This window comes from Papaver somniferum, chromosome 10, assembly GCF_003573695.1.
Source record: "Papaver somniferum cultivar HN1 chromosome 10, ASM357369v1, whole genome shotgun sequence".
NCBI classification, from domain to species: Eukaryota; Viridiplantae; Streptophyta; class Magnoliopsida; order Ranunculales; family Papaveraceae; genus Papaver; species Papaver somniferum.
In genome coordinates, this window is record NC_039367.1 from 95,641,885 (window position 1) to 95,713,973 (window position 72,089).

Here is a 72,089-nt window from a genome sequence, read left to right on the forward strand (position 1 = left end):
AACCTATAGTTCACCTAGTTCCGTCTATATTCCCACGCCTCCAACTTGTAATAAGTCACGTACTTGGAACAATTCCTTTGATTCGTATTCCAAACAGTAAAGGAACAACAAATCTGTTTGGTATCAACTCTTTTCAACCAAGTGATGTGAGTTCGACAAAAGTCTCTTCTATTTATTTCAATAAACTCATTTGTCAGTTTCTTAGATCTATCTTATTATCAACTACCAAAGTAATTGTTAAGATTTTGCAATCAATACTTTTAATTACAAAGAATTATATTGATGCCGATCTACACAACTAATCAATCTTATCTACCACAAGGATAAACCGATTATAGTTGGATCCTTTTTTACCGAAACAATTATTGTGCACACCAAAGATTATGAATGTTTTTCCATATGTCCGAATTTACGGCACTTGAAGCATTGTACTTCATCATTACCCTTTTTATGGAAAAATGTTAATGTATTAGGAATGAGTTTATCAATGGATAAGATGTCCTTTATTCGTTGCGCTAGAAGCACAATAGTTGAGTCAAGCTCTTTTTCAACATATACCTTGTCCTCTTGGCAACGTTTTTCAGTTTGATTCTTCAGCAGAATTTCTTTATCAAAGATCTTTAACTTTCCTACAAGAGAGCTTCGAGAAAGTATAGAAAGATCATTACCTTCTATTATGGCATGTTTCTTAGACTCGTATCTGGATGGTAGCGATCTGAGAATTTTGCATACTATTTCCTTTTCAGGTATGGCATTTCCAAGGAAAAAAGATGCATTAACAATCTCAGAAAGTTTAGAGTTAAAGTCCTCGAAAGTATCGTTATCACCCATTTTGAGGTGTTCCCATTCAGATGAAAGGAAAATAAGTCTAGCTTCTTTTTCAGAATCATCTCCCTCGAATACAGTCTCAAGAATATCCCATGCTTCTTTAGAAGTTCCACAAGCCAGCACATGATGTAGAAGATCATGGCTAACTGCATATATGATGGCATTCAAACCATCAGAATTATGCTTTGCCAGAATTCTTTCTTCATGAGTATAGAACGCTAAGCGTTTAAACTTTATTTTCGAATAATCCATCGGTTGTTGATATCCGTCTTCGATTAATAGCCAAGTATTGAAATCTCGGGATTGAAGAAAGGATTTCATGGAAGATTTCCACAATGGATAGTTTGTCCCATTAAATCTTGGTGGTACGTTAACTGAATCACACAATAGATTCATTTTCTTATAGGTTGGATCGCACCAAACACAGATTGTTAGATCTTTTCGTGTTTGCCTGCTCTGATACCAATTGAAAACACGAGGGTACCCAAATATACCTCAATATAAAAAAATTCCACCAATAAGTCCTTTCTCCTAAAGTGATTGTTTATAGACTGAGTCGAGAAAATACAACAAATCGGTTCACACTTCCTGTTATCGTCTATGGATACGAGATCGAGACAATACAATAACGAAGTATGTTTACTTGATAAAAGGTTCGGACTTAACCAAACACACTAGGATTACTATCAAGTAAATAGGAATTAACGTTTGTGTAATTTACTTTAAATTATAATAACAACAATTATAATTGCGGAAAATAAAAGTAAATGACACAACAAGATTTTTTTAATGAGGAAACCGCAAATGCAGAAAAACACTGGGACCTTGTGCATAATTGAACACTCTCAAGATTAAGCCGCTATAAAAAATCAAACCAACTTCATATAGTTGAGACCAAGCAACTAAATCTATAGTTCAACTAGTTCCTTCTGTATTCCCACGCCTCCAACTTGTAATAAGTAATGTACTTGGAACAATTCCTTTGGTTCATATTCCAAACAGTAAAGGAACAACAAATCTGTTTGGTATCAACTCTTTTCAACCAAGTGATGTGAGTTTGACAAAAGGATCTTCTGTTTATCTAAATAAACTCCTTTGTCAGGTTCTTAGATCTATCTTATCAACTACTACCAAAGTAATTGTTAAGATTTTTCAATCAATACTTTGAATCACAAAAAATTATATTGATGCCTATCTACACATCTAATCAATCCAATCTACCACAAGGATAAACCCATTATAGTTGGATCCTTTTTTACCGAAACAAGTATTGTGCACACCAAAGATTATGAACCCAAATCAGAAATCTTCAAAGTCTTATTTGTCTTCAAATCTTCTTAGATCTTCAATAAACACCTGCACACAATCAACTCGAATCTCTTGTGATCAATCACGCACAGAACGAAGTCTATTAACAATGGATTATCACAAGACGTCTTTAGATCTACAAACAGTCTAAAGATCTGATTCTCAAGCATATACAAACTAGGTGCAATCAAAGTTCAACCACCGTTAGTCAATCAAATCAATCGAAAACAAAAGATAAACCGCAATTATCTAGTTTCCCACCAACGGTACTAATAGAGCTTCTCAATCCCAAAGAAGTCTTTAAAACGAGCGGCCGTAAGAGATTTTGCCTGATTAGGTTACTTTCCTCTCCGGATAGGCGGCTCCACTAATAACAACACAACTGAGGTAGTTTTTCTGGCTCTGAGGATTAGTTTGCTAGAAATGCAAACTTTGATATTTATAGGCAAGGAAGTTTGGACACCAATTAATTTCCAAAACCGAAAATATTCTCAAGATATGCAATATATTCCAAATTATATTTCCATAATTCCTCGAAATGCTTTGTCCAAATAATGACCGAAAATCTCTTAGAAAATCTCCAACTAGTAAATCCACATTACTAATTTTTCATTTTCCAAAAATAAAATTAAAAACGTTAATTAAAAGATTCTCAAATTATTTTTCGATCCGAGATTTCCCTTTAGCTATTAAGGAATATCTTTGAATAATAAAAGATAAGCGTTACTGTACATGTTCAAAGTATGTCGACATCTTTACTTTGTAAGTCCTCTTTCATACTTACAATCTTGAAACCGATTTTCCAAACTTCCAAACAAATTTAGAATCGGTTCATCTGACTTTCAAGAACTATGTGATTGATCAAGAACACTCAATCACCAAACATGGGTTTCACGGTTCTACCAAAACAAGTTTCAGTTTTACCTCCATGTAAGTACTTTGCATAGTCACGCTAGTTACCAAAATTCGGTTGACTAGGTACTAGGATCGGTTCCCTACATATATATGGTATCTAACTTGTAATTGTTGCACATGTCCATAGGATCAGTTCCCCTTTGCCTAAAAACGTGTTGCACATGTCCATAGGATCGGTTCCCCTTTCTACTAAAAACTTGTTGCACCTCATACAAGGATCCATTCCCCTCTTGTGATCGGATGCACCTCTTACTAGGATCGGTTACCCTTTACCCGGAGTCGGTTATACCAATAACACTAAATATCATACCATCTTAGGTGATTACTTAACAATGGGGAGTTTTATAATTTTTATAAACTAAAATAAAAGCAAACAAAGAAATAAACAAGCAAATCAATATTATAAAGATATTGGTTAAGGATTTCGCCTTCAATCACAAACATGTTTTCGACACAATAAATAGAATTGATATTTTAATCTCAACTTTTATCAAAGGCCCTAGGATACCTTGATCGCAAGAATATCCCGCAAATATCCTCTTATCATCAACAAACACATTAAAAGATGTGAATGTGAATTCTACCTAAGAGAACAACCTAACGTGTAAAAGCACTAATCAAGTTTAATTCCCTAGATGCATTAAGTTCTATGAAATCATGCCAATCAAAGCAATCGAACGTGTAAAAGCACTAATACGATTTAACAAAGGTTACGACTCACATGTGACTACTAGGATGTATCACTACAAGCAATAATCACAATCATGCTACTTGTAATCAGGAATCTATCACTTTTGCGTATAATAAATCCTAATCTATCAATGGAGATGAACACAAACTTAACTGATTCGCGACTCGATCAAAAAAGTATTCAAATCATAAGACAATATCAATAGTGAATCATAAACGATAAAGCATGGAGACAAAACTAATTTATTGAACAAAAACTCATGCTTGGAAATCCAACTAATCCATAACCAATGATAAGAGTAACTACTCATGTTAATGGAGTTCCCAACAAGAATAAAGAGAACACTCATGTTTCTAAACCCTAAAACAAAAGTAGAAGTAAAGATCCTCCCGAGAGATAGGGAAGGACTCCCTTTTATTTCCTTTCTGTCCACCTATAGTTCAATTCTCGTCACTAACTTAGCCCACTGCCAAAATTGAATCTCTAACAGCCCATTAGCCAGGTCCAAGTCCATCTGAGTAAGTATTGGATCGGTGAGTCAACTCGGCTAACTCAGAATCCGGCCGAGTCTTGTCTGTACTGGCATGCTTTCCTTGCCAACTTCAGGCCATTTTTAGCTCCTTTTCCTGCAGTATCAGCAACACCAGCTCCCAATTGCAGCAGCATCACATCATCAGAACCACTACCACCTGCTCATTACAGCTGCATCTGCACATCTAATTAGCTCAGGCTAGTTCTTGTTGTTCAACTGTACCACCAACATCCCTTTCAGTCTCAGTACCACCATATTCCAGTCGAACCCATCATCAGCTGCAATGTTCTTAATTCCCTGTAATGCAAACATCATTTCAGTAAAACCACTACCACCAGTCAACACCATTCTCTTGGCACAAACAATGTTATTTACAGCTCCATCAGATTCATTCATATACAAGAACAACACAACAATTCCATGAGCCACAGCAACGCCAACTCCTTCACTGCATCACCATCAGCCCAAGCCCTCTCATTACCACTGATTCATACCAACTCAGACTCCACATACACACCTGCATTTGCTCATCAAGTCAGCATACTCAAGCCACCAAAACTGCACCATTTCCTTGCACCCTAACTGCAACTCTCTCTTGCTGCGTTTCTTTCTTGTTCTCATCTCAGTCTCATTCAATTGCCATCACGTGCAGCTCATTCCATTCACAAAATGACGCATAATAGACCCATAGAACAACGTCACAATTCAACTCTTCCCTTTTCTGTCTCAGGCCTGGCCTCTCCATCTGAACTGCATCCACACTGCTGTATTACTGCATTCCTGCGACTTCAGCTGCAATTTCAGTTCCTTTCTAACTTGTATCAGACCATATCCGCGGCACCTGCATTTTCGCACAACACACACACACACACACACAGTCCACTCCACACGAACTCAATTCAAACACCACTTGTAGATTCTATTTCACCACTGCCTTGGCTTACACAACTGCAACTCCAGTGTTTTGACGTCTCCATCGCGCCAATTAAGTCCCTCTGAGCATCGCTTTCATGCCATACTTCAGCCACACTCCTTGCGAACTCCGTCTCAGTCTTGCAATCTTCTTACAGTCTCTGCAGCTCCATAGTAGCATCACATGTACCTGCATCAGACATTCTTCCCCTAACTCCAACAGCATCTCAACACCAAGACTCATTAGCTTCTATCTCAGAACCAACAAAATCATTTCATGTAGCTTGACATACACATCATCAGTTCTGCAATCTCATGATGACCAGCACATTCACTAATCTTCCCTATAACAATTGCTGCAACTTCATATCAGATTTAGTCCAGCTGCAATATATCTTGTAAAGCACCACCACTTCAGCCTTCAACTTAAATCCTACCAGACCCATCTCAATTTGCTGGCACAAATCAAGTCATTCTTTCTTTCTTGTTCACAACCAATCCCATGGCAGGCTCAGTTTTATCTCCACCTGCAGCTGCAACACTTCATCTCAATCAACCCATGACAATTACCAGCATCAATAAATCACAGAAAACCCCTTTTACAATCTCATTCACCCAGTTCATTTCTTCTTAGCTTTAGAACTATCTCAGCTTCCAAGACCCTGTGTCCTAACATACATCTATGGAAGCGTATGTATCTGTAGTTTCTTCATTTCCTCCTTGAACTGCACCTGCAACTGATTTAGCTCCAGTTCATCTTTGTTGTCTCCCTGGCATCTCATTCAAACTCCATCAGTAACAACTTCTCAATCTTCATAGCAGACCACAAATTGAAGGCAAACCCTAACCATCAAATTCATCTCAATTTCTTCATTCCCTGATCTTGGAGGTAAATTCATCAAAACCCCATCTCTGTTATCCTTCAAAAGCCCTGAATTGTCATTAATCTTCACCAATTCGTCACCAAAAATGGGAGATCTGATTCTCCCAGTAGCAGCAGAATTCCTCCTTTGTTTCTTGTTCAAAACCTTTGTAAACACCACCGAAATTCATCATCTTCTTCTCCAATATCATCTGCAACATCACACTCAAAACCCATATCGATTTCCTCTCTAGTTTCTCTCTGAATCTCCCTTTCTCTGCCACCATTTTTTCTCAATTTCAGGTGGAGAAAGTGAAGTAAAGATAATGAGACACTGAATATTAGGTTTATTGTAGGAATGGGAATGGTGATATCCACTCGAGTGAAGTAGATAGGCGGTACCCAGAATGACTCTAGGCACCCGTGAATAGGATAAGGACCAACCAAATGGCAGCCCTTATGTTGACTTGTATCGGTGATGTCGACTGTCCTGTATCCTCCGTTGTGCTCCGGAGAGTGCTTGCCTAAGTAAAGACGATTTTGCCCTCCTTGCTCCAAATGAACACTCTTTTCTTTTCTTGAATTCTTCCACCAGCGACAGCCGTCTCTTACTTCTCAGATTCACTTTTTCCCTTCAATGTCTCTTCATCACTAAAGCTGTCGTGCTTTTCAGACAGAATTTTGCATCACTAAAGCCGACATACTTTTCAGATAGAGATGAAGAAATAAAAGCAAATAATGAGAAATAATCCTCCTCCAATAGCAGTTGCACATGAAATGATACTTTTGCCCTGTTTCTTCTTCTTTTGTTCCAAATGACTCCAAAGTACCTAAATACTCAAAAGCAAATATAAGATACATAATTCACAAGAAAACTTAGCAAAGAAATCATAAAAAATAGATAAATATCAAGGTATTTTAGACACCTATCAATAACACTGAATCCATCATACCATCTCACGTGATTACTAAAGATCGGTTTTACTAATAAAAGTCATACCAATACAAAAGTCAGGCCTTTGTGAATAGTTTTACGAAGAACATAAACAAGTCATGAGCGGTTATACTAATCACACATATTGGTAGTTCAAAAGATATGCGATGAATAACAATACCAATAATGCCTAGTGATTTCCCTTTCGATTCACAAAACAAGTTCATGAATTTACTTCCTTTAAACAAATGTAAAACATTATTTCCTAGGATGAAAACTTCACCTTATACCCATAGATAATCACAATAAAATTCAAACGATTATGTCGATGTCTTATATACAAAGTTTAATGGTTAAGCAATAAACCTCGTATTGTATTCCTTAATACTATGTCTAACTAGAGTGTAATCATTCATGCTTCGCAGTTATGTTTTCAATATGCACGACTTGAAAGATACGTTAGGGAATGAAACAGTTCAAGTCAAATATCACTAACCTCAAGTGGAAGGATGATGTTGTCGTTTTATCTCCTTACTTCTTCACTTCTTCAAGTCTTCGCAATACTTTTAATGTCTCGTATCCTAATACTTTCAAGCTAACGTATACAAAGTTGACTCTAGTACATAATCAAGCGACTCTTTAGATGAGTTTTGACTCACTAAAATATGACAACCAAACTTGACATACCAACGCTTGGTGGGTTCAACCGAGCTATGCTCTAACATAATCTTATACAATTCTTTAGTTATAGGCTAAGTGAACTATCTAATGGTTCTAACACCATTTATGTTTCTAAGTTGTGATACATTTGAACTTTGATGTTGTGTAATAATACTATGACATTGTATAAAAATGATTGAGAACTCTTGTTTTCTCATTGTTATAGCTACGGATTTTCAGCAACGATGATGCAAAACTTACAACCTTTGGAATCATTGGAGTACTTGGAAGTGACGAAGATTTCGAGTAATGTTGAAGAACCAAGGAGATCATGCATGTGGAAGAGAAGCTACAAAAGTTTATTTATTTACTTTGTACTCCATATGTATTATAGTTTTGTCACTAAAATTGACAAAGGGGGATATTGTTAGGGTACTGCTCGGTCGAACTCGCATGCGTTGCTATCTCAAGCATGTTTGTCAATATTAGTGATCAAAACTATAAGTCTTGATTTCTAGTCTACTATTAGCTAAGTCTCGGACTAGGATAGAAAAGTGCAGTTGAGCTCTAGACTCCATGGGGATCATCATACAAAGAAGAAGAACTACTCAAGGAACCGGTGGAACTTCATCGACTAAAAGGTATGTGGAGACTTGAACTTATCTATCACTCAAAAATCTATCTACTATATCTCCTATCTTGAAACAAAAGTCGTATTGCTATATAGACTAGGATTATACACATTTGCTATTTCGAGCCGAGTTTATCTCGCTTATCTATTTCTCGAAATATGTGTTGGTAAAATTTCTCTTTGGCCAAGTTCATCTTTACTAGTGACGAAAGTCATATTAGTTTCAATTACTTGAAAATCATTTTGACGACAAATAGCTTATGAACAACAACTATATAACGTCCTCTAAGAATGTTTCAATGATTGAAATAAGAGTTTAGAATATAACCTTGAAAGGATATAAACATTGTGTGATAACTCATACGTGTGTAAGTCCTTATTCCTTGAACCAAAGTATGCGTACTTTGCTGCTCAAGAAAACCGGAACTGAAGTCCTCGTACCAGTATGCGCACTTTCGGAAGTTCACATCCCGTGAAATTCTGCGGGAGTTTGTGAACTGAAAACAAACTTATTCCGGGTACTTATGTCCGCATACCAGTATGCATACTTAAGTGGGTTAGTTTCTAAAAACGATTATTCGTGAACTTAAACTTAGATAAACTAAGGAATGCATACTTTCAAACCGTGGCTATAAAGTTCATGAGTTGATTCAATAGAATCAAATCGTTTTTGCTTCGATTGTGTCTTGTATACTTCTATGAGATCTAAGCAATTGAACAACTCTCTAACTAGTTCTCTTGAGTCATTTGAACTAGTTATGGTTAAGATAAATATGGTTGATATGAAAGTGCTCAAATGGCTAACCATTTGGTTAACTACTGTTGAACCAACTAAGTGTACATGTTTGGGTACGGTTACACAAACCTAAATAAATGTGCATTTCATTTTTGTGTAACAAGCTAAGTTCGATCTAACGGTTGAAATATGTTAGCTTGAATCTAATCAGGTTTTCATCTAACGGTGAATATTGAATGCTTTTTTACTAAGCTAATATTAATTGCAAACCCTGATTTGAAAGTCTATATAAAGGAGAAATCTGGCAACTGGGAAACCTAATCCCCACACCTCCTGTGTGATACTAGTTGTATTAGCTAGAGTCGATTCTCCTTTAACCTTAGGTTTCTATCGAGACCCTGTAGGTTAACGACTTGAAGACTTCATTGGGATTGTGAAGCCAGACCCAAATATTTTCTTTGTAGTTGCGTGATCTGATTTTGTTGTTTCTATCGTATTTGTGTACAATCGTAAGATTGGCTTGAGATTAAGTTCTCCGATATGTAAGATAGAAAAGTAGTCACAAACACCTTCGTCTCAACGTTTGTGATTCCACAATATCTTGTTTCGCTAGTCGATTAAGATTATTGTGAGGTGATTGATAATTCTAGGCTATTCTTCGGGAATATAAGTGAAAAAGCGGGGGTTTAACAACCACACCCAATATTTCGCTTAGCAATCTGTATGGACAAACTCCAATATACTTTTAAGAGAATCAACTAGACAGTCAGACTCAATCTTAATAAAAGTATATCAAAGAGTTATATCTCACTTTCTCGATTCAATACTTACTCAAGAAAATAGAAATCTGTGAGTCTAATTGAATACAAGAGAAACTACTTGAACGGTACCAAAGACCAATGTTCAAGGATCAATCAATTTCAATCAACAACCAAAAGTTGTATTTCCCAATTGATCGATTCAACGCACAACCTGTGATATTTCAATTATATAACAAAATATAATGCGGAAAACAAATAATACAGACACCAGAAGTTTTGTTAACGAGGAAACTGCAAATGGAGAAAAATAAAGTCCAATTTTTAATAATACCCTTCCGTAAGGTTAAAAAAATAAAAATAAAGTCCAATTGTTTAAAGTCCAATTGTTTAAAGTCCAAAGTCCAAAATAAATAAATAAAAAATTACAGTTTTCCTCACACACTCTAAAAAATAAAAATAAAAATTAAAAATTAAATCCTAAAATTGTCCTTTTTTCTTCTCTTTTCTCTTTTCTCTTTAAGCTTTTTCCTCTCCAAGTCCTTAGTGCTCCACTTCGAACCTGTAAATCAAAGACACAACCAAAGAGACGTAAAAAGAACAAATCGAATAATAAAAAAAATAATAAAAACCTAAAAATTCTACCTAAGCACAAATCCGCGTCGGCGGCGCCATTTTGTTATAGTTTTGAAAGTGGTAGTAAAAGTTCGTTGCTCGGACTTGTAAAGATTTAAAAATAAAAATATATATACAAAAAATATTAACAATATGGGCAAGAGTAGTGGGACTAAAGATTCAGCCGTTTTTTTCTTCAAATGGTTCAGAAATTAATTCTAGCAATTATAGTTCAAAAACAAAACAAATATTAACTCTAGTTTATTGCCAAGATAGATTTTATAAAATATTACTTGTATTTCTTAAGCATGGCATATCAAAAATCCCTAGGACTAAGCATACTCCATCAAATGAAATCACAAGTAATTAATTTAAAATCTTAATTCAATTAAAATTAGTGCAAAAAGTAAATAAAAGAATTAATGAAATTACCACATGGATGAAATTCGACCTCCTCCGTCGTCCCAGTGTTGGGTTTAGCTCATCATGATAAAAACACGCTCACAGTATTTATTTATTGCTCAAAGGGTGTTTACAAGGATGAAAATGGAGATAAAATAATAAAACAGTGAATGTGCGACCCACAGTAAGCGTCCAAAATGAACGATATAAAAGAAGTGCTATTGTTACTGTATCTCTAAGACCCACACCTACGACCCACGCGTGCGAGTCATTTCACCGTTGATAAACGACTGCTGGTGCAGGTTCGTGATGAAGATCCGTTCTTCATGTTCTTCATCTTCATCACGAACAACAGCAGCAGCAGAGAGAATTCGTGATTCTTCCTCTGCAGCTTCCTCTCTTTTCCTCCCAACTCTCGACAACCTTTCTCTGACCTCCAAGGACTCTATTTAAACCCGAAGCATGCATCGAATCTCCTCCATAACTCCACAAATCCTAGGAAGTGAAAGAAAATATTTTCGGATATTTTCTTTCCTGTTTTAGTTTTTCACGCGTTTTTTCTGGTCCAGCACGCTCCAATTCGACTTATTCAGGCCTCAACACTCTTCCAACGCCAGCAGAACTCCCCCATGCACACAAGAACTTCAATTTTGCTCGTGTTAGAGTACACGTGCTCTGTTTTGGGTGTGTGAATCATACCGAAAATTCCAGCCAAATTTGATCGATCATGTCACCCATACTATGTTCCTTAACCTATATCACATCTTTATACCAAATTTCAGCCATTGAATCGACGCATAACCCCTTCATTTTAACCTATAGAAATTTCCCGCCTTTTTCCAAAATTTGAATTTATGAGAAGAAAAGTGTCCTCCCCCTAATCTTGTACGGGTGTCCCTTTAGCAATTGGGGTGTAAATAGTAATTTTTGAGGTGGAAATAGTAATTTTTCTGGTTTCCTCCGGTACATTTCTGGGACGCTTCCGGTGCATTTCTGAGGTGCCTCCGGTACATTATCCTGGGGTGTAAAACACTACTTTTCGAGCTCATTTCGCCGCAAAGGCTTATTTATCTAAAAACATCTACAAAAACACAAAACAACACAATAAGTACTTAATCGAGTCTAACAATACAGACATTGAGGACAAATTAGACACAAAAATGTGTCTATCATTGAAACCCAATCAATCTCACACTGATCCAAGGTACAGTTGTGCTCCTTACGTCTTTGATCCCAGCAGGATACTACACACTTGATTTCCTTAGCTGATCTCACCCACTACTAAGAGTTGCTACGACCCAAAGTCGAAGACTTTAATAAACAAATTTGTATCACACAGAAAAGTCTACGATAATAGATAAATCTGTCTCCCACAGAAATACCTACGAGTTTTTGTTCCGTTTTTTGATAAATCAAGGTGAACAGGAACCAATGGATAACCCAGACTTATATTCCCGAAGAACAACCTAGAATTATCAATTATCTCATAATAATCTTAATCGACTAGCGAAAGAAGATATTGCGGAATCACAAATGATGAGACGAAGGTGTTTGTGATTTCTTTTATATCTTTTCTATCGGAGAAATCAATCTCAAGCCAATCTTACGATTGTACTAAAATACGATAGAAACTGCAAGATCAGATCACGCAAGTACATAGAAAATAGTTGGGTATGGCTTCACAATCCCAATGAAGTCTTCAAGTCGTTAACCTACAGGGTCTCGAGAAGAAACCTAAGGTTAAAGGAGAATCGGCTCTAGCTAATACAACTAGTATCACACAGAAAGTGTGGGGATTAGTTTTCCCAGTTGCTAGAGTTCTCCTTTATATAGACTTTCAAATCAGGGTTTGCAATCTAAGTTACCTTGGTAACAAAGCATTCAATATTCACCGTTAGATGAAAACTTGATTATATTCAAGATAATATTTTTCAACCATTAGATCGAACTTAGCTTGTTACACAAAAATGAAATGCAGTTTATTTAGGTTTGTGTAACCGTACCCAAGCATGTACACTTAGTTGGTTCCACAGTAGTTAACCAAATGGTTAGCCATATGAGCACTTCCATATCAACCATATTCTTCTTTACCACAACTAGTTCAAATGACTCAATGAAATAGTTAGAGAGTTGTTCAATTTCTTAGATCTTATAGAAGTATACAAGACACAGTTGAAGCAACAACGGTTGGTTCACTCGAATCAATTCATGAACTTTATATCCATGGTTTGAAATTATGCATTCCTTAGTTTATATAAGTTTAAGTTCACGAATAATCATTTTAAAAAAATAACCAACCTAAGTATGTGAACTGGTACGCGGGCTTAAGTACCCAGAATGAGTTTGTTTTCAGTTCACAAACTCTAGAAGATTTTCACGGGATGTGAACTTCCGATGGTGCGTGTACTGGTACGCGGACTTTAGTTCTGGTTTTCCTGAGCAGCAAAGTACGCATACCTTGTTTCAAGGAATAAGGACTTACACACATATGTTTTACCACACAATGCTTATATCCTTCAAGGTTATATATTCTAAACTCTCATTTCAATCATTGAAACATTCTTAGAGGACGTTATATGATTGTTATTCACAAACCATTTTTTGTCAAATTCATTTTCAAGTAATTGAAACTTAATATGACTTTCATCATTAGTAAAGATGAACTTGGCCAAAGTGAAAGCTTACCAACACATATTCCGAGAAATATATACGCGAGATAAACTCCGCTCGAAATAGCAAATGTGTATAATCAAAGCCTTTATAGCAATACGACTTTTGTCTCAAGATAGGAGATAGAGTAGATAGACTTTTGAGTGATAGATAAGTTCAAGTCTCCAAATACCTTTTAGTCGATGAAGTTCCACAAGTTCCTTGAGTAGTTCTTTGTCTTTGTATGATGATCGTCATGGAGTCTTGAGCTCAACTACACTTTCTATCCTAGTCCGAGACTTAGATATAAGTAGACTAGAAATCAAGACTTATAGTTTTGATCACTAACATTGACAAACATGCTTGAGATAGCAACGCATGCGAGTTTGACCGAGCATTGCTATAACAATAAGACCGGGTTAGCAATTGGTTCCTGTTCACCTTGATTTATCAAAAGACGAAACAAAAACTCGTAGGTATTTCTGTGAGAGACAAATTTATCTATTAGGGCATACTTTTCTGTGCGATACAGATTTGTTTATTAAAGTCTTCGACTTTGGGTCGTAGCAACTCTTAGTTGTGGGTGAGATCAACTAAGGGAATCAAGTGTGTAGTATCCTGCTGGGATCAGAGACGTAAGGAGCACAACTGTACCTTCGATCAGTGTGAGATTGATTGGGGTTCAACTACAGTCCAGACCGAAGTTAGTTTGTAGTAGTCTAGTGACTGTAGCGGATTAATATAGTGTGTGTTCAATATGGACTAAGTCCCGGGGTTTTGCTGCATTTGCGCTTTCCTCGTTAACAAAACTTCTGGTGTCTGTGTTATTTCTTTTCCGCATTATATTTTATTATATAATTGAAATATCACAGGTTATGCGTTAAATCGATCAATTTTGAAATCCAACCTTTGGTTGTTGATTGAAATTGATTGATCCTTGAACATTGGTCTTTGGTACAGTTCAAGTGGTTTCTCTTGTATTCAATTAGACTCGCAGATTTCTATTTGATTGAGTAAGTATTGAATCGAGAAATTGAGATATAACTCTTTGAAATACTTTTAATAAGATTGAGTCTGACTGTCTAGTTGATTCTCTTAAAAGTATATTGGAGTTTTTCCATACAGATTGCTAAGTGAAATATTGGGTGTGGTTGTTAGACCCCCGCTTTTTCAAAATGTCTATGTATTCCCTCATCCTGACATACTTGCATAAAGGATATGTTAGAGCATAGCTCGGTTGAACCCACCAAGCGTTGGTATGTCAAGTTTGGTTGTCATATTTTAGTGAATCAAAACTCATGTTAAGAGTCGCTTGATTATGTACTAGAGTCAACCTCGTATAGGTTAGCTTGAAAGTATTAGGATATGAGACATTACAAGTATTGCGAAGTCTTGGAGATGTCAATAAGCAAGGAGATACAACGAAAACAATCATCCTTCCACTTGAGGTTAATGATATTTGACTTGAACTGTTTCATTCGATAACATATCTTTCAAGTCATGCATATTGAAAACAAAACTGCGAAGCACATTTGAACTCTAGATAGACATAGTATTAAGGAATACAATACGAGGTTTATTGCTTAACCATTAAACTTTGTAGATAAAACATCGCCATAATCATTTGAATGATATTGTGATTATGTATGGGTATGAGGTGAGGATTTCATCCTACGGAACAATGTTTTACATGTGTTCTAAAGAAGTCAGTTCATAAACTTGTTTGTGAACCAAAAATGAAATTGCCAGGTGTTCTTGGTTTTGTTATTCATTCCATATCTTATGAACAACCAATATGTGTGATTAAGTATAACCGTTCACAACTTGTTTGTGTTCTTGGTAGAACTATTCACAAAGGCCTGACTTATGTATTGGTATTATTTTTATTAGTGAAACAGATATTAAGTAATCACCTGAGATGGTATGATTGGGTTTTTGATTTTATGTCTCACCAAATATGGGAAAGGGGAACCGATCCTAGTAAGAGGTTCGGTGCATCACAAAGTGGAACCGATCCTTGTATGGGGTGCAGAAAGGGGAACCCATCCTATGGACATGTGCAACACGTTTTTAGGCAAAGGGGAACCCATCCTATGGACATGTGCAACACATATAAGTTAGATACCATATATATGTGGGGAACCGATCCTAGTACTTAGTAAACCTAATTTTGGAAAGCTAGTGTGACTATGCACAGTACTCACATGGAAGGTAGAATCCAAACTTGTTTTGGTAGAGACGTTAAACCCATGATTGTGATTGAATGTTTGTTTGATCAATCGCATAGTTCTTGAAAGTCAGATGAACCAATTCTAAACTTGTTTGGAAGTGTGGCAAATCAGTTTCAAGGTTGTAAGTGTGGAAGAGAACTTACAAAGTAAGGATGTCGGTATACTTTGAACACTAGCTATGAATGTTTATTTCTTTAATTGTTCAAAGTTATTCCTTAATAGATAAGGGAAGAGAATCCCAGGATCAAAACATAAGTAAGTTAAGAATCTTTTAATTAAGGTTATTAATTTCATTTTGTAGGAAAATATAAGAATTAGTAATATGCATTTACTAATTAGATTTTCCGAGAGATTTCGATCATTATTTTTGGAAAGAGCATTTCCAGGAATTTTGGAAACTGAATTTGTTCTTTAATGAATATCTTGAGAATATTTTCGTTTTTGGAAATTCCTTGGTGTCCAAACTTCCTTGTCTATAAATACTTGAAGTTTGCCTTTTTATCAAACTAATCCTTCGTAACAACATGCTTCCTCTTTTGTTGTTGTTACTGGTGTAGTCGCCTATTCGGAGAGAAGAGTAACCTAATTAGGCGAAATCTCTTACGGCCGCTCAGTTTAAAGTCTTCTTTGGGATTAGGAAGCTCTAGCGTGTACCGTTGGTGGGAAACTAGATAATTGCGGTTTATCTTTTGTTTTCGATTGATTTGATTGACTAACGGTGGTTGAAATCTGATTGCACCTAGTTTGTTTTTGCTTGAGAATCTTCTCTTTTTATATAAGATTCACTCAAACTAGTTCAGAGTTTCGACATGGATCTTTAGACTGTTGTTAGTTCTAAAGACGATCTTGTGATAATCCATTCTTAGCAGACTCCGTTCTGTGTGTGATTGATCACAAGAGATTCAAGTGATTGTGTGCAGGTTTTTATTGAAGATTTAAGAAGATTTGAAGACAAAGAAGATATTGAAGATCTGAATTGGGTTAATAATCTTTGGTGTGCACAATACTTGTTTCGGTAAAAGAGGATCCAATTAATAATCGGTTTATCCTTGTGGTAGATTGGATTGATTAATTGAGTAGATCGGCATCAAAAAAATTCTTTGGATTAATAGTGTTGTTGGATTAATCTTAAACGATTACTTCAGTAATTGAACATAAGTTATATCTAAGGACCTGACGAAGGAGTTTATGTTAAGATAAACGGAAGAGCCTTTGTCCGACTCATATCACTTGGTTGAAGAGAGTTGATACCAAACAGATTCGTTGTTCCTTTACTGTTTGGATACGAACCAAAGGAATTGTTCCAAGTACATGACTTATTTATAAGTTGGAGGCGTGGGAATACAGACGGAACTAGGTGAACTATAGGTTTAGTTGCTTGGTCTCAACTATACGAAGTTAGGTGTAATTTTGTGTAGCGGCTTAATCCTGAGAGTATTCAATTCTGGACAAGGTCCCGGGGTTTTTCTGTATTGCGGTTTCCTCGTTAACAAAATCTTGTTGTGTCATTTACTTTATATTTTCGCATTATAATTGTTTTATTATAATTAAAGTAAATTACACAAAAATTAATTCCTATTTACTTGATAAGTGAATCCTATTTTTTTTGGTTAAGTCCGAACCTTTTTTATCAAGTAACATACTTCGTTGTTGTATTGTCTCGATCTCGTATCCATAGACGATCACACGAAGTGTGAACCGATTAGTTGTATTGTCTCGACTCTGTCCATAGACAATCACTTTCGGAGAAAGAACTTATAGGCAGGAAAAGTTTTAGCTTGAGGTATATTTGGGTACCCTCGCCTTTTCAGAATCACTTTTGTACTCACCACCATTTTCCGAACGTAGTACCTTGATCTTTCTTCCAGTTTGAGTCTTAGTTTCCTTTTTCTATCTCACGAAGACTTCTAGGACTTCATCTTTATGCCCCATGGGGTACATCCATACGCGCCTAGAATAGTCATCAATAAAAGACACGAACCAATGTTTCCCTCCCAATGATGCATTCTTGGAGGGACCCCAACCATCTGAGTGAAGATAATCAAGAACTCCACTAATGTTATGAATTTATGTGTCAAAGCTTGTTCTTGTCTTCTTTCCTTTCACAAAATGTTCACAAAACTCTATTTGCAGGCAATAACACCTTTCAACAATCTTACTGAATTAAAGAATGTAACGACTCATCACCTGCATGTGCAAGCCGCATATGCCATAACTTCGTGGTATCCATAGTTGAATCCTCGATGTATTCTGAAATAGACACATATCCCGTTAGTGTACTCCGAATTAAGTAGTACAAGTTGTGATGTCGTGTGCCCTTCATGATGAAGAACGTTCCAGAGATTACCTTTAGAACGTCGTTCTATGCTACTAGCTTATAACCCTTAGCTTCCAAAGTTCCGAGTGAAATCAGATTCTTCTTCACAGCAGGTACAAACCTTACTTCCCGAACCATACCATCATGCATCTTGATATGAACACTTCCAATCCCGATCACCCTGCAGGTATGATTATGCCCCATACGTATCTATCCATCAAACTCTTCAAATCTTGAGAACCAGTCCCAATGAGGACAAATATGATAAGTAGAACCGAAATCTAGTACTCACGCACCGTTAGTTACGATACAAGTTGATGGTATCATAGTTAGCAAGAAATCTGAACCTTCATCTGAATCTTTACTTTCCTTAGTATGTTCACCTCGGTCTTGTTGTTATCTCTTTCTTTGTCTTTACGATTGGTACAATCCTTAGCCCAATGGCCAAATTCTTGACATCATGCATATTCATCCTTATATAGACGCGTTCTTCACTTTGAACGCCCTTTAGCTCTACCATGATCACCAGTCTTCTTTCTCCTTTCTGTTGAACGACCTCTTGCAAGAAGTAAATAATTTTTAGCTTCGCTTGACAAATCTTCCCGGTCCATCTTCCTGAACTCCTCACTACGTAATGATGTAGTGACCTCAGCACATATCATCTTATTCTTTCCATGCATTAAAGCCTTAATCACGGGTTCATACCTTTCAGGAAGAGTGTTTATCAGACACAAAGCTTGTTCGCCGTCCTCGATTGTCTCATCGTAGTTAACCAACTCAGCAAGGAGTTTATCATATGAATCTAGGTTCTCAGTTATAGAGGAACCCTTCTTCATGTTTTAGAGATACAAATTTATCTTAAGATGTCTCATATTCGCCACATTCTTCACAAGGGATTCCTTTTCTAGCTTTTCCCGGAGATCCTTAGTTGAAGTCTCGTGATGATAATTAACTCTTACTGACGTTGCTAAACACCCTCGAATCGAACCCAGACATAATTTATTCATCTTGTTTCACTGCTTGTCAGACATCTCCGCTGACCGACCTTTTAGAACTTCCTGTAGGTCAAGATGAACAAGAGAATCAATTACGTATGTTCTCCATAAACCAAAGTTATTGGTTTCGGTGAACTTTTATACCTCTAGTTGCGATCTATGTGAATGAAGTATTTCTTCTTTTGTTTCTTTATCTTTACTTGTGGACTCCGAATGTTCTCCTAACGAATCAACTGGTTTTTCGGATCAACTGGTTTTTCCGGATCAATCATTGTTCACAAAAAACCAATTATAGATAAAAAAAACTAAACTTTGAGATCAGAATTACCTCAAGTAACATCAGAAAAATACCCACGCTGCAATATTATGAATACCCAAAATTCGAATAACGTAACCCGAGTTCTTGATTCCAATTGTTGTACTAAAACTCTGCTAAAGCGATTTGCACAGCTATACAAGGGTACTCTAAATATTGCAAAGAACATAAAGTAGAGAATAAAAGAGACAAAAAAATTAACGAGGTTGAATCCTCGGGAAAAATAGAGATTTTATATATTACGTTTAGGAGAAAACATATAAACCCTAGAGAGAAAGAAGAATTTTTGGTGTAATTTTTTAGGTTCTCTACTAGGCTATTTATATAGGTACATTACTTAACTATAAGACTAAGGTTTCATAATTTAGCTAGGAATTCCCAAAACTTTATAGCTTTCCATGGTGTTGGTGCTTCCGCCACCGGTACGCACTGGATCCGTCAAACGCGCCAAACCCACAAGAGCAGTTGGGTAACTAGAAAACTCTGGTTTTTATGTCGGAAAGAAGGGTTCTTCTTACCTGGTGGATTTTTATGTTTTTGAGTCATATGCGAAAGAAGCATTGATTTTCGATGCCGCGATCACATAAAAACAGGGACTTTGAGGATCAATAGATAAATACGTGGCAATTGAATCATGAGCCGGGATCATAAAGAGCATACTGCAAGTAGGAAGTGGAACAATTAAGGTCGGATATAGTTGGTTTTCCGCGAAATCTATTTCAGTAGAGCGTATGAAGTCGATGGCCCGAGGTAGATCACTCATTTGGATAGGATGGCCACAATTTTCCTTACCAACCCCGGGAAAACTACGAAGTGCAGGATAACCCCAAGGGGTTGTGGGTTGTTTTCTACCAGTTGGGGCCCTTTCTTCACCACTCCCATGAGGATGGTCTACAGGGTTCATAACTACCCCTCTTACTACAGGACGCTTACCTAGCCAACGCTTAGGTCCGACTTTGCTTATTGTTCGCCAAAAATCCTATTACTACAATTGGTAGGTCGTCGGGTTACTCAAATAAGTCATGTTTTATGTGTTTTTCCTATGTTGCAACTTATGTACCAATTCGATCGATCCGAAATGGATCGACTATTTTATTTGCTTGAAGTTGGGAAAATGGCCAGCATGAAAAAAATGAGTGGGCACATGCCATAACCACTTGGCTACATTTCCTAGTGAAATATATTTTAATTGACCAAGACTTCTGGACGCCCCTCTCGCTATGCTCGAACACGTCCTCTTGGTCTACTAAGTAAAAATGGGGTGACAAAGAGATGTTGCTTCACCTCTCATTCTTAACTATCTTTTGACTCCAGAAGCAGAAAGATGTGGGTAATCAGGAAGGCTGTCACAAGCAGTTAGAGGTATGCGATAAAGACCAAGGAAACCTCACATTATCTGGGTTTTGGTCTCTCGTGAAAGAGACTGAATGTATATGCTTCTCGTATTCTCCTACTTTTGTATCTCCATGTTGAAGTTCCATAAAAAGCGAAAGCGGGATCTGAAGATTATGATTCGAACTCTGACTTCTCAGTCTTTTCCACTTTCGTTCATTCTCTATACAATTCGGATAAAATCCCATAGTCAGGTAATTGAACACTTTTCGTAGGCTTTCGGCTTCGCTCTCGCTCCTATGTAAGAGCCAGGAATTTGGCAGTAAAGAGTGCTAGAAGCTTCGCCAGAAGCAAGCAAGACGAGGAAACCTAGGGGTACACGACAACAAGACGAGGAAATCCTCTCTGCGAATAGAAGATACTCAGCTCCGCACAACGTAGGGATTGGCACGCTTTCGGAAAGAATATAAAATAGTAGAGGATCCAACTCACCTGTTTCTGATCCTGTAAAGAATGACCTTGAAATCCGATGTGGGCAATCAGTCGAAGGAGAAGATGACTCTAACGGCATACCTTTTCCATGATGGGTCAGCGAGAAAATGGGAGTTCCTTATATAAAATTATTGACTCTAGAGATATGGTAATATAGAGAAGACAAAATTGTTTGAAGCACCGAGAAAACAGGAAACGCCCTTTTTTTCAAAGAGAGGAAGACGGGTTATTCACATTTCATTTAATGGCCATAGGCGAATTGACAGCTAAGTTGTGGTAATTCTCTCCTAGGGGAAAAATAGGCACCATTGTGCAAAACAGCCTGGCGCGAGCACACTATAGTAGAGTCCCCGCGCGTATTGAAGGAGGAAAGACATCTGATTAATAAAAACATGACTATTCATAGATTGGAGACCGGGAGAGAGACCTCATAAACAAAGATAAAAAAGAAGGTGATATATCCAAATCCCTCGTGCACTGAGATCCATTTTTTTGGACTGATTCAAATGACAAAGAGAATATTAGTTAACTGACACCGACGTATCCTCGTATTGCGTCAGCCATTTAAGAATCACCCATGGTCAAGGAAAAGAGGATATTAGTGGATTGATACTTTTACTTATTGATCAATGATAATTTTGACTCTAAAAATTTAACAATGATTGATTCAACCTCAAACTATCAAAACACTATCACATAACAATGGCTCAAGATATGATTTTGGGCCTATATCTATTGGCGGTACATGGTGAGAGAGTTCTAATCATTTCACGACATCTCTAATTGATGATGTATTTGCTAGCAGAAGTTAGTAACATATATGCACAAAAAAACAATAGAGAAGGTGGTGCACCTAATCTTCTTATATATCTATATGCATTCTATCGATTATATTTCTCATTTTTACAATAAATCCAAGAACTATAATAGGTCCTCAATGCAATTAACATTCTAAATTAATTGACTAGATACCTACCTAATTAATTCAACAGCTATGACTATGATATATCATCAAGTGAGGCTTAAATGGAATGGTAAAAATGAAAATCATTGTAAGAAGAACAATGCGAGCCCGGGAAGGAAAAAAAAAAAAAGAAAAAAAAAATTGACCCTAATCATAGAAAGAAAAACAATGCGAGTCCGGGAAGAAAATCATACTCTACTTGTAAAGATTTGACCCTAAATACATCCATATCCGATATCCGAATATGTGTTTTGTCCCATTGGTCCTACTATTAACTTCCACCTCCATCCACCATTGAGAAGAATTGGTCTTGGAGCCTGAACAAGAAGATCTCAAATGGATTAATCAGTGAGGTGACTGATTTTCAAATGGATTAATATTGCAGATATCAAAATCCATGTGCACGTTTTTGTTCATCCACACCGCAGTTAGGAAACATGCTATATATCAACAACATATACAATGGCATCAATTTTGTTTTAAATTATTAGGTGCATGGTGAGCAAGACAACTGTAGTTCAATTACTTTTTTTTTTATTACTTTTTCTTCTAATGGAGGAGATTATCATACTTCATTAATATGAAAATCTGCTTGTAATAGGAGATCACATCAATGAACGGATTAAGATAAATAGGACAAAATTCACATTACTCGGAACTTAGGTAAAAGAACAGTACTAACTCCACATTAGCCAAAAAATATTTTAATCACATGGTTATTGATATCATTCTATTTACCACTATGTCCTCGTAGGTTCATACTATAAATTAGTGGAGTGGGGAATACAAGAAACCGTGTGAGCGAGCCAGATTTGTGAGAGAAAGAGAGAAAGACTTATGTGTGCTACCATGGAGAATGATAAAAAGGTGTTTTTTCTTCTCATGATCATAACAATGCTTTTTGTGGATAGTAGTACTTACTACCCAAAGAGTTTCATTATCTTAGGTGGTGTTATTGCCCAGGGTTCGCAAACTAATATTGCCGGAGGCAACCTGAATACCGGTATCATAAACACAGTTAATGGTAACAACAACCGTATAGTAAATACGGTTAATAATGACAACAGCTCCGGTTGTTGTGAAAACGGCTCCACTTGTTGTGAAGACGACTCCGGTTGTTGTGAAACAGCGCAAGAAGAGATCCCAACGGAAACACCGGAACTACCAACATTTGTGCCGGTATCCACACCATCGGAATTTGTACCAGTTTATGGTGGTAGGTATGGTTATCCTTGGTGGCCAATCCATGTTTCGGAATTTAGATATGGTGATTCCGGGTCAGCATCTGGGCCAGCTCCAATGAAAAAACAGAAGGGGAAATTAGGCTCAGGCCCAACCCATGGATAACCCATAATATGAGGCCCTTAATTAAAAAAAGTTTAAATCTAGGCCCCGAGTTTTTAAAAGACCTTGATACCCTTATGCATATTGTCAAGCCCATAATTAAATAAAATTTAAATCTAGGCCCAAAATTATTAAATCTAGGCCCGAAATTATTAAAATACAGTGCGAAGGTGTAAACAGAAGTTACACATGCATATGGCATGTGTAACCAGAAGTTACACATCCTTATGATATGTGTAATGCAAAGTTACACTTGTATATATACGCAGAAAATAGACATCAAAAAGAAAACACAAAAAAAAAATACATGTATTACTTTAATATTCATTTACAACAATTTTTTAGCATGTGTAACTAGAATTTACACACATCTGTCTAGTGTAATTGAGAGTTACATATGTGTCTATCTAGTGTAATTGAGAGTTACACATGCATCTGACTTGTGTATTCAGCGTCAACTCCAGTTCCAGCGAGATCATTACCACGTTTAAGCAATTAGCTTTTATGAAGTTATCTGAAACCTGAAATATAACAACAAGCAATCAGTATTTATAAGATCAAAATGAACAGTACATACAACAATGTATATTCAGTTTCACAAGCATCTGACTAGAGTAACTAGTAGTTACACATGCATCTGAATTGTGTAACTGAGAGTTACACATGCATATAACATGTGTAACTAGGAGATACACATGCATATGGCTTGTGTAACTAGGAGTTACACCTGCATATGGAATATGCCATTTATCATGAACTTGCAAGCCTAAGTTACCTAAAGCAAAGTATGTGTAAGTAAAGGTTACACATCTAATTAGCATGTGTAACTAGAAATTACACATCTATTTAGTTTGTGTAACTAGAAGTTATACATCGAATTAGCATGTGTAACTGAAATTTACACATCTATTTAGCTTGTGTAACTAAAAATTACACATCCATACTAAAACACCACCACTAAGACAAGCAGAATGTAAAGTAGATCCAACTTACAATGTCTAACACAGCTCTAACATCCATACCAAACCTCTCAGCTTCATACAAAAACACCACCACTAACTGAAACTTAAAGAAAATTTAACTGAAACTTACCAATGGCAACTTTCGTCAATCCAGGAAGATCCATCAGGGTCAAATTCACAACTGCGAAGGTTCAAAAAACAACAGAAGAGATGAGCCAGATGACCAAAGAAGCAACATCTACAAACTCGTAATCATTTTAGGTATTCAAACTTAAGGCACCACTTTACACGAGATAATCTTACCATTCGGAGAGTAAATACTAAGATGAATAGAAAAACTAGAAATTCCATTGCCACGTCCTGTCTCTCGATCAATCTCATCTCCAATCTCCTTCCTCACAACAGCTGACACACATATGATACAAAACAAATTAATAAAAAATCGAACAGTGAAACAAATATCATAACTACCTAACCAACATTTGTGTTTGGAGATCTAGTGAATTTACCAAAATCAATGAATCTCTTTCTAGGAAGATGCATAAATTTAATCAGCAGTTACACATCCATAAAAAAAGCTTGTGTACCCATGTAATCTTTCCTTGCAAGGTTTTTTCGTTTTAGCATGTGTAATTACGAGTTACACATGCATATGAAAAGTGTAATTAGAAGTTACACATGCATCTGATTTGTGTAATTACGAGTTACACGTGCATCTGACTAGTGTAACTAGGAATTACACATGTATGTGACTGGTGTACTAATTAAGGGATACACACCAAAAATATGGCTAAAGTACTCGGCAATTACACATGCATCATACCTTAAATCTAGTTTCACTTTGGCTAGTGTACCTTAAATTTATACACATCAAAATATCCAATCATGATTAGTTAGGTATTCCTCTAACCAATTAATTTTTAAGATGCCTGCATATGATGTTTAAGCAGAGAGATGGACATATAATTGTATCATACCTGCCTTCACTTTTCACAAAAGAAGAATTTTCATATCCTCATCTTGCACAATTAGCTTTCTTTTGTTATCAAACTCCAATATATTCAGGATTTTGTATTCCCTGCAATTGACATTTGATAACAAATACAATAAATCAATACAACAGACACACATGAACCAATGCCAAAAAAAATTTGGAAATGAACATTGTTTACTATTTACCTTTCTCCAAGGTTTCCTGAGGGATATCTTTCTCTGATATCAACAGTTGATTGGGTTCTTTTACAGTGTCATCCAACTTAATGTGTAACTATGAGTTACCGAGGCAACTGAATAGTGTAACTTGGGGCTATACATGCATCTGAGTTGTGTAACTACGAGTTACACATGCATATAATTAGTAAATTATAATGAATGAAACTCATCATTCAAGTTTCAAACCAAACAAACACCGCAGATTATATTGCATCTGACTAGTGTAACGATGGATTATACATGTATATGACTGGTGTACTAATTATGGGATACACACCAAAATATAACAACTATACATCCAATTATAATGTGTAACTAGCAGCTACACATCCAATTATCCTATAATTCATATGTAAAAAATAGAAACGTAAACGTAAACAACTAAAATGCTAAGGAAATGATGATCTAGCAATCCACATACCACTCTCATTAGCTCTACAATCCAACACATAACACCACCAACAAAATCTTATAACAACAGATTCCTGAAACCCAACTGAGTTGATTTAATTCAGTGAAATCGCTAACAACTTAACTACATATCACTTCTTAATCAACTTAAAATCCAAAATATAATTTCTGTCAATCATACCACTAACAGTGCAACTACTTATGCATGCTTAATCAACTCCATAACTACAAAAATATAAACTAATTCATTCCCACAACAGCAAAGTTCAAGAAATACTACAGAAGCTAATTCACATCAGACACACTAGCCAAAAAGTAAAGTTCACGTACTACACCATCCACTAAAAATTGACCATCATCCACTAAAAATGTGAGTGGAAGAGAAATGAAAAAACAAACCTATTGTTATCATCTTTCATACAGTCCAGTCAATGATGAGTTTGTTTTGTCCCATCTTTTTAACGAGCTTCTTCTTGATCACAGTGAATGGTGAGAAGGCTGCATAACGTCAAGCCAAAATAAAAACAAATTAGTATTCTTAACTTGCGCATAACTTAAACAAATTTCATTTGAACATATAGAGGGTTAAATTAGATAGAAAATCAAAAGTTGACCAAAATTAAATCGATTGAAGGGGTAATAAAAAATAAAGTATCCTGAGTTCAAATATGAACTTATCTTTTCAATAATAATTACAGATTCAGAGATAAGTTAAATCTCACTCAAGAACCCTAGAAAGAAATTAATTGAAATTTTCTCGAAATTTCCATCTCAAAAGAGAGATTAAGATGATACACAAATAGATCTAAGCTCCGACTATGATTTGAATAATCGATATAATATAGATCTGAAAAATCTTCAATATATTATTGCGAATTCAAGATCTGATGGAAGAACAACCGGAATTAAAATGAAAGCCTAAATCGAATGAAACAAAAATGTAATAAGAACCATATAACTACCTCAATTTCAAGTTTATCGCCCTTTTTACTTTCTTTTACGGTCTTTATCAAATCTCTTTCTTCAATTTATGTGGTTTATGAACTGAAATCATTTGTAAACCCCAAATCTTAGTGTGTTATCAGATCTTGGAGACCGATAAATGAAGATGACTTATTTGCTTCTTCATTTCTGCTATTTTGGAGGAGTTGTTTCTTCATTGGAGAGCTCGATCGAGAGGGTTAGGGAGAATGAAAGAGAGAGAGAGAAGTTTTTCTCCGGAGAGAGAGAGGGAAAGAGAAATAAAAATTGAAAATGAAAATATCTCCAGTGACTTTTGCTTATAAATGGGTACTTTAGGTAATATAAAAATTCCAGATCTAAAATTTTTATTGGTAAGCCCGATAATTAAAAGTTATGGGCCTAGAAATATCAAAAAGTGAAAGTATGGAGTTGATAGTGAAAGATCCATTTTGTGGGGCTTCTATATGTTGAACCCATATAATAAGGGGGTCCTAGTATTTTTCACAAAACAGAAACAATTGGAGCCTTAGAAGCTGTCCTTTGGGCACGTGACCTACTACGACTCTACGAAACATCTTTGAGACGGGGGACTCAAAGACTGTCATAGGGTTATATATATATATATATATATATATATATATATATATATATATATATATGGGAACTTAGGCGCAGGTCCAAAAAAAATAATATTTTCATTGTCAGGCCCACAATTAATCTTTAGTTCCGTGACACCCATAATTATATGAAATTATTAAAAATGTCTGCACGACGGATTATGCATCTGCATGACGGGTTATGCCTCTGCATGACGGGTTATGCATCAAGGGTATAATTAGTAACGCAACTTGGATATAATATATCTAAAAATCCGCGCCTTAGAATTTTGCAAATTTTATATCGTTGGAAATCTTTATAAAAGAGCTACGCAACGAGTACAAACAAGAATATCAAATTTTTGTTTTTCACAAAAAAATCGGAGGTGATCATCATTTTAGGCAAAATTTTCAAAAACTTGATACATAACCATTATGCAGCCACCAAAAAAGATGCATAACACATTCTGCAGACGCATAACGAATTATGCAACCATTTTTTCCACTGCATAACAAATTATGCATTTGGGTAACAAAGTTATGCATCTATAACAAGTTATGTAACCATTGTTTTACTTGATTTTAGTGCACACATAAAAATTGATGCATAATGCAGTATGCATCCATATTTACGGATGTATATCAGGTTACGCATCTATTTTTTCGATGCATAAAAGATTGTGCAACAATTTTCTCGATGCATAATGTATTATGCAGTCATATTTTCGGATGCATAACAAGTTATGCATCCATTTTCTCGATTAACATGTTATGCAGATATTATTATAGGTGCATAACGTGTTATGTAGCCTTTTTTTTTGTTGGTTTCAATACTAACAAAAAGTAGCTGCATAACGTGTTATGCAACCACTCTGGACACTGCATAACAAGTTATGCAAAAAAAAAAGGCTACATAACGTGTTATGCAACCATTTTCGGGACTGCATAACAAGTTATGTAACAAATTTTGTATATGCATAACAGGTTATGCAACCAATTCCATAGTTGCATCACTACTCACACCTCAATTTTCTTCTAAATGCACGTCACACGCACACATTGTGTATAGTGAAATGGCAAGTCGCTGATCTTCCGACCGTTGGACTCACAATGGAGTTCACCAAAATGAGGATTGAGGATATCCCGACCATTACCATGTAACATATACAAGCAAGTAACGTGATAGTGGCATGCACCCAATTAAGCAAGGTAGTTAATAAAACTTAAGTCGAATGACAAGCTTTCACTACAATGTCAGGTCAACCGAACTAAAAAGAAGAAAAGAGGAAACAGTGACTGGATTTCGATGGAAAATGACGAAAAAGCTACTTTTAGAAAAATCAATCAGTGAGCCAGTAAGGAAAATGACGAAAAATATTTCACTCTAACCAATCCATTCAGTTGAATAACAACCCCATCTCCGCCTAGCCACAACAAACTTCAAGTCTTACCAACAGCAACGACCTCTTCTCACAGCTTCCGATCCGTTCTGTTGTTTGGATGGGAAGTAAAACGACATTTAAATGGGAAATCCAATGGGAAAATTAGGCGCAGGCCCTTGTAAAACATCAGCAGCAAATTATCGGGATTATTTCAGAGTTCGTAGGAGAAGAAAAGGAATTCCAGAAGAAGAATAATAGTTTGTCTGGAGTAAAGAAGAAGAAAAAATCCGCAACATAATTTATAAATTTTGGGTTTGTGAAAAACTTTCTTACAGAATATGGGTGTGCGTCTGAGTTTTTCTGAGTGTGGGTTTCACAGTGGAAGAAATTGGAAAAATGGGTCTCTCTGTAGTTTTCACTATATATGTATATATATACATAAAATATTTGAAAAAATAAGGGCCCAATTAGTCTCGACTGATCCCAAGACAATAAAAGATAAAAAAAGTTTTTTTTTTTGATCAATAAAATAAACAAAGTTGTAGAGGGGAGCTAAATAGATCACGCAGAATATCTTATTTACACTAAGTTTGATGCAAAATAAGTGTAGAAGTGAAAGCATGTAATATGGTTAAGGAGAATATTATTACGTTTGTCGATATCATATGTATTCTATCTTCTTTTTTTTTTTATTTATATCTAAGAATACCTCGAAGGGAAGCCGCGCCATACTTAAAATATGATCGACGAATTTTACATTTTGCTGAATTGTACAACCCAATGCCCATGGACATGTTTTATTTCTAAGCATGACGTACATCGTGTTGGATCCAAACTACACTAGAATGCAGATATCAGACACAAAGTCTCTCACTCGCAATAAGTCTGTTTTTCGTGTTCAAAATCAAAGAATGATATACGGAGAGGAAAAAAGAAATCGAACTTTTTTGTATTTTTCATGAATTAGTAACACCATCTTACAACTAGAATATGTTTCAGTTTTACTGGTATATAAAAATATCGCAAACACAATAAACTAAACTACAAGTAGGAGTTCCGACAGGGACAGACTACACTCACATTGGTGTATAAATTTGGCCACTAAATTATATAGTACATAATTTATATAATGGGCTTAGTCCAGGTATAAAAAATTATTGTTGACTGACATGTATCGGCCTGGATGCGGGATTTTAGACCTGCACAACAATTAGTGAAAAACATAGGCTTTCAGAGACTTAATCGTAAGTTGGTTGCAATTTTCGAAAGTAATGAAGTGCTTTGGCACTATGGGTTGAGTGTTTGTGCCTCGGTGCAGTTTGTAATTTTTTATTTTTCAACAAAATTTTACCGCTTTACCTAAAAAAAAAGAAAAAAAATAGTGCCAAACATAGGATTTCCTATTTCTCTGACTCGTCGCAGCTATTAGAGCTTCTTCAATGGTGTTATGGCGAGCTTCATATGTGTCATTGTGTGAAGACATCCTTTATCTTGTTTAGCGACTAATTTTCCTAACTATTAAGGAGAAAATAAAATCTTCTCCAACCCATAAATAGTTTCACCTAGATGTCTTTTCCTTTATTTCCAAAGTGTATAATGTTAGTTTATTTGGTATTTATTGACCGACACAAATAACAAATCTATAAAAATTATGCCGCAGAAACTCCATTATAGTTGTATCTCTGTAAGGATTTTATGGATTGAAACTGGTTAATGTGTAATAAATGATTATCTTTTATGTGCAAAGTTGATGCAAAATCCATAAACCAACGACGAATAATTATTGCCCATGTTTTATTGAAACTTCAAGAATGGATCATCGTTAATGGTAACATGTTACAGTTCATATGCCTACAGAGAATGGTGGGTTAGGAGTAGAGATCTTGAGAACTACTAATCAATCTTTATTGGTTAAGTGGATTTGGAGATACTCTAAGCACAAAAATAGTCTTTGGAGGAAGATAGTTAACCAAAAGTTCAATAAGAACACAAAGTTGTTAATGCCGGATGTTGATACAAAGCCAAAGTGTAGAAGTCCTTGGAAGAATGTAGTGAATATGATTCCCACAGTTCAATCCATGTCACAATTTACATTGAGAAATGACAAAGGGATCAGGTACTGTAAGGATAAATGGTTAGATAGAGGGAGGTTGCAAGACTTATTCCCTGTTGTTTATAAAGCTGCTAAAGCGAAGGATGCGACCATTGCTGATATGATTGTGGAAAACAGTTGGAGATGTGATTTCAAGAAGGTGTTGAATGCAAAAGAGCAGCTGGAATGGGATTTGCTGAGACGTGATATTTCTCACATACTGGCTCTTGTAGCAGAGGATGATGAATTGGTTATTATGGAGAATTTCAGTGCTCAAATGTGTTATGAAGCTTTGACAGGTAACTTACATGATTGCAACTTCAACATACATCTGTGGAAAGGGAATATTCCTAATAAGGTTAGTTTCATTCTTTGGGCTTTTTTCATGATTCGCTTCCGACTAGGGACATGCTATCTCATCGAGATATGGAAATTGAAAGTGATTATGTACCCTTTGGAATGGTGAGAAGGAGTCAACAGACCATATGTTTATGCATTGTTCATACTCGTTTGAGATTTGGGATTATTTTATTAAGGCTTTCAAAATTTCTTGGCCTATGCCGAGAACTTTGCTCCAGTTGTTTGACGCTTGGTTGACGAATGTGCTTTTTGGAAGAGGTAAAGAGGTATGGAAGATTATACATTACGCCATATGTTGGGTTTTGTGGAAGGAAAGAAATGGAAGAGTTTTTGGTGGTCGTCAGAAAAGTGCAGCGGAGACTATAGATCTTGTGAAACAACTCGTAGTCTTATGGTCTTGTGACACCAATACTTTTAAATTTGTTACCCATAGTTTCGTTTGGAGCAATTCAGAGGATCTTATGAGTGAGTGATTTATTTTGTTATTTGTAAGGTTTTTTCCTTTCTTTTTTCCTTTTAAAATAACCTTCTTCTTCGAAAAAAAAAACAGTTCACATGATTTAAAAAAAAAGTTACAGTTCACAGTATTCAGTTGGTCGTCAAAGATATACTTTATTCAATAACTCATCAGGCCAACTTCCAAGACTGCTCCCCAGTCTTGCAAATTCCAATACCACAAGATTTAGGTTATTATTCAAATTCTTTATAGCTCTTCATAGAAATCTATGTAGATTTCTATCTATCTTAAGCCCCTGTAATCAAGATATGATTGATTTATAGTAGAACCGAGATAGGATGATGGCTCAAGATAAAAAAAAACGGAAAAAAAAAAAAGTTTATCATATGCATGAAGAAGAACTCAGATTGTTCCAAGATAAACATCCTATAAGGCCATAGATGAACTCATATTGTTTCTCAAAAATTTCTGTAGAGGAAAGCACTGAAATAGAAAGGCAAATATCTATAGAAGAAGTTTGGGTTGTAATTAAAAAGTTCAAAATTAACCAATAAATCTCCAGGTATAGTTGGATACAATACGGAGTTCTATAAAGTTGCATGGGAGGTCATCAAAAAAGATTTCATAACAGTGATAACAGAATTTGAGAATTAAATGAAGCTAGACTAGAGAACTAAATGCTCCTTCATTAGTCTAATTCCAAAGAAGGAACAAGTAGGAACACCTCAAGACTTAAGACCAATCAATTTGGTAAGCATCATTTACAGGATAATCTCCAAAGTGCTGACTCAAAGAATCAAGTGGGTATTACCAAAACTGATCTCAGAAAATCAAGGAGCATTTATAGCAGATAAGCAAATACTTAATGGAATTCTAATTGCGGGAGAACTTATTGACTCAAGATTCAAAGAAAAGAAGCCACGCATATTGTGTAAGTTAGACATTCAAAAAGCATTTGATAATGTTAGTTGGCACACAATTAGCAATGTCTTGCAGTCATAAGGGTATATATATATATATATATATTCACACACAAAATATTAGAAAAAATAACAACCCTGGTATAGGGGCGGCAAGTTCTAGATGAGGGGCGGCAAGTGTGATAGCAATGTCCATCTAATTGGTTAGGGGGTGTCCTATAGGGGGTATAAATTGACTAGATTACCCTTTTTGCTTTAAGTGGACTAATTTGTCCCTCCTTTTTAAATTGAAAAGACTGAATTGTCCTCCATCATATTTAAACCTAATTATGAATGAGAATGATCAAAATCAGTTTCTTTTCTTTCATCTTCTCTACTCCTCCATTGTAACCGTAAGCACCACCTCCATTACAATCGAAAACTTCATCGTCGTCTTTGATTAATCGGCGATTCGCAATATTAATAATCGTTGATTGAAGTCCATATTAGAGATGACGAAGAAGAAGAAAGTTGACGAAGATTCAACCGCTTCCAATCAAGAACATCCCTCAATCGGTAAAGAACATCAATTCCAAACCCCTCAAGTGGAAAAATCAAGTGCAATGACTTATATGAGGTATTTATTGAAAAACCCATTTAGTATTTTGTTTATTGTGTTCAATTTAAGTGTATGCTCCATCAAAAATTAGGGTTTTAGGTTAAAAATCGAATTTCAAATTCTGGATTTGATGTTTCTACGGTTGGAATTGGTTCAATTACGAACCGAAAATGATGAATTTGATGCTTTTACGGTTCGTAACTATTGAATTCATCTCAAATACCAACCGTATGTTCTTGGGACCGAGAATTTTTTTCAGTTACGGTTCGTATCTCAAGCCCTATTACGTAACGTATTTTCTCCTGCATGTCTTTTGGGTTCAAGTTATTATACGGTTGAATACGATACCAAAGTTACCAACCGTAATTGTGTACGGTGTTTAACTAGTGCCAAGTTACGAACCGTAAATAATTACGGTTTCTTACGAGTTTCAAGTTACAAACCTTAAGTTATTTTGGTCACAATTTTTTTGGTTTATTTGTTTCTATCTTGTTTGTTCAACCTTTAATAAATCATACATATGTATTGCTTGTGTAGGAATCCTGATAGGGTGAAGAAAAAGAGAGGGAATAACTTAACAACGATTGATCATACACCCACCCCTCGTGGTGACAAGCATTTAGGGGTAGATCATAGAGGTGACCCCAAGAATGCGAAGAAGAAGAAGAATCAATTTGAGATTAGGCTTAGAGAACCATCTGTAGGTAAGTCCGGGGTTGAATTAGAAGGAGCTGAACCTAATGATCAAGAAATTGAGGTAGGAGTTGAAAAGAACCTTGAAGAAGATGAACCTAATGAACAATAAATTGAAGAGGTAGGAGTTGAAAAGAACATTGAAGAAGCTGATGATAATGAAGAGGAAGAAAATCCTGATGAATCCAATGGCGAAGAAGAGGAGGAAGAAGAAGGAAATGATGAAGATGAGGAAGAGGAAGCAAATGATGGAGATGAGGAAGAGGAATCAAATGATGAAGATGAGGAAGAGGAATCAAATGATGAAGAAGGAGTACAAAACAAGGGAAAAAATTGTTGTAGCTACAACTCCATCTCCAGCTAAACCAAGGAAAGAAAAGAAGTCGAAAAAGGAACCCGCACCAAAAGGGTTGCATATTCCTAAAGGAAAAGACCTGTTGTTGCCAAGAATAAGAATAAAAGACCTTGGAGCGAGGCACCAGATAAGTCCTCAATCTTATTTGGTTATACCAATTCCTGGGCCGAAAAAATCTGTGAGACTAGGGTATGTTTCTCTTAACACATTGTTATAATTTTTTTTTATTTTTTATTTTTTGTATTTATGTATATTTCATTAATCTCAGTTTAACAAAATATGTTTGCATTTATTTTAAGGATCATGCAAGGGCGAACAAATTGCTCAAGCGTCAAAGAGCTAGTCATTGGCCATTAGGTGAAGAATGTGGTGATGTTCGTACTCTAGTGGAAAGTTCAGGAACCTTTACCTTTAACTCCATCATATTTTTTTCCACTTTCTTTACTACCATTTCCTTGAACAACAACTTTGCTTCTTTCTTGTTGTTTAGAGAGAAATACCGGACCTTTTCGTTTAACATCAATTTTGCTTGTTGAACTTTCTTGAGTAGGAAGATCGATACATATTTGTTGTACATTTCGACGACTTGGTTCTCCTTTATCCGCTTGACCTCTTTTTCGTTTTTTTCTACCTTTAACATCATCCTCTTCCATCTCATCTTCTGCTTCATATTCCTTTCTCAACCATTCATAACCACAAGGATCTCTTTTCTTTGATTCTTCCACTAATTCTCTTGCTTTTTTATTTCCTACGTACCTCTTTTTTTTGGTAGGAGGCCTCCCATTACTCTTCCCCTGTGGTGGTTCCTTGATATCATACCTAAATTGTGAATATACGAAATCTCTCAAGTTACTCAACCATATTTGCCTTTGGCCTTGGCTTAGTGTAGCATATTTCTCGGATAGAGCTTTTCTCGGTATCGCCAAACGTTCCTCCAAATTGTGGATCAAAAATTGTTTCAAGGAATGTTAATTGTTGCCAAAAGGGATCAACATATTGAATCGGGATCACTTTGTCTTGATATGTGGCTATAACATGCCGACATGGGAGTCCCAAACTTGTCATGTTTGGACAAACACACTCTTCTTCATAATCCCCCAATTCATAATGTTGTACTTCATATATTATCTTCTCAATTGCTTTGTGCGAAACTTGATGTGTAATTCCCCTTAGCCACTCATTGTCTATCCCATTTGGTGTGTTGTTTACTTCGGCTTTTTTCTAAAGACTCCGTAACTCTATCGTGAACACGAAGGAAATACGAATTCATGGCTTCAAATAACCTAACTAACCCAGCATTACAACTATGAATTTTCTTCTTCAACCGGTTGTGAGATGACTCCGCCGTACTTGTAGCTTGGTTGTCATAGTGCCTATATTGGTTAGTGAACGCCAATACGAACTTCTCTTTGTGCGGATCCAACCAATTATCAAACAAATAGTTCACGACACTTGGATAACCTCTTTTCCAATGAGCCACTAACATACGAGCTCTATCCCCATATTCATCCACGCTGATAGAATAGGTCAAGGCTCTCCACTCCGTTTTGAAACTTTCCCATTTTAGTTCCGCCAACTTGTCATCCTTCTTAAATTTCTCTTTGGCTTCATCTTGTTTATGTAACGGTAGTTTCTTTATCCATTTCGCTTTCTCGGGTTGGACGGACAAGAAGCATGCACTTAGTTTCAATACTTTTCCACAAGTGGAACGTGCAAAGAAGGGTATGAGCTTCCGGGAAAACCCTCCTTTTTGCATTCAATAAAGCTTGCTCCTTGTCGGTAATAATCACCTTTGGAGTATATCCCTCTATGTAGAATAACTTCATTTGTTTTAGTTCCCACACATAGCTCTCTTCGAGCTCATCTTTCAAGAAGCAAAAACCAACACTAAAAGGAGCATTGGTAGAAGTTTTCCCGACAATGTTCAACAACGGCATCTAAAACTTGTTGGTTTTTTATGTGCAATCCATTAGAAGCACTTGATGAGAGCATCGTGCCAACTTCACAAACTCAGGATTAGCCAATAAAAGATGTCTTATTCGTCCTTTCTCATCATCATCGTGGAAAACCGGGTAATTATGCAACTCCCCCAAATGCCTTAATTGTTACATTTCGTTCCTTTGTTCCCATTTCTTAGCCTTCAATTTTTTTCTTGCATTGTAGATGTTATCCAAATTAGAAGCATTTTGTGGATTTCTTTCCTTTTTAAGTGAGCGAGGATATCAACAGGCTTCATATGAATTTGTGTCAGTGATTCTACGATCTTCTCTTCTTCTTCGGTAAGGCGTCCAACATAAGCGTGTGATAGCAAACTCTCCGGTATAGAGTGGTTATGACTACGACATACAACTTTCTCCAAAAACCACCTTTTTGCCGTGTTCTTTTTAAACAGAAGCTTGAAGGGGCATCGGGTCTTCTTACTGAAAGTAGTATTCTTCCTCTTTGGCTTTACTACTTGCAAGGTATCCTTTTTTGCGTGACTTCTATTTTGTCCAGTACACTCGAAAACCATTTGAAAGGCACTATCACTAGTGGTACCATTACAAACTATGATACACATAATCAACTTTTCTCGTTGTCTAGCCCACTTCTTTGCATCGTCTTTCTCCTCCCATGTCTCCTCGGTTAAATAGTGAGAGCTAAAATCTTTGGTGAGAACTTTATTTGCTAAAGGTTGGCCATCCATTATGGGAGGTACATCCCCGATCTAGATAAAAATATAACCACATTAGTCTAAACAAGACAAAAAAACAAAATATGTATACAGGTACGGATGGTAACGACAGAGGATAAATAAACCGTAACTGGGGTACGATTGGTAACTACAAACACTTATGAACCGTACCAAACCTACGGTTTGTAACCTTCGTCTTCTAACCAACCGTAACCACATCAAAAGAAAACTGAAAACATGCAGAGCCATTTACGGTTGGTTACGAAAATACAGAACAATTCGTAACATAGGTTACTGTTGGTAACTAATTCTTATATTACCAACGGTAATAAGTGCAGTAAATACCGCCATGTACATGACGAGTTACGGTTGGTAACTAATGCATGATATATCCAACCGTAACCTAGGTACGGTTCGTATCGAAAATTTTCTACCAACCGTAACTGGTATTGCGATTGGGTTTTTCCCAAAATTGAACCAGTTACGGTTGGCATTGGATACTTTTCGAACCGTAACTGCTAGTTACGGCTGGTAACTAGCTTATTTCCAACCGTATGTTCTTCTGAAAATTTTAAAAATTTGATTTTTTTACGTACTTTAGATAATTTTGATCAACAAAAAGCTAATGGGAACTAATTTAGAAGTATACCTGTTCATTTTCAGTTCTTGGTTCTTCACTTTGTTGGTAATTTCTTCAATTGGTTGAGATTGACCTTCACTTTGGGCTAAAACATCTCTACCATCTTAAAAATACTCCATATCAGGATCTCCATCAAGAGGTATGTAGTACTTGTTTTCTCTATCATATAGAGATTTACCCACCTCAAATTTGCCACTGGAATCACTCATTTTGGTTGAGTGAATCAAAATCTAGGGTTTCACAAATATCACATAAGTTATTTTTTTCTTCTCCTCTAAACTTTATTTTTTATAACTCTAAAAATCTGATTTTTAGAGTTATTATACGTGAAAATTAATTATCAACCCTAATCTTGATTATCAATACTAATCTTGACTATCATTACTAATCTTGATTATCAACAATAAGGGCTAATTAGTCATTTCCAGATTGTTTTTGATAAGGGACACTTGAATATCCTTGTAATGAAATTTTTTGGCCTATTAGGTTACCGCCCCTCTACCAGAACTTGGCTCCCCTATACCAAGATTGAAAAACAAGGGCCCAATTAGTCTCGACTTATCCCAAGACAATACACAATAAATAAAGTTTTTTTGTTTTGTTTTTTTTGATCAATAAAATAAACAAAGTTGTAGAAGGGATAGAGCTGTCAAACGGGCAAGCTAGGGTCAACCCGGCCCTAGCTTGCCAACTCGTACTAGGGTTAGGGTCAACCCTAACCCTAGTACTATTCACGAACAAGCTCAAAATGCCAACCCTAGCCCTAGACGGGTCAACCCTGACGGGTTGGCGGGTTGGCTTGTTAATGTTATTAATTTAAAAATTAAATTTAAAATTTAGGATTGTTTAGGATTATTCATTTAGTAAAGGTCGAACCTAGGTCAATTTGGTGTTTAACTAGAAGCCCCACCACTGAGTTGTAAAGTGAACGTTTTTATTGCCACTTAATCAACGATATAGCCGGTTACAGCGCTTTAGTTTTCTTAGGCAGAGAACCCTAACATCAACTAAGCATTTTACTTTTTTTTTTCTATCATTTTATAAGTTTAAATTAATGTGATTAAGACTAACTCACTGTTTAAATTATGCTAGTCCTTTTTTCAATTTAGGACATCCCGAATAAATATGTGATTGATGAATCTAAGTTGTAATTTAATTTATTGATTGATTATTTAAAATCTAAAAAATTTTATATTTGTTTGGGTAGATCCAAAATTAGCTTTATTTATTGATTTAAAATTAACTAATTCTAATATATGTTTGCAAATCATGGATTTTAAAGAGTTACACCTTGTTTGTTTGCAGCTGACTCATCTGAGTCATCTGGATCTGAGTCGTCTGGATCTGAGTGAAATTACCTGACTCATCTGGATCTGACTCACTAAGATCTGAGTCAGAAAATATGTTTGTTTTGTGAGTCAGACCTGACTCAGCTGACTGGATTTTTTTGGACAGAAAATGCCCTTGTGCACATTTCAAACCATAACATTTATCACTACTGAAACATCACAAATTTTTCCATTCCAGTCTAAACAACTTCCCTTTTTTGATGGAATTAAACATATTAAACATCATAAAACAATAAAATCTAAATATTAAAGTCCTACAAACATAAAAGAAGAAACAAAATCTAAAGGAGACTAGCTATCTCATCACGTAAGTTGTTCATATATCTGCTCTTGTCGTCCAAATAGACGAGGTGCATTTTCTTTCGTTTCCGCTTCCACTTCGACTTCCACCTGTGTCTCATTCATATCAAATGTCTCATTCTCATATTCTTTAAATAGCCAATCATCCAATGCATTACGACGTAGAAAGTTATGTATTGACATGCAAGCAATAACGATATCTCTTTGAGTCTCAAATGATTAAGAAGGCATTTTACTTAAGACGGGAAATCTTACTTTCAATACCCCGAATGTTCTCTCAATCACATTCCTCAATCGAGCATGGGCTTGATTAAACTTCTCCTCTTTTGCCGTTGGAGGAACTCTTCGGTAATCACCTATCAAATACCTTATGTTGCGATACGGACACATAAACCCTTGTGTATGAGAGTACGCAGCATCACAATTGTATATAAGAACATTGCCATCTTCTCCTCTACTTCTATATATTTACTATCCTCTAAAAGTCCTTTGGCTCGGAACTCATTGCATAATAGGGTAAAAGGAACCTTACTCATTCTCAATAGGTTGTACATATTCCTCGGATTTCCATCTAAGAGGTCTTGGGTGAAAGCCTTTCCCGTTAAAATTGACTTCTTGTACTTCGGGCGTACACGCCGTTTAGCCTTCTTAAGTTTCTTCACTAACAAGCATAAAGCTACTAGTTGAGATAATAGCGTTTTCATTTTCCTGAAAAGACCAAGTAGATGAAAGAAAATCAATTTCAATACAATATTTAGTAGAGATGACTACGACTAATTTCTTCTGAGTAATTGCACTGCTAGATTCACTCATAGTAAGTTATCAGCTCAGAAGATCGTTATATTCTCAATGTCAACCGATTCTCCTCTTCAAGATTATTAGTATAACTTTGAGTCAGTCAAGTACCCAAACTCAAAGAAAGTCATAGTCTCATATGCTAATGCAAAATCATCCACATCTAAACACTTAGGGTCACAAGATGAAATTCTAGGATCCCGCCAGAGTTGATTGAGGCTATTCCTTCTGCTCAGGTGGAACTTGGGGTCAGGTTTAGCTCTCAGGATGAGGTCATAACCCACACGTCTTATCACGCTGAACAATGATGTGAATGTGATCATGAAACAAATTCAAACCAGCTCAAGCAACCAACTCCCAGTTTACAGGGGGCTGTTTTTCATGTAACAATACTTTGATGGTTTAGGTATCCGATATTTCAACTCAAAAATAATTATTCATTCATTCACAAACCTATATAAGAAAATGAGTACTTGCCTGTATTTAAGTTCTCCCCTTCTCTAAACCCTCTTCCTTGTAGCCTTTCAATCTGCAATGAAATGAAAGAAAAAGGTTAAAATCATAAATAAGAAAATAACCAGCAAGCAATTCAATGTAACCAATAAGAAAATACGTATTCATTCATTCAACATTCACTCATTAAGCACAAATAAGCACAAACAATACTGATTCATCCATTAACTTCAATAAATACTCATTCAACTTTTAACATAAAATAAAACTCGAGTACGTAAGTAACAAACACGAATGTTTGGCAAACCTAACATCTCTAACTATTTACTAATTTCTCAACATCTCAGTGGATGAGTATTCAAGATTTCTCAACGTTCTTTTAAAAGTTTGTGTACAAAGGCAACACGACGCTCATCGCTTTTCAAACTGACAAACAATTTCTGCCAACCAGGCATCTCTGAAGCTTTTAGAGTTATGCTCAAATACTCATCCATTGTGATGCAATCAGTCTCAAGTAAATTATCCAAAGCTTTCATGAATTCGGCTGCGCTATCCTTTTCTAGAGCAAGTTTCTTATGTTGAAGATGAGTCTCCATCGATGTTACAATAGAACAAACTTTCTCAGTTAATAGATCACTTGATTCTTCCTCTATTTCTTTCTTCCTTTTCCTGCCACTCCCCTTTGCATTGAGACTAGAATCAACCTCGTTGTCATCCTCATGATTTTTTTCTTTTCCATGACTTGTACGAGATTCAGATCCATTATTTGAAACCCCTGCAGTTATAGAAGTTCCAGCTGAACAAGGCGGTTCCAATCTTCCAGGCGTATCTCTATTAGCTCCAGTGGAAAATTTCCCATCAAATAAATTCTGCAACTTCTCTGCATCTTCCAGCCCTTTGTTCTTGAATTGACTAGCGTTTTTGATTGTCTGCATCAATTAGAAAGTAAAAATTAATAAATATGTTCAGCTGTTTATACAATCAAAGTTATAATTAGATGCACCAAACAGAACATTACGGTTCATTAAGGTTATGGAAACATTTAACACATTATGCAAGATACAGTAGTAATATTTACAACATAAAATGTTGTTATCTCTATACTCTCACGGGTGCTTGATAGAACCTTAGATCAAAATAAAATAGTACAAAGTGATGATACTGCTTTCCCATTACCTAAAAAAAAGACTTGCATGGGTGCAGATCAGCTCAAAATTTTGTGATCTCTTTATATGTTGAAGCTATTTAGGCAGATGTCTCCCCATTCAGTTGTCGTTGATATAGTTTTTTTTTTCTTCCCAAAATCATTCCCTATTTACGTGAGAGTATAGAGATAACAACATTTTATGTTGTAAATATTACTACCGTATCTTCAAGATGTTAATTTCGAATCCAAATCGTTTTAAGGAGAAAACAAATTAAAAATAATAATAAATATGTATACGCTTGGTTGGGTTTTAACATTTATTAAAAATACTACCACAACATTTTCAAAGATGCACACTTTGGAAAAAAGTTTAAGAAAATTCCACCATATAATAATAATAATAATAATAATAATAATCTGATATACCATAATGCTAATCTGCTTAATTTAATCAAAGAATGAATCAACCGAAGTTCATAATTCTTCATTTTCTTCCACAGTATGACATATGTAAATGGTGTCACCTATGTTTCTATGGTGTGATGGTGTGTCCATGCAACAGAGGCAGACGCATAACTGTGTATATAAGTGATGCAGATGCAGTGGCAAAGTCAGATAGTGGCAAGCTTACAAGACCTTTTGTCACTTAAAATACCTTAAACTTGTCATTTTATTGTTAATGAACCGTAATGTTCATTGTACAAATAAAAGAACAAATGACCATATTATACTGTCACAACATAAGAAAATCACCATATTACCAATGTAATACAGTAGTACTAAAGTCATCTGAATCGACCAACAATGACCATACTATATAGCTCACCTCATATTTCATTGGAAGCTGTCTATGATTCTAGTTAGGAAGTGTTTCCGGTCAGTTTAAACCTTAATTATCAGCTGAAATGACTATGGAATTAGAAAAACATGGTCAAACATGGGTACACGAATCAAGAACTCATAAAATTTGCATGGGGTACACAATTAAGCCCTGGTATTTATCAATAAAAATGGGATATGGTTCATGGTAAGAAGCATGATCAAATTTTAAGCATAATTCAAACTTAATTCCTAAAGCCAAAACACATTGCCTTAACTGGCTTAACCTGATGGCAGAGCGGCGTTTAAAGAAAAACAACGATAGAAGTAAGCCAGACCAGGGCTTACAAGCATAAATTTAATTCAATCATAAAGTCCAAACAAAACTGAAATAGTCTCTTACCTTGTCTAATTCAATCCATTGATCTTCGCTCCAATCAAATGTGTTCGTCTCCGCGTTATACCCATGTCCGGTTCTTGCTAAGAGACGGGACCAAGTGACATATTGGGTTCGCAAGTAATCCCAGTGGTTTCTCAACTTTTTTTGTGTGATGGTGCAGTCATACTTCTCAGAAAAGAACTTGCACAAATTTCCCCACGAAGTTTGCTTCAAAGAAGTTCCAGAAAATCCATACTCAGTAGCTTGTGCCAAACACTGGTCAATAAATAGCCCTCTAAATTCTGGGACGCTCCTAAAAGTTATCTTATTTGCTTTCTCATCTTCCTTTTTCTCCATAGAGAACTAGCATAAAGTAAAACAAATACAAGACGTGGGTAATTTGAAACAAAAAGAGTGTGCTAACTTTTGAGAATTACCATACAAAGTAATTTACCACTAGGCATGATCTTTATGCATTCAGGATATACGGGTTTAAAATGAAGATAGAATATTTGACAGCGAAAAGTAAAAGCAATGGTTGGCACCAGCTCATTACTGTCCTAATATCAAAAGAGAGATTCGCCAAAAGTAATGATCATTAATCCATAACAAACCATTTAACAAGCCAGGACAACATGCATAATATTTGATTGTTGGTTACCAAGAGACATGGATCCACCTTAGCATCTAGATTATCATTGCTTTTACTTTTAAACAACATTTCCTCTCTCTCTAAACAACATCATTCCCTTTGCATACAGTAACAAGGTTCTGCCAGCTAGTATCAAGAATTTATGATACATTAATTCATTAATGAAGACAACTTTTCTATTGCTTTCCTGTCCAAAGCACTGTTTTCCTTCAACTTAACAAACTCAGCAACTCAAAATCACACACTAAATATCGAAATGACAACACTTATATAGTAATAAGGATATTGGCTCAGCATTAAGAATCAAATAGATTTCCTATAAGGCTAGGAGCCTAGGACTAATTGTACTCTATTTCCCAAAAATTTCCCTGCCCATACTACATTATTTTTTTTAAATTAATACAGGAATACAAGTTTATTAAAGGTAGAATTACATTCTCCATTAAGATTAGCTAAAGTAAGTCACAAAATGGACAATAAACATAGCAATGAAAGATTCAGAAAGTACTTATAATTTCAATAAGGGTTGTTATCATTACAGTTACCTAGAGATTTCTTAACTGTAAAAAGGAAAAACAAAATGAAATCCCTAGTTGTATGGTCTAGTATCCTAGCTATAAACAGGAAAGACCCATGTTCTATCATAATTAGCAAGCACAGTTATATTTCTCCCCTAGGCATTTTCACAAACACCATCAGATATTCAACCAGAAAATCTAAATAAAAACCCATCTTCTAAATCAAATAAAACCCATATGAAAATGAAAGAACATGTTCGACCATAAAATATTAATAAAAACCCATGTTCCGAATCACATAAAACCCATATGAAAATGAGTATGGATGAAGAATTATACCTGAAGATGATGAATGATTCTAAAAGAAGCTTTTAAATGATTTGAGAGAGATGGAAAGATGAGACGAGAGTGATGATTGAGATAGAAATTACTCGATTTGTTGAGAGAGGTGAAGAAGATATCAGTTGAGAATAGATCTAGGGTTTGCCTCCTCATCACCCATCTCTGCTTCCGACGGAATGAACGAAGAAAATGAGAAAGGAAATGAGTTTTTTTGATATAAAACGTGAGGGCATTTTCGTCGATTTCAGTGAGTCAGGCTTTGAACCACCTACTCAGCAGCATTTCAATGCCTGACTCCCTAGGGCCCGAGTCAGGGGTTAGGTTCGACTCAGATGTCGAGTCAGGTGTTGCTAAATTTACAAAACAAACAGTCTGACTGCTGACTCGGCGCGAGTCAGGGGTTGACTCATACCCAGACACCGAGTCAGCTGCAAACAAACAAGCTCTTAGTGGGATTGAGGGATATATTTATTAATTTTGACGGGTTGACGGGTAACCCGCGGGTTGTCCCTAGCCCGGATTGTTTTCTAGTAGGGTTGTATATGCCAACCCTAACCCGACCCGTTTAGACAACAAGCCAAGCCGGGCCGGATTGAAACAAGCCGGGTTAGGGTCAACCCGCAAGCCGGGTTATAAATTGACAGCTCTAAGAGGGGAGCTAAATATATCATGCAAAATATCTTATTTATACTACGTTTGATGCAAAATAAGTGTAGAAGTGAAAGCATGTAATATGGTTAAGGAGAATATTATTACGTTTGCCGATATCATCTGTATTCTAGCTTCCTTTTTTTATTTACATCTGAGAATACCTCAAAGGCAGCCGCGCGCCATACTCAAAATATGATCGACGAATTTTACATTTTGCTGAATTGTATAACCCAATGCCCATGGACATGTTTTATTTTTAAGCATGACGTACATTATGTTTGATCCCAACTACACTAGAATGCAAATATCAGACGCAAAGTCTCTCACTCACCCTTAGTCAGTACTGCATCTCACATGGAAACCACTCCCCCTTACATAATGATCCGAAAACCATATGTATTTGTAGTGTGAACTACACATTAATTCTCTCCCTTTTTGTCAATAAAATTGGCATAGGTACGAAAACGGGATCCTAATGAAAATTTCCATAGAGACATTTCATGACCAAAAGTAAGCACATATCAACTTATTTAGATGCAATCATATAGCCGAAGCTAAATGCTTTCATCAAGGAGTTTATAAAGATACAAGATAACTCTTATAATATTCCACAGCCGCACTCCCCACAAAGATTTGGTAATAAAGCACAAGTTCAATTAAGAACTCTCCCCCATAAACTGTCATTCCCGAAAGAACAACAAGAGCGACCTTAATTTCATAAGAAAAGATGAATTTCTATGGACACAAATTACATACGAATATGAATTCGAATCCAAAAATACTCAATTAGATTCACTACACCATTTTTAGCGATTTGTAACGGCAGAGTTCAGTTGCAAAGCACGGTTGCAATAGTTTCAATCTGTATGAAAGTCATTATTGCAAAATTTCGCAACGACTCGGAAGCAATTGCGAATTTTCGGTCGCAACAGTTGAAATCTGTTGCAAGGTAAAATTAGGAGGTCAGAACAGTTACCAACGCAACCGCATAATGTAGTTGCGAAATGTTTGCAACATAAAAAAATAAGTGGTTTTGACCAGTCAAAACCAGGTTTGACCGGCCAAAACAAGGTCAAATTTAGTGTTCCATGTAACAAAATCATCTTAAAGCAAAGTTTCCCTGCAACTTTTTCAGCAAGTACTGAAATTCACTGAAATGCTTCAACTTTTAGAGGCAAAACAAACATGCATAAATTTCTACACCACATAATTGTTTATTATTGAACAAAGAAATCTTCCAATTCAAAAAGAGAAGGCATACATGGGTTTACTCTTCAGTTTATAAGGAATGAGAAAGGATGTAACTAACAGCAAACATAGAGTTATTTCCTAAATTGTTTTGCTTTCAAATAATGACAAGTAACAGCCGAATAAAGAAATCTCAGTAGAGAAACATACGGGTGAGCAGGGAGGGAGTGTCATAGTCCAGTTTCCAGCTGAGATTCCCTCCTAACTCCCAACTATACAAAGGAATCATCCATAATTTATCAATCTAAGATTCCCTCCCAACTAGTTGTAGCCTTCAAGGACCACAAAGCTTTCAGCTGCTTGTACACCTTCCGCAGTATGTTCCTTTTCCAATTCCTGGAAAACAATTCAAAAAGATAGTCAATTCTAAATAACCAAAGCATATAACCATAAGTTTCTAGGAGACACAGGCAGTACATGATCACTTCATACATTGAATTATGAATGCTAACCATCATTGAACTTGGGAAATTCATGAAATCATACAATAAAGAGATCTTCTGTATACCTATGTAAAAGAATGACAAAGAACGACTTGGGCAACATAAATTTTTTAAGTTCCAAGCTGTAGCTAGAAATATACAAATTCTGTGCGTAGTATCAAAAGAATGACAAGTATATAAATATTTCCTAATTTTTCAGAATATGCAAACTCTGCAGTTGTAATGTTAAGCGTAATAACAGTAACAGATACAACTTTAAAGGCACAAGACCTTGAGACAAGTTCAATATCATTCTTTACCTACATGCTCAAACAAGTATAGCTTCTTGTTGCTTCATAACCATCCTTGTAAGTAGTGGGACGTATTGCTCATATTTGCGACCTGCAAATCCCATATAAACCATATAAAGAGGAAAGTCAATCTAAATAGTATATCAGATAACAAAAGCAAGGTTTTTCAGTTCATGAATTTTATCAAATGGTGAAGGCGTACTTAAGAACTTGTGTACCTATAATTTACCACTTCAAAGAAAACAAATATCAAAACATAGAATACGACTAAGACAATGACAAACCTTGTTGAGGTCGTTACTCCAAAGTGCTAGTATCTCTGAGACCTTGTTTGGAAGATAAGACCGCCGCAATCAAAGCAGTTTCAGGAATCCGGTTGCTGCGGGAAAAGACACATTCAGGTTAATCTTTTATGTATTAGATTTAAGCTTTGATCAGAGATGATTCTCAAGTATATCTAGAGAATTTGCACAAAGAACAACATTGTAGGAGTGGCTTTAAGCTTTCTATGGCTGACTGAAAATTACCTATCCACTAACAGCTGGAGATAGTCTTCCACTTTTCCTAGCATGAATAAACGAAGGAAATGAACATTTTTTTTTACCTGTTCTTTGGCAAGAGATGCAAGTGCTTGTATTCCTTCAGCATCTCCAAGTGAATAGTATATAAGCAACAAACCACTCAGATCCTTTGTATTTCGCAAGTTCTTGTATTCTTGCTGCATGAGGCGTTCCCCGAGGTTGAAATTTAAGTTGTCAGTTGCGAGGATTTCCACTAGAGGAAACAACAAGATCAATGTGCTAGACGTCACACGCCTTTCAGAGAAGCCGCTCAATATCTGCAGCAAACAACAAATCACCCATTCACACAAGTTATAGAGGACTCCAGTCCTTTAACTATGATACTTACTCTTTTTTTTTACAATTCTTTGATGTACTGCAGGACATTTGACTGATTATCAGCATCTCCTTCAACTATGTCCACAATGCCACAAGCAACATGAGATAGAAAGAGTTGCATACTTGCATCAGTGAAATTTTTGCTGCAGGACATCTGTAAGTTTTTTGCTGATTCCAATGTGCAACCAAATGGAATTAAGACTTAATAGGGTAGCATTAGGCTGCATTCGAGTGAGTTAAGGAAATGCGCTACCTAATTGAGTGTATTTTATAGTTTTAATTATATAAAAGGTCATGTTGTTGCTGTTAAAACAATGGAAACATTTAAATCAGCTTAATAGGATTGAGTATGTTTATAACAGCCATACACGTACCAGTACTAAATGAGGCGCATGATAATAGAGGCCCGGTACAGGGTCGTATATGATACCTCTATCACATTGACCAGGTATCCAGAAAGAACGGAAATCCAAAGAGTTAACACACCTAGCCATCCAATTGCTTCCCATATTGTTATCACAGGCGCCTCATCTTCGACAGACTCTTCTTCTTTATGCTCCTTCTATCTACAAAGATTACATGTGGCAGATATTAAAAACAGTATCTTCATAGAGTTGTTAGCTATGTTCACTAGCGAAGTCAGACTCCCTTGCGTTGTTTTTCACTGAAAATATGAAAACTTTACCCACAACCATTACAGGCTCTAGTTCATGTATCTGTTTTGCTTAAAATTTCTCTTTAGATTGCGCACTGACATCCCATCATCTCTCAGTTATTCGAGAGAGATACATTACCAAATTAGAGAAGAAACCCATAATCAAGTAGGTAATTCAACCAGTAAACTGAAGAAAACATGATACGAAGAGACTAAAAATCAGTGACAGAGAATGAATGTTACAGAAGACTTCATAGTCTCTAGGCAGTGACATCTCATAAAATATCTATTCACATACTTAAGCTACATATTAGTTGCAATCAAGACTTGAGTCTGAGTGACTGAAAACATAATTTATTGAATGGGTTTGTGATCACCGTCCACATTCAAACCATATAAACATGAAAAACTGCAGACTGGTGCTATTTTCTAGCAAATATCAACAAGTTAGGTCAGAAACTAGAGACAACAAACTGCAAACTAGGATAATTTATATCTCACTGGAAAAGTATGATGAAACATAACTTAGATCAGAAAGAAACATGATACAAAGTCGGAGGAGAATACCGTTAAGTTGTATTATGCTTCCAATTTGTCAAAAATATTTCCCAAAATTCCAGGTTCTAACTCCACAGGAAAAGGCTGCAATAACATCAATTTCTTTATAAAGGTAAAATCAACTACCCCAAAGTACCTTGTGGGTTCGTGAAACGGGTTCGTAGCAAACCCTGCCCTTCCATCGGCAACCACGACCGGACCTGACACCTGTTCAACATTAAATAAGCTAAAATAGAACAACCCAGAGAGCTTAAAATTTTCTATTCAACATCAGGTATCATTACGGCATTTCAATTCAAGCACAAGGAAATTTGGTTTGCAAATCCAGATACTTTTTAAAAACATAACCAAATTTGTGCACTTCACAACACCATAGAGTTAGATTCAAGTTCAATACACTGAAAACTTGTAACAATGCATTCATCAGAATCTTCAAACTATCGAAAACTAACCTCAAGATCTCAAATTATCTAATTCACTGATGCCTGTAAAACCATTAAAAAATTATTAAAGCATACCAGCATCTCTCGTGAGAGTCGTCGCCTCAAACTTTGACCACAACATCATCAGCTCTCACCCATATGCCTGTGAACAATGAGATGCAACAAAACCTAATAGTGACCTGTAAAAGAGCTTTGCCTCGATGAAAAAACTCAAAAGAGACTTGAAACTAAACTTCTCACAAGGGAAACAAACAAAAACCTAACAGTGACCTTGAACACAAAAAAAGATACAAGCAAAGATCTGACTTAAAACTAAAAACCCTTATTTCTCCTTGGAGAAACATTCAATTATACCTAGAAACTGAACCCACCTAATGAAAACTTGAAAGTAATATTAAAACTTTAATACATCATACAGAACGAATTCTAGCAAGAAACTATGATATCTGCACCAAAATTAGTAGTTGCAAGAACAATACCCGAATCTTTTCCATCTTGAACTGAAACTGTCTTTGTATTTGCTAACCCTGCAATACTCAAAATCACCACCAACAACAAATCATTACCAAAATACCTAAAAAAATCTAACCCAACAAACCCAAATCATAAATCAAAATTAGAAGACCAGCTGTGTTGGTTTTTCTTACCAGAGTGTTTGAAGCATCTGATTTTCATTTCCAAACTCTTCGATGAGGAAAGCGTTATTCCTCTTCACGATCTCTCAAATCAAAAACCCTAGTACTGAGAAAATGGGTTTCACACAAGATCAGATTCAATGAAACCCAGAATCGAAAATCAAACCTAAGGGTGAAATCAAGCGAAGCACTTTATCATACTTAAAGAAAATGAGAAGTTTGGGGATTTTCTTAGGGATGGCCATTTACCCCACCCAAATCCATCCCCGTGGGTACCCGTTCCTATTGGGTAGGGTTTTACCCGTACAAACGGGGTTGGGGTTGGGTATGGGTAATACTCGAAATTAATGAAGCGGGAATGAGATTCTAGGTCCCGTCCCATACCCGCCCCGTACATTCCCATTTTAGGATTTATATTTTTATTAATTATTTATATTATATTTAAACTAAGATATTATATTATATTATATTATAAAAGAAAAGGTAAAAGTATAAGATATCATTAATTATTATATTATATTTAAACTAAGAAATTAAATTATATTATATTATAAAAGAAAAGGTAAAAGTATAAGATATCATTAATTATTCATATTTGAGTTTAATGTTATGGGTAACCCGTAAAAAACCCGCCCCGTCCCAGATCAAGCGGGTAATGGAGAGGGTGTGGGTTTTTCTTTTTGAACGGGGCAGTGACTGGGATACAAGATCCCCGCCCCATGACCATCCCTAGATTTTCTTCATCTTTGTGCATAATTCTTAGAGACGAGAGAAGATAGACTGAACCCTAAAACAACTTTATACGTAAAACTCAAAACCCTGAGTCGGAAAATAAATTGGTCATCTTGATTTGGGATTCGTGATCTCTGAAATCACCAAATCGTTCGAATTTCAGACGTGAGAGGAGAGAAGGAGAAGAGAGTAGACACCAGAACGAGAGAGAGAATAAGATTTCTGTTCGAAATAGAATAAGATAAAGATAGGATAAATCTGAGTCAGTTTTGAAGCTGACTGTCTGAATGGGCTGAAACCGAGTCAGCTTGAAAGTGTGGGTAGCCACACTCACGAGTCGCACGCGTATGTCTTCAATCTGTTGCAAATTGTAACAATAGAAAACAATTGCGAGTTTTGTAACTCAGGGAAACTGTTGCAAAATTTTCGCAACTGAAAATTCGCAACGGAGCCTAAGTTGTTGCGACTTTTAGTTACTAATCCTTGAATTTGGTGTAGTGATTAACCACAAGAGAACCCATCATTAATCTAATCGTAAATGCTCAACATAAGAGAACTTACGGAGCCGCATAGTATATACATAAGATATGGATCAGGGAAGATCAATACTGCGGAATAAACAAGGATTCATTCTATTTTCCATCACCGTTTGCACAATGACATACAATAGACATAATCCTCGTAAACAAAAGTTCATCCTATCGTCCATCAATATTTTCATAATGATATAATAGGCTTCAAACTTTTGTGATGTCAAAAGCACATTCATTCTTTTATCAATACATGCATATCGACATTTGAAAGACTTAACTTTTGACAAGGTATGGGACAATCATAGTTCACAGACGCAAACACACATGTCCCATAACAAATTGCAATATATAAAACCATAAAGATTAATACTGCAAAAATCATCTTCCAAACAATTTTTTAGAATTTAAACAAATAAACCTAAAAACATGAAGATGAAAACGTTGGACATAGCTATGTGTAATCACAATAATGGCTATTCCAAACTCTAGTTATTCTTATAAACAAAACAAGAATTAAAATTCTCATAAGAAGATTTACTAGACAAATAACTCTTTAGAGAACATGATCCGGAAAAAAAACTAAACCCGGTCAGCAACTAGAGATTGAACAAGGACGAGCTCATCCGTTGCTTTCTTCAGTTCGTTTTTCAGAAAATCAAGATTCATTGTTGCAATTTCGAGTTGTTCAAGTACGACCTCAAAATCTCGAAGAAGATTTCCTACTAGTTGTGATGACATCTGAACTGGTAGTTTGTTTTCATGATCAACGGCATGATAGCAAGTTATGAAAACAGGATTCTTTTGAAACTCGATAGACTTGCCCTTCTTGACTTCATCATCTTTGTTGCTTCCATTTATTGTGCACACCAAAATTCAGTAGAACTTTTTGACCTTACGGAACAATGTATCAAGAGATGACAAATATGTGTATATAAAGGAGTTCCATGGAAAACCCTAAGAAAACTTATATACGTCCGTGTGGGTCAAGTGTACGTGGACTTGCGATCACAACCCTAATATGTGACCGAGGGAATGAGGAGCCAAATTTAGACTGCTTCTTGAGAACTCAAGAGACATTCTAAACAAATGATGAAATTCTTATGTCAAGAATAATAGTTGAGAAACAACTACTTGGAGGAAGGACAAATAAACAATAATTTTTTCTCAAAAGAGGATGATCAGAATTATGTTCAAGAGAAGAACTGGAGCGAGGCTCAACAGATTTTAAGATCATCAAATACAAAAAAAAAAAATATCATACAACCTTGACAGCATTCTCAAGACACACTTCTTGAGAACTATGAGAATCCTTCTTTGACTACAAGAAGGATGCTACATTGAGAAGTCACGTTGTATTTAGATGAGGATTTTGCTCATTAATATTGACTTATTTTTTCTCTCCTTCAAGAGGATTTTCAGAAAAATCACTCGACTTAGTTGAAGGAGTTTTATCAAGAGAGGAACAAGGAGTACCTGAGTCAGCCGCTTTCCTTGTCTTTTTGGTGCTCTGTTTGAGTATGTTTATGCTGACCTTAAGCTCTGAGACTCGATTATTGATGTGAATGAAATATGGAGAAGGAGTCTTGGATCCATAGCCTTCTTCAGAGAGAGAAAGGGAACTCAACCTTTCTTTCTTTCTCCTATGCCTTTTTCTCTTTTCAGAGTTATTTAAGAAGTCACTTGCCCTTCTGCCGTTCTTCCTTCTACCATTGTCGGTATTTTTTGTTTCAAAAGAACAATTAAGAAAAGACTTATCACATTATTTTTCTTGATTGTTGACAATGCCTTTTACTCCAACAACCTGAGAGACAGGTTTAATAACTTCTTTAGACATCCATGCAAGAATGTTGTGAAGTTTTTCATTCCTCAAACGAAAACGACATCTTCGCTCAGGATGTCCTTTATTTCCGCAGTAATAGCAGTTAAAAGGATTTTTCTTGACCGTTCTCTGGTGAGTAGGTTTAGAAGGATCAAAATCCTTGTTTCTAGGAACATTACAAGCTGCAAAAGGTTTCTCACATAAAGAGTTATCATTAGCTTTAACGAAATTTATCTTACTAGTTTTTGGAGCGTCTATTCCTTTATAGCCCAGACCACGTGTATCACGATGTTATTTACATGCTCCAAGCATAGAAGATAATTTTATAGAGCTAGAATTGAATCTACTCAGACTCTTTTCCAGTGATTTCACTTTATCAAGAGCAGCAACAAGGTCAGTCTCCAAGGATTTTTCTTTGGCGAGAAGATTGAGTTCTTTGTCATTAAAACATTTTTGTTAAGAGTCATATCTTTCTTCAGATTCTGCAAGTCTTTCTTTCAACACAAAGAGATTTCGAAGAAGATTATCACATTCAGACCCTTTTGAGCGTACATCTTCTTCTCGATCTTTAAAGATAGATTGTAAGAGTTTATATCCATAATCATATCCTATAAAGAGTTTTCCAAATTTTCTATTTTCTTGACAAAGAGGAGCCATGTATTTACTCAATCAAGTTGTTGACTTCTTTTCTTTCAAGGCACGGTCAAAAAACTTGATTTATTGAGAGACTTCCTCATCAAGACTTTGTCCTTCTTCTGAATCACTGTCATCCGAAAGATCATCCAACTGTTCATCAGGAGATTTTTCCCAGTTAACTGCATATTCAGACAAAAGACCAGAAACAAAGTCTTTCTTAAAAGCTTCAGGACTTTGAAACTCACAAGGGTGACTCTGAGCTGATGTTGCGTTATCGGAGATATTCTTATCTTCCATAAAGTCAGATTGCTACAAACACAGACCTGTAAGGTCTTTAAACGTGTTTGCCTGCTCTGATACCAATTGAAAAAGCGGGGATACAACAACCACACCCAATATTTCGATTATCAATCTGTATGGAATAACTCCAATATACTTTCAAGAGAATCAACTAGGCTCAATCTTAATAAAGTATACCAAAGAGTTATATCTCTCTTTCTTGATTTAATACTTACTCAAGCAAATAGAAATCTGCGAGTCTAATTGAATACAAGAGAAATCACTTGAACGGTACCAAAGACCAATGTTCAAGTATCAATCAATTTCAATCAACAACCAAAGGTTGGATTTCCCAATTGATTGATTCAAACGCACAACCTGTGATATTTCAATTATAAAGATAAACAATATAATGCGGAAAAGAAATAACACAGACACCAGAAGTTTTGTTAAAGAGGAAACCGCAAATGCAGAAAAACCCTGGGACCTAGTCCAGATTGAATACACATTGTATTAAGCCGCTACAGACACTAGCCTATTACAAACTAACTTCGTTCTGGATTGTAGTTGAACCCAAATTAATCTCACACTGATCCAAGGTATAGTTATGCTCCTACGTCTCTGATCCCAGCAGGATACTACGTACTTGATTCCCTTAGCTGATCTCACCCACAACTAAGAGTTGCTACGACCCAAAGTCGAAAACTTTAACAAACAAATCTGTATCACACAGAAAAGTCTACGGTAATAGATAAATCTGTCTCCCACAGAAATACCTACGAGTTTTGTTCCATCTTTTAATAAATCAAGGTGAACAGGAACCAATTGATAACCCAGACTTATATTCCCGAAGAACAGCCTAGTAATATCAATCACCTCACAATAATCTTAATCGACGCGGCGAAAGAAGATATTGTGGAATCACAAACGATGAGACGAAGATGTTTGTGATTACTTTTATATCTTGCCTATCGGAGATATCAATCTCAAGCCAATCGTTACGATTGTACTCAATACGATAGAAACAGCAAGATCAGATCACACAACTACAAGAAAGTAGTATCGGTCTGGTTTCACAATCCCAATAAAGTCTTCAAGTCGTTAACCTACAGGGTTTCGGTAGAAACCTAAGGTTAAAGGAGAATCAACTCTATCTTATACAACTAGAATCACACAGGAGGTGTGGGGATTAGGTTTCCCGGTTGCTAGAATTCTCTTTTATATAGTCTTTCAAGTTAGGGTTTGCAAACAATGTTAGCTTAGTAACAAAGCATTCAATATTCACCGTTAGATGAAAACCTGATTAGATTCAAGCTAATATCTTTCAACCGTTAGATCGAAAACTTATCTTGTTACACTCAAATGAAATGCACGTTTTAGGTTTGTGTAACCGTACCCAAACATGTACATTTGTTGGTTCAAAAGTAGTTAACCAAATGGTTAGCCACATGGGCACTTTCATATCAACCATATTCTTCTTCACCATAACTAGTTCAAATGAACTAGTTATAGAGTTGTTCAATTGCTTAGATCTTATAGAAGTATACAATACACAATCGAAGCAAAAATGATTTGATTCACTCGAATCGATTCATGAACTTTATAGCCACGGTTTGCAAACTTGCATTCCTTAGTTAATATAAGTATGAGTTCACTAATAATCGTTTTTAGAATATAACCAACCTAAGTACGTGGACTTAAGTACCCGGAATAATTTTGTAAATAGTTCACAAACTCCAGCAGATTTTCTCCGGAAGAGAACCTCCGACATTACGCGGACTCTGTTCCGGTTTCTTGAGCAGCAAAGTACACAGACTTTGGTTCAAGGAATAAGGACTTATACATGTATGTGTTACCACACAATTCTTATATCCAACATTTCTTATATAATTTAAATTCTCATTTCAATCATTGAAACATTCTTAGAGGACGTTATATAGTTTTTATTCACAAACTATTTTTCGCCAAAGCCATTTTCAAGTGATTGAAACATAACATGACTTTCGTCACTAGGTAAAGATGAACTTGGCCAAAGCGAAATCTTACCAACACATATTTCGAGAAATAGATAAGCGAGATAAACTCGGCTCGAAATAGTAAATGTGTGTAATCAAAGTCTATATAGCAAAATGACTTTTGTCTCAAGATAAGAGATAAGAGTAGATAGACTTTTGAGTGACAGATAAGTTCAAGTCTCCACATACCTTTTAGTCGATGAAGTTCCACCAGTTCCTTGAGTATCTCTTCGTCTTGTATGATGATCGCCATGGAGTTCTTGAGCTCAACTACAATTTCTATCCTAGTCCGAGACTTAGCTATAGTAGACTAAAAATCAAGACTTATAGGTTTGATCACTAACATTGACAAACATGCTTGAGATAGCAACGCATGCGAGTTCAACCGAGCAGTGCTCTAACCAAGTCGATGGACCGAGGTAGAGCACTCATTTGGATAGGATGGCTACAGTTTGCCTTACCAACCCCGGGAAAACTCCGAAGCGCATGATAACCCCAAGGGGTTGTGGGTTGTTTTCTACCAATTGGGGCCCTTCCTTCACCACCCCCGTGGGAATGGTATACAGGGTTCATAACTACCCATCTTACTACATGACGCTTACCTAGCCAACGCTTAGATCCGGCTTTGCTTATTGTTCGCCAAAAATCCTACTTCTACAATTGGTAGGTTGCGTTATTCAAATAAGTCGTGTTTTATGTGTTTTTCCTATGTTGCAACTTCTATACCAATTCGATCGATACGGAATGGATCGACTATTTTATTTGCTTGAAGGTGGGGAAATATCCAGCAGGAAAAAGAGGAGCGGACTCATGCCTTAACCACTTGGCTACAGTTCCGAGTGAAATAGATTTTAATTGACCAATCCTTATGAACGCCCCTCTCGCTATGCTCGAACTCGTCCTCTTGGTCTACTAGGTAAAAATGGGGTGACAAAGGATGTTGTTTCACCTCTCATTCTTGACTCTCTTTTGACTCCAGAAGCAGAAAGATGTGGGTAATTAGGAAGACTGTCACAAGCAGTTATAGGTATGCGATAAATACCAAGAAAACCTCACATTGTCAGGGTTTTGGTCTCTCGTGAAAGAGCCTGAACGTATCTGCTTTTCGTATTCTCCTACTTTGGTATCTCCGTGTTGAAGTTCCAGAAAAAGCGAAAGCCGGATCGGGAGATTATGATTCGAACTCTGACTTCTCAGTCTTTTCCATTTCCATTCCTTCTCTATACAGTTCGGATAAAATCCCTTAATCAGGTAATGAAACACTTTTTGTAGGCTTTTGGCTTCGCTCTCGCTCCTATGTAAGAGCCAGGAATTTGGCAGTAAAGAGTGCTTGAAGCTTCGCCAGAAGCAAGCAAGACGAGGAAACCTAGGGGTACTCGACAGCAAGACGAGGAAATTCTCTCTGTGAATAGAAAATCCTCAGCTCCGCACAACATAGGGATTGACACGCTTTCGGAAAGAATATAGAATAGTAGAGGATCCGATTCACCTGTTTCTGATCCTAGAAAGAATGACCTTGAAATCCGATGTGGGAAATCAGTCGAAGGAGCGGATGACTCTGACGGCATACCTTTTTCATGATGGGTCATCGAGAAAATGGGAGTTCCTCATATAAAATTATTGACTCTAGAGATATGGTAATATAGAGAAGACAAAATTGTTTGAAGCACCGAGAAAACAGGAAACGCCCTTTTTTTCAAAGAGAGGAAGACGGGTTATTCACATTTCATTTGATGGCCATAGGCGAATTGACAACTAAGTTGTGGTAATTCTCTCCTAGGGGAAAAATAGGCACCATTGTGCAAACCAGCCTGGCGCGAGCACACTATAGTAGAGTCCCCGCGCGTATTGAAGGAGGAAAGACATCTGATTAATAAAAACATGACTATTCATAGATTGGAGACCGGGAGAGAGACCTCATAAACAAAGATAAAAAAGAAGGTGATATATCCAAATCCCTCGTGCACTGAGATCCATTTTTTTGGACTGATTCAAATGACAAAGAGAATATTAGTTAACTGACACCGACGTATCCTCGTATTGCGTCAGCCATTTAAGAATCACCCATGGTCAAGGAAAAGAGGATATTAGTGGATTGATACTTTTACTTATTGATCAATGATAATTTTGACTCTAAAAATTTAACAATGATGGATTCAACCTCAAACTATCAAAACACTATCACATAACAATGGCTCAAGATATGATTTTGGGCCTATATCTATTGGCGGTACATGGTGAGAGAGTTCTAATCATTTCACGACATCTCTAATTGATGATGTATTTGCTAGCAGAAGTTAGTAACATATATGCACAAAAAAACAATAGAGAAGGTGGTGCACCTAATCTTCTTATATATCTATATGCATTCTATCGATTATATTTCTCATTTTTACAATAAATCCAAGAACTATAATAGGTCCTCAATGCAATTAACATTCTAAATTAATTGACTAGATACCTACCTAATTAATTCAACAGCTATGACTATGATATATCATCAAGTGAGGCTTAAATGGAATGGTAAAAATGAAAATCATTGTAAGAAGAACAATGCGAGCCCGGGAAGGAAAAAAGAAAAAAAGAAAAAAAAAATTGACCCTAATCATAGAAAGAAAAACAATGCGAGTCCGGGAAGAAAATCATACTCTACTTGTAAAGATTTGACCCTAAATACATCCATATCCGATATCCGAATATGTGTTTTGTCCCATTGGTCCTACTATTAACTTCCACCTCCATCCACCATTGAGAAGAATTGGTCTTGGAGCCTGAACAAGAAGATCTCAAATGGATTAATCAGTGAGGTGACTGATTTTCAAATGGATTAATATTGCAGATATCAAAATCCATGTGCACGTTTTTGTTCATCCACACCGCAGTTAGGAAACATGCTATATATCAACAACATATACAATGGCATCAATTTTGTTTTAAATTATTAGGTGCATGGTGAGCAAGACAACTGTAGTTCAATTACTTTTTTTTTTATTACTTTTTCTTCTAATGGAGGAGATTATCATACTTCATTAATATGAAAATCTGCTTGTAATAGGAGATCACATCAATGAACGGATTAAGATAAATAGGACAAAATTCACATTACTCGGAACTTAGGTAAAAGAACAGTACTAACTCCACATTAGCCAAAAAATATTTTAATCACATGGTTATTGATATCATTCTATTTACCACTATGTCCTCGTAGGTTCATACTATAAATTAGTGGAGTGGGGAATACAAGAAACCGTGTGAGCGAGCCAGATTTGTGAGAGAAAGAGAGAAAGACTTATGTGTGCTACCATGGAGAATGATAAAAAGGTGTTTTTTCTTCTCATGATCATAACAATGCTTTTTGTGGATAGTAGTACTTACTACCCAAAGAGTTTCATTATCTTAGGTGGTGTTATTGCCCAGGGTTCGCAAACTAATATTGCCGGAGGCAACCTGATTACCGGTATCATAAACACAGTTAATGGTAACAACAACCGTATAGTAAATACGGTTAATAATGACAACAGCTCCGGTTGTTGTGAAAACGGCTCCACTTGTTGTGAAGACGACTCCGGTTGTTGTGAAACAGCGCAAGAAGAGATCCCAACGGAAACACCGGAACTACCAACATTTGTGCCGGTATCCACACCATCGGAATTTGTACCAGTTTATGGTGGTAGGTATGGTTATCCTTGGTGGCCAATCCATGTTTCGGAATTTAGATATGGTGATTCCGGGTCAGCATCTGGGCCAGCTCCAATGAAAAAACAGAAACAATTGGAGCCTTAGAAGCTGTCCTTTGGGCACGTGACCTACTACGACTCTACGAAACATCTTTGAGACGGGGGACTCAAAGACTGTCATAGGGTTATATATATATATATATATATATATATATATATATATGGGAACTTAGGCGCAGGTCAAAAAAAAATAATATTTTCATTGTCAGGCCCACAATTAATCTTTAGTTCCGTGACACCCATAATTATATGAAATTATTAAAAATGTCTGCACGACGGATTATGCATCTGCATGACGGGTTATGCATCAAAGGTATAATTAGTAACGCAACTTGGATATAATATATCTAAAAATCCGCGCCTTAGAATTTTGCAAATTTTATATCGTTGGAAATCTTTATAAAAGAGCTACGCAACGAGTACAAACAAGAATATCAAATTTTTGTTTTTCACAAAAAAATCGGAGGTGATCATCATTTTAGGCAAAATTTTCAAAAACTTGATACATAACCATTATGCAGCCACCAAAAAAGATGCATAACACATTCTGCAGACGCATAACGAATTATGCAACCATTTTTTCCACTGCATAACAAATTATGCATTTGGGTAACAAAGTTATGCATCTATAACAAGTTATGTAACCATTGTTTTACTTGATTTTAGTGCACACATAAAAATTGATGCATAATGCAGTATGCATCCATATTTACGGATGTATATCAGGTTACGCATCTATTTTTTCGATGCATAAAAGATTGTGCAACAATTTTCTCGATGCATAATGCATTATGCAGTCATATTTTCGGATGCATAACAGGTTATGCATCCATTTTCTCGATTAACATGTTATGCAGATATTATTATAGGTGCATAACGTGTTATGTAGCCTTTTTTTTGTTGGTTTCAATACTAACAAAAAGAAGCTGCATAACGTGTTATGCAACCATTCTCTGGACACTGCATAACAAGTTATGCAAAAAAAAAGGCTACATAACGTGTTATGCAACTATTTTCGGGACTGCATAACAAGTTATGCAACAAATTTTGTATATGCATAACAGGTTATGCAACCAATTCCATAGTTGCATCACTACTCACACCTCAATTTTCTTCTAAATGCACGTCACACGCACACATTGTGTATAGTGAAATGGCAAGTCGCTGATCTTCCGACCGTCGGACTCACAATGGAGTTCACCAAAATGAGGATTGAGGATATCCCGACCATTACCATGTAACATATACAAGCAAGTAACGTGAAAGTGGCATGCACCCAATTAAGCAAGGTAGTTAATAAAACTTAAATCGGAATGACAAGCTTTCACTACAATGTCAGGTCAACCGAACTAAAAAGAAGAAAAGAGAAAACAGTGACTGGATTTCGATGGAAAATAGGTACTATTATGGTAGTCTTAGTTAATGGAAGGTCCACCCACTAAAGCCCAGTAACCAGAGGTCCATAATTAAAAAAATAAATAAATATGGACCCAATTTGTTAAGTCCAGGTCTTGTACACGTGCGGAACCTATTAAGTAGATATTCAGATTTTCCAAAATAGCCTTCTACTATAACACAAAGATAATCTAGGTATTTTCATTTTTCTTTTCATGCTCAGATCCTTTATTCTCTCTCCCTCTCATCTTCTTTGCTACTGCCTCTTACGAAATCTTCTCTCCAATTCATTTTTTTCTATGAAGATTGCTTACGAATATCTTTCGTGGTTTCCAGGTAATCTTCTCTCCATTTTTTTTTTGTTTCTCAACTGAAACATGAAGATCTGATCAAGTTCGTGACGTTTTCATCTTCGTATAATGGATGCTTGATTGTTCTTTTAGGGTTTTTAATATCTAATCATTTATGAATGCTTGGTTGTTTATTTTATTTTTATGAAAAAAGTTCAGATCTAGATGAATAATCACGTTTTTTGTTCATTTCTTCAGTAGATTTGATTATATCAGTTTCATCTTGTTGGTTTTAGATTTGTTTTGAGTTTGTTTTTGTGTATGAATCGACAGTACGTATCTGCAGTACTGACAAAAACCTAGCTTTATAAACTTTTTATTTGATTCACAATTACATATACAAAATATATAAATAAAAGTGTTTCAATTGTGTTTTTGTAAAGATTCGTTAGTTGTTTTTGACATACAACTGATTTTTAGATTATGAATCAGCAGTACATATATGGCATACTGAAAAATACTGCTTTGATTTTGTTAGTTTTTTATAGTATTATCACTTTTTTTGTCTGATCCAGAAGTATATATATGAAATACTGAAAGAAAAGTGTTCGGATTCTGATTTTTCATATATACATTCATTACTGCTTTGGTTTGTTATTATTTTTTATAGAATTTTATCACTTTTGATGTTTAATCCAGGAGTACATATATGGAATACTGAGATAAAAGTGTGCAATTATGTTTTCACAGATTCAATACTTATTTTTGACATGAAATTGATTTTTAAGTTATGAATCAGCAGTATGTATATGGTATACTGAAAATTACTGCTTTGATTTTGCTATTTTTATAGTTTTATCTTCTTCTTCTCTTTTTTAATTCAGAAGTACATATGTGGAATACTGAAACAAAAGTGTTTCAATTCTGCTTTTTCATAGATTCATGACTTTTCTTTGACATGCAGTTGATTTTTAGATTATGAATGCAGTAGTACATATATGACATACTGAAAAATAATGTTTTGATTTGGTTTTGGATTTTCTGAAATCGATTTCCGAATGTTATGCAGGTGGTGTTTGTATGGGAAATTAAAGGATAAATGAGAGCGTGAGATACAAGTCTATTGCTAGTTTGTTTGTTTTTTTTTAAATAGTTTTATCATTTTTTTGTATGATCCAGAAGTACGTATATGAAATACTGAAATAAAAGTGTTTTAGTACTGTAATTTTATAGATTCATTACTTGTTTTTGACATGCAGTTGATTTTTAGATTATGAATCAGCAATACATATATGGAATACTGAAATATACTGCTTTGGTTTTGTTATTCTTTATAGTTTTACTAAAAAAATAATTTGATCCACAAGTATATGTATATGGAATACTGAAATACTGAAATAAAAGTGTTCGATTCTGTTTTTCATTGACTTATTACTTGTTTTTAACATCCATTTGTTTTTCAGATTATAGATCAGCAGTACATATATGGAATACTGAGAAATATGTTGTTTCACACGTGTTTAGTTGTAGGGTATAGTAGTCATTTTCTTGATTTAAAAAACTTTGGACCTTAGAATAAAGATAAAATCCCGTTGGACCCTACTATAAAGAACTATATGGGCCTAAGACCAAACAACAAATTTTCCATTTGGATATGGTGATTCCGGGTCAGCATCTGGGCCAGCTCCAATGAAAAACAGAAACAATTGGAGCCTTAAAAGCTGTCCTTTGGGCACGTGACCTACTACGACTCTACGAAACATCTTTGAGACGGGGGACTCAAAGACTGTCATAGGGGTATATATATATATATGAGAAATTAGGCGCAGGCCCAAAAAAATAATATTTTCATTGTCAGGCCCACAATTAATCTTTAGTTCCGTGACACCCATGATTATATGAAATTATTAAAAATGTCTGCACGAAGGATTATGCATCCGCATGACGGGTTATGCATCAAGGGTATAATTGGTAACGCAACTTGGATATAATATATCTAAAAATCCGCGCCTTGGAATTTTGCAAATTTTATATCGTTGGAAATCTTTATAAAAGAGCTACCCAACGAGTACAAACAAGAATATCAAATTTTTGTTTTTCACAAAAAAATCGGAGGTGATCATCATTTTAGGCAAAATTTTCAAAAACTTGATACATAACCATTATGCAGCCACCAAAAAAGATGCATAACACATTCTGCAGACGCATAACGAATTATGCAACCATTTTCTCCACTGCATAACAAATTATGCATTTGGATAACAAAGTTATGCATCTATAACAAGTTATGTAACCATTGTTTTACTTGATTTTAGTGCGCACATAAAAATTGATGCATAATGCAGTATGCATCCATATTTACGGATGCATATCAGGTTACGCATCTATTTTTTCGATGCATAAAAGATTGTGCAACAATTTTCTCGATGCATAATGCATTATGCAGTCATATTTTCGGATGCATAACAGGTTATGCATCCATTTTCTCGATTGCATAACATGTTATGCAAATATTATTATAGGTGCATAACATGTTATGTAGCCTTTTTTTTGTTGGTTTCAATACTAACAAAAAGTAGCTGCATAACGTGTTATGCAACCATTCTCTGGACACTGCATAACAAGTTATGCAACAAAAAAAAGGCTACATAACGTGTTATGCAACCATTTTCGGGACTGCATAACAAGTTATGCAACAAATTTTGTATATGCATAACAGGTTATGCAACCAATTCCATAGTTGCATCACTACTCACACCTCAATTTTCTTCTAAATGCACGTCACACGCACACATTGTGTATAGTGAAATGGCAAGTCGCTGATCTTCCGACCGTCGGACTCACAATGGAGTTCACCAAAATGAGGATTGAGGATATCCCGACCATTACCATGTAACATATACAAGCAAGTAACGTGAAAGTGGCATGCACCCAATTAAGCAAGGTAGTTAATAAAACTTAAGTCGGAATGACAATCTTTCACTACAATGTCAGGTCAACCGAACTAAAAAGAAGAAAAGAGAAAACAGTGACTGGATTTCGATGGAAAATGACGAAAAAGCTACCTTTAGAAAAATCAACCAGTGAGCCAGTAAGGAAAATGACGAAAAATCTTTCACTACAACCAATCCATTCAGTTGAATAACAACCCCATCTCCGCCTAGCCACAACAAACTTCAAGTCTCTTCTATTAGGCCATTTACCAACAGCAACGACCTCTTCTCACAGCTTCCGATTCGTTCTGTTGTTGTGGATGGGCAGTAAAACGACATTTAAATGGGAAATCCAATGGGAAAATTAGGCGCAGACCCTTGCAAAACATCAACAACAAATTATCGGGATTATTTCAGAGTTCGGAGGAGAAGAAAAGGAATTCCAGAAGAAGAATAATAGTTTGTCCGGAGTAAAGAAGAAGAAAAAGTCCGCAACATAATTTTATAAATTCTGGGTTTGTGAAAAACTTTCTTACATAATATGGGTGCGCGCCTGAGTTTTTCTGAGTGTGGGTTTCACAGTGGAAGAAATTGGAAAAATGGGTCTCCCTGTAGTTTTCACTGTATATATATACACACATAAAATATTTGAAAAAAGAAGGGCCCAATTAGTCTCGACTGATCCCAAGACAATAAAAAATAAACAAAGTTTTTTTTTTTGATCAATAAAATGAACAAAGTTGTAGAGGGGAGCTAAATAGATCATGCAGTATATCTTATTTACACTACGTTTAATGCAAAATAAGTGTAGAAGTGAAAGCATGTAATATGGTTAAGGAGAATATTATTACGTTTGCCGATATCATCTGTATTCTATCTTCCTTTTTTTATTTATATCTGAGAATACCTCAAAGGGCAGCCGCGCCATACTCAAAATATGATCGACGAATTTTACATTTTGCTGAATTGTACAACCCAATGCCCATGGACATGTTTTATTTCTAAGCATGACGTACATCGTGTTTGATCCCAACAACACTAGAATGCAGATATCAGACACAAAGTCTCTCACTCGCAATAAGTCTGTTTTTCGTGTTCAAAATCAGAGAATGATATACGGAGAGGAAAAAAGGAATCAAACTTTTTTGTATTTTTCATGAATTAGTAACACCATCTTACAACTAGAATATGTTTCAATTTTACTGGTATACAAAAATATCGCAAACACAATAAACTAAACTACAAGTAGGAGTTCCGACAGGGACAGACTACACTCACATTGGTGTATACATTTGGCCACTAAATTATACAGTACATAATTTATATAATGGGTTTAGTCCGGGTATAAAAAATTATTGTTGACTGACATGTATCCTCCTGGATACGGGATTGTAGACCTGCACAACAATTAGTGAAAAATATAGGCTTTTAGAGACATAATCGTAAGTTGGTTGCAATTGTCGAAAGTAACTGAAGTGCTTTGGCACTATGGGTTGAGTGTTTGTGCCTCGGTGAAGTTTGTAATTTTTTCTTTTTCAATAAGATTTTACCGCTTTACCTAAAAAAAAGAAAAAAAAATAGTGCCAAGCATAGGCTTTCCTATTTCTCTGACTCGTCACAGCTATTAGAGCTTCTCCAATGGTGTTATGGTGAGCTTCATATGTGTCATTGTTTGAAGACATCCTTTATCTTGTTTAACGACTAATTTTCCTAACTATCAAGGAGAAAATAAAATCTTCTCCAACCCACAAATAGTTTCACCTAGCTGTCTTTTCCTTTGTTTCCAAAATGTATAAAGTTAGTTTATTTGGTATTTATTGACCGACACAAATAACAAATCTATAAAAATTATGTCGCAGAAACTCCATTATAGTTGTATCTCTGTAAGGCTTTTATGGATTGAAACTGGTTAATGTGGAATAAATTACTATCTTTTATGTACAAAGTTGATGCAGAATCCATAAACCAACAACGAATAATTATTGCCCATGTTTTATTGAAACTTCAAGAATGGATCATCGGTAATGGTAACATGTTACAATTCACATGCCTACAGAGAATGTGGGTTAGGAGTAGAGATCTTGAGAACTACTAATCAATCTTTATTGGTTAAGTGGATTTGGAGATACTCTAAGCACAAAAATAGTCTTTGGAGGAAGATAGTTAACCAAAAGTTCAATAAAAACACAAAGTTGTTAATGCCGGATGTTGATACAAAGCCAAAGTGTAGAAGTCCTTGGAAGAATGTAGTGAATATGGTTCCCACAGTTCAATCCATGTCACAATTTACAGTGAGAAATGACAAAGGGATCAGGTACTGTAAGGATAAATGGTTAGATGGAGGGAGGTTGCAAGACTTGTTCCCTGTTGTTTATAAAGCTGCTAAAGCGAAGGATGCGACCATTGCTGATATGATTATGGAAAACAGTTGGAGATGTAATTTCAAGAAGGTGTTGAATGCAAACAAGCAGCTGGAATGGGATCTGCTGAGACGTGATGTTTCTCACATACTGGCTCTTGTAGCAGAGGATGATGAATTGGTTATTATGGAAAATTTCAGTGCTCAAAGGTGTTATGAAGCTTTGGCAGGTAACTTACATGCTTGCAACTTCAACATACATCTGTGGAAAGGGAATATTCCTAATAAGGTTAGTTTCATTCTTTGGGCTTTTTTTCATGATTCGCTTCCGACTAGGGACATGCTATCTCATCGCGGTATGGAAATTGAAAGTGATTATATACTCTTTGGAATGGTGAGAAGGAGTCAACAGACCATATGTTTATGCATTGTTCATACTCGTTTGAGATTTGGGATTATTTTATTAAGGATTTCAAAATTTCTTGGCCTATGTCGAGAACTTTGCTCCAGTTGTTTGACGCTTGGTTGACGAATGTGCTTTTTGAAAGAGGTAAAGAGGTATGGAAGATTATACATTACGCCATATGTTGGATTTTGTGGAAGGAAAGAAACGGAAGAGTTTTTGGTGGTCGTTAGAAAAGTGCAGCGGAGACTATAGATCTTGTGAAACAACTCGTAGTCTTATGGTCTTGTGACACCAATACTTTCAAATTTGTTACCCATAGTTTCGTATGGAGCAATTCGGAGGATCTTATGAGTGAGTGATTTATTTTTTTCTTTGTAAGGTTTTTTCCTTTCTTTTTTCCTTTTAATATAACCTTCTTCTTCGAAAAAAAAAAAGTTCACATGCTTTAAAAAAAAGTTACAGTTCACAGTATTCAGTTGGTCGTCAAAGATATACTTTATTCAATAACTCATCAGGCCAACTTCCAAGACTGCTTCCCGCTCCTGAAAATTCCAATGCCACAAGATTTAGGTTATTATTCAAAATTTGTATAGCTCTTCATAGAAATATCTGTAGATTTCTATCTAGCTTAAGCCCCTGTAATCAAGATATGATTGATTTATAGTAGCATCGAGATAGGATGACGGCTCAAGATAAAAAAAAAACGGAAAAAAAAGTTTATCATATACATGAAGAAGAACTTAGATTGTTCCAAGATAATCATCCTATAAGGCCACAAATGAACTCATATTGTTTCTCAAAAATTTCTGTAGAGGAAAGCATTGAAAAACAAAGGTAAATATCTATAGAAGAAGTTTGGGTTGTAATTAAAAAGTTCAAAATTAAACAATAAATCTCCAGGTCCAGTTGGATACAATATGGAATTCTATAAAGTTGCATGGGAGGTCATCAAAAAAGATTTCATGGCAGTGATAACATAATTTGAGAATCAAATGAAGCTAGACTAGAGAACTAACTGCTCCTTCATTAATCTAATTCCAAAGAAGGAACAAGTAGGAACACCTCAAGACTTAAGACCAATCGGTTTGGCAAGCATCATTTACAGGATAATCTCCAAAGTGATGACTCAAAGAATCAAGTTGGTATTACCAAAACTGATCTCAGAAAATCAAGGAGCATTTATAGCAGATAAGCAAATACTTAATGGAATTCTAATTGCGGGAGAACTTATTGACTCAAGATTCAAAGAAAAGAAGCCAGGCATATTGTGTAAGTTATACATCCAAAAATCATTTGATAATGTTAGTTGGCACACAATTAGCAATGTCTTGCAGTCTTCTGGTTTCGGTGAAAAATGGATCAAATGGGTAGAATGGTGTGTCTCTACAACTCAACATGCTTTGCTGGTGAATGGAAGTTCTACCAAAAGATTCAATCCACATAAAGGATTGAGACAAGGAGATCCTTTGTCACCTTTCTTCTTTATTTTAGTTGCAAAAATATTCTCCAAGCTCATGAAGAATGATGTGCAACTGAATATGATTTCAGGCTTCAATATAAACTTCATTCAAATCTCCCACTTACAATATGCGGATGATACATTAGTATTCTTAGATGCAACTGTAGAAGAAGCTGAAAATTTGGTCACAATTCTGCAAATATTTGAAGCAATTACAAGATTGAAAATGAACTTTTCCAAAAGCTCATTCATCGCTATTGGAGCAGATAATATAATTCAAGATATAGTTGTTATTCTCAGATATAGGTAGAAGCTTTGCCTCTAAAGTATTTTGGCATGTCAGTTGGTGCCACCTCAAGAAGCTCAGGCATATGGGACTTAGTAATTAAAAATTTTCAAAAAAAGCTTGCTCCATGGAAAAGGAAAGTTTTTACTAAATCTGGTAGACTGTTATTGATTCAAACTTCTCTTTCTAGTCTCCCAATCTATTACATGTCTATCTTCCAAATGCCTGTCGCAGTGGAGAAGAAACTGAATCAGATAATGAGATTTTTTCTGTGGCGATCTTCAACTGAAAGAAAAAAAAAACAATTGGGTAGCTTGGGATAAAGCTTGTAAACCAAAGAAAATAGGTGGTTTGGGAATCAGAAATCTCAGACTTACTAACAAGGCATTAATGGATAAATGGTCATGAGACACCATTCAGATCGAGACACCATCGTACTTATACAAAATATGATCAACAAAATCAGAAGCCTGCTGCAAGCCATTCTGTATCATGCGGTCCACCATTATAGAGAGACCATCCAGACAGCTGATACACTAGGAAATCAGCCGACAGCCGGTAGACATAAGTCAGCAGAGATCTTTTGAAAATAACTTTTGGGAATACGTAGATCCTTCTTTTTAAGATTATATGTAATTGACGACTCCATGGGTTGTAATGCACCAACGCATAATCTCTTTTCAATTTAAGTCAATATAATATGCTTAAAAAAGGAGAGGGATTGCATCAAAATTTCACCATTTGTTAGGGGCAACATTGATATTCATCAAATTTTATATGAATTTACTAGGAAAGAAGACTTCAAAATTAGTTTGAAAAAATTGCTTAATAAATTAATACTAATATTCTTACATAAAAGTTTGCAAAAGTAGAGAGCTTTATGGAAAAAGAAAGCAGTAGGCGGTGCTTAAAAAAAAAGCATCCTAATGCTTCAGAAAGTAAAAAAATCAAGAGGCAAGAAAAATTAAAATTTTGGGCCCAACAATTAAGGTTTTAGGGAATATAGCCTAGATGGCCCGATCTATAAGACGGCTCTGACCCATCTAATGGACTCTCTTCTCCTATCTGCCAGCGATGTTAATTCACTCCGCTCCGAAGGGATTATATTTAGTTCTTTGGGTAATGATGAGGCTGTCGCGGAAGTAATGAAAGAATTCACAAAAGATAAAGTGCGAGGAGAAGTAAAATCAAATTGCATTGCAGAAGTGAAGGAGTACTATCATCGGGAGAAAAAGGCAACTAGAAATTGGATATGGGTGCGCGATAACTGGGCTTCAATTGTATTATGTCGAAGTTCGCTTCAATTATAGTAGTATGTCGTTTCTAACCGCTTTAAGCTGCAATAACCTCTATTTACCGACTCTCCAAGTTATTCAAAACCTATTATCACACATTAGTTTATTTTTTTTCCTCTCTATCTAGAATTCTGGCTCCACCATTGTTTTGTTGCCATTCCCAACCATTGCCTTCTAAGTGCTCCCCTTCTATACCGAGTATCGACTCACTATAGTCAACCGGATCCTGTCTTTTTGCCGGTTGTTTTTAGGTGACCCTTAGGTTGTTCTAAAGCCAATAACGATTATAACAGAAAAAAAAAACAGCAGACGCCAACAACCTTTTTATCCGACTTTTTATTACACCAGCAGACCAGCTAGATGGGGACATAGTAGAATACTGGACTTTAGATTACTCGAAGCAAGTCCCCTGGTGATGTGGAGCTTATTGTGTTCGAAAACTACAGCCTAGAGTCATGGTTGTGTAAACCTGTTGGGGTGAACTGAAAATCTCACATAAGTCGCAATCAACTCGGCGTATTATCTTTCGGGCTCTTTCCAAGAAGGAAGGGAATTGCTAATTTATCAGCTAAAACATTCAGCTGTCTAGTTACATACCAAACTTCAAAGACTGAATAGCAAAAAGTTAAGGATTACAAATGTCTTTTATCATAGTCCTTGTTCTCCCAGAGCCAAATGCATGGCTTGCTGACCATTCATACCGATCTGAACCATCTCTTATCTTGGTTGTCTGTATAAACAACATTAACCCTTGATCATCTCTAAAACAGCTCGCTTGCTCTCTTATAATCCGATACGTACGCCAGCAAACAATAATAATGGCATCTTTTCGGAAGCATTTCCGAACTTTTCTTCGATCCTGTTTTTTATAACAATCAACACGTTATGCACGCAGCTTCTTAGAAGCTCGTCTGAATTTTCTGAATCACAAAGTCTAAATTCGTAGCAAAGTGCCAAGGATCATGCATAAATAAGGAGTAGTACTCAACAAATTGACAAAAACGAAGCAAAAACTTATAAAAGTGAGAAAACAGGAAAAGAACAAACAAGGCGCGCATTTCAGAGTTCAGGGCCCTCCTATAACATATAAATCAATTTAGATCTTCGAACACTTTGGGTGTAAAATCATCTCCAATATTTTTGATTCATAACATATGGGGAACTGCAACTCGACGGGTTGTGGCCGCTGTGGAGGTTCTATTGCTGTTTCTGATTCTATCTGTAAGCTGGGCAAGAAGTTCGCATGGATAAATAAAGATTACTAAACCTTGGAAGAGGTAAATATTTTTTTTTTCTTCCTTTATTGATTGCACTGGTTCATTGATTGGTCTGAATCCTATTACAGCTTGATTAATGGTGTTCTTTTCTCTAGTAGAATGTTGCTAATATGCATTTTGCTAATATTTCTTCTCTAGTAGAATGTTGAATGTCTATGAACCCTGGTTAAATTGGGGCCTATGGATTTCTTCATCCACCCAATAGAGAATGATAAGGGGTGTCTAAAGATTATAAAATTACAAAATTAACCTTAACTTTAATTATTCTAACACAAATACAAATACAAAATCATTACTTAATTAACAAATATAAAAATTATTAG

The 72,089-nt window shown here is 35.8% G+C and overlaps 2 long non-coding RNA genes across 12 annotated transcripts; both read right to left on the reverse strand.

Annotated features, from left to right (window-relative positions):
- Nucleotides 1–25,374: 25,374 nt before the first annotated feature.
- Nucleotides 25,375–26,433, reverse strand: LOC113317635. Its single transcript, XR_003343786.1, has 3 exons — nucleotides 26,409–26,433; nucleotides 25,566–25,717; nucleotides 25,375–25,464 (listed from the first exon to the last, which is right to left on the reverse strand). It is a non-coding gene; the product is annotated as an uncharacterized LOC113317635 (long non-coding RNA).
- Nucleotides 26,434–45,763: 19,330 nt separating this feature from the next.
- On the reverse strand, nucleotides 45,764–50,508 carry LOC113319569. Of its 11 annotated transcripts, none has more exons than XR_003345640.1 (8): nucleotides 50,328–50,508; nucleotides 49,756–50,207; nucleotides 49,247–49,444; nucleotides 47,730–48,590; nucleotides 47,410–47,504; nucleotides 47,139–47,216; nucleotides 46,543–46,728; nucleotides 45,764–46,083 (listed from the first exon to the last, which is right to left on the reverse strand). It is a non-coding gene; the product is annotated as an uncharacterized LOC113319569 (long non-coding RNA). The 11 variants fall into 11 exon arrangements; XR_003345645.1 differs by lacking the exon at nucleotides 45,764–46,083 and having other exon boundaries at nucleotides 46,358–46,728; nucleotides 49,756–49,822; nucleotides 50,160–50,207; XR_003345641.1 differs by lacking the exon at nucleotides 45,764–46,083 and having other exon boundaries at nucleotides 46,358–46,728; nucleotides 49,756–49,859; nucleotides 50,160–50,207.
- Nucleotides 50,509–72,089: the final 21,581 nt, after the last annotated feature.